Source organism: Neoarius graeffei, chromosome 22 (genome assembly GCF_027579695.1).
Source record: "Neoarius graeffei isolate fNeoGra1 chromosome 22, fNeoGra1.pri, whole genome shotgun sequence".
NCBI classification, from domain to species: Eukaryota; Metazoa; Chordata; class Actinopteri; order Siluriformes; family Ariidae; genus Neoarius; species Neoarius graeffei.
Window position 1 is genome coordinate 8,941,202 of NC_083590.1, and position 72,089 is coordinate 9,013,290.

At 42.7% G+C, this 72,089-nt stretch overlaps 1 protein-coding gene across 1 annotated transcript; it reads left to right on the forward strand.

Moving 5' to 3' along the window:
- The first annotated feature begins 11,823 nt into the window (after window positions 1–11,823).
- LOC132870274 (putative keratin-associated protein 4-16) lies at window positions 11,824–37,817 on the forward strand. Its single transcript, XM_060903913.1, has 4 exons — window positions 11,824–11,838; window positions 36,756–36,934; window positions 37,058–37,289; window positions 37,410–37,817. The coding sequence occupies exons 1-4, from the start codon at window positions 11,824–11,826 to the stop codon at window positions 37,815–37,817; spliced, it is 834 nt and encodes a 277-aa protein (XP_060759896.1).
- Window positions 37,818–72,089: the final 34,272 nt, after the last annotated feature.

A 72,089-nucleotide genomic window follows, 5' to 3' on the forward strand; every position in this document is an offset into this window, starting at 1 on the left:
GACAGCACATGATGGCATAAACTCATCACCTGTTGGCTGGATGAGTTAATAACTTTGGAGAGATCATAATCTTTTGCTAACTATGACTGATTTACACAAAAGACCTAACAAACACTTAACATTAGTGGCTGAGAGGAGGGCTCGATATCACCTTTAAGACAGAGACAACCCAATACTATCTGTACCCTGGGCAGGTGATACCCCAACCCCTGCATTTATGTTTTCATGTTTGTTTGTCTGTTCCCAATGCAACTCAAAAAGTAGTGCAAGAATTTTGATGAACTTGGGAGGAAATGTGTGCCATGGGCCAAAGAACAGGTGATTTGATTTTGATGCAAATCTGAATATGTTGCTTGGCCCATTCTAGTTAATTTATAAGTGAAGATTTAGGAAAATAAAGTGTACTAAAAATTAAGGAAAAGAGCATGACATTTCGGTGATGTTTCACAATGTTTCGGCTTGACGTCCCCGACAAACACTGGCCTCCTCCCATACTATGAAAGTCAAGTGGATGACTGCTATAAATAAGGCTTATTTAAAACAATGCTGGACAGAGCCTATGGACTATCATCCTCATGGTCCTGTTTTAATCATGAATGTGACCGTTTAAGGAAAGTGTTCCTACACCTGAAGTACCCACAAACTTTAATTGACAATACCATCAAAGGATTTATCGATTCTAAACTTCCTGGTACACCAGAAGTTAAAGAACCAGACAACAACATCAGAATCACCGTACCATTCAAGGACCAGTGTTTGGCTAACATTGTCAGAAGGAGGTTACAGAACCTGGGTAACAAGATAAATATTTGAATTCAACTGGTATTTGTGAGCCGCAAACTCAAAGATGCATTGAAGCTGCGAGAGGAAAAATAGCCTCAATGAGGCTGTAGCTCATACTGGCCAAGACGCCCATGAAATTGTAAATATGACAGGTGGCGCCAACATCTTGACAACTTTTATGCACACCCACCTGGGGAACATTGTATGTAAGTTTGATCGAAATCTGATCAATCCTATAGAAGGAGTAGCGATTTTTGTAAATTGTGGATGGACAACGGACAGATGACACGTGATCACATAAGCTCATCTGGCCTGGCCTGTGGCCAGATGAGCTAAAACCCACCAATTATAAATCAGCAACAGGTGGTATATAGTTTCAAATGTGACCCTTTTGATGAGAATTATATTGGTTACACCTGTAGGCACTTGTATGAGTGTGTCAAAGAACATAAAGGTGTGTCATCAAGCATCGGTAAACACGATAGGACAGCACACGGGACTGCACTTAAAGACATTTACAAGAACTTTGTTGTCTTAAGAAAGTGTCAGAGTAAATTTGGCTGCTTGTTGAAAAAGAAGAAGTACGAAATGCTCTACATTACAGAAAGAAGGCCAACTTTCATCATGGAATCAGACTCTTTACAGGCCAAACTTTTTGTTTAGCATTATGCTAATCTATTTTTATATGTTTTGACATTGACTTAGCTTATGAATACTCGCTTGATAATGGTGTCCGAGTGGCACCGAAACATCGCACTCTTTTCCTTCATTTTCAGTACACCTTCTGGTTAATACATGGGCTTACTTTACTTGCTAGCTAATCTGGCTGACAGGTGACAGGTGACAGTTTATGCCATCATGTGCTGTCCATCGTCCATCCAGCGTTGTCCACATTTCATGAAAATTGCTTCTTCTCTCTCAATTCTTCACTGATTTTTGTTCTTTTTGGCAGGAAGGTAGGTCTGCCTGGGGTGCTTATAGCATCTACCCTAATTGCAATTAATAATGAAGATACGGAGTAATTAATCAATCCCTAATGAGCAGTTTCCACAGAAATCGCTTCTTCTCCCTCAATTCTTCACCGATTTTGATTCTTTCTGGCATGAAGGTAGGGGTATCTAGGGTGCATATAACTTCTACCCAGATTTGCTTCATTACAATTATTAATGAAGTTATGGACTCATTAAGCCTTGATGAGCAGTTCAACAAAAATTGCTTCTCAATTCCTCACCGTTTTGGATTCATTCTAGCAAATAGGTTGATATTCCTAAGGTGGATATCACTTATATATATATATATATATATAGCTTGTATATAGTGTATATATCTTGCAACATTTATTACACAAGGTGGCCCACTTTAGATCGTTCCTTCTGGACTAGACGGAGCCTGAGTGAGCATTGATGGTCTCGTATGTTGTTCTTTTAGGTTGCGCAATATCTGTCAAGCCAAGGTACTCATACTTTTATCTGGCTTTACATCTTAACTATGTCTTCTCGACCTAAATAGCATCCACTTCACAACTGTAACCGCGTGGATCTGATTTGTGAAAGTTGATCCACCTGAATCTTCAAGCGTTCACAGCACAGGAACAGTTTCTCTCCAGAAGTTTGAACTTCAGGCAAAAGGAATGATGTAGAGAACACAGACCACTGATGTACACACTGTTCTCTCATACCTTTTAAACTACACGATCATTGTATCACACAGTATTACCATTTTCTTTCATTACAAAGGAAAGGTTGACTGGAGTGTGTGTGTGTGTGTGTGTGTGTGTGTCCGTCCCCAGGTGCTGAGAGAGAGCTCAGGACACATTCTTTCTTTACACCTCGTTAGCCTTGCTCTTCCTCCTGACCTTGACACACACACACACACACACACACACACACACCATTGTCAGTGGTTTGTAACAGTCTGAGGTAAAGCTATAACTTTTCCAACATCTTCAGCACCGAGGAAGATGTTTCTTTGGAACATGACAAGCTGCGTTTCATGTTTTTAAGCTTGTGAGAAAGAAAAAAAAAGGCTGGTGAGGGAACAACTGTTTATAGTTGCTATAACATCAGTGAGAACAGGAACTGACTCGTTCCGCAGATGTTCCACAACATTAAATATAACTATAAGCAGATAACCATGAAAAAATTATATCCCTGTGATAGGAAACTAATCAACACCATCCTGTCACTCAATAAATCACACCGTGTTTTATGCGTTGTATAAGAAGTCGGATAGTTTTCTTATTTCTTATGTGGAGTGAAAGTTTATAATGGTTTCTGCACCTCCTACAGATTTCCTGCAGGGGGCGCAGGTGGACATCTCAAACAGTTTCCTCTGAAGGAGAGAGAGACAGAGATGACTACTGTTTTTAATCTCTCTCTCTCTCTCTCTCTCTCTCTCTCTCTCTCTCTCTCTCTCACAGACACACACACACACACACACACACACAAAACCTCTATCTGTTGCGAAAGAGTCTTATTGTAAGACACCTGTGCTGTGTGATTTTTTTTAAGTTTACAGAATCTTAGAGGCTTGTTTGCACACACTGGTAAGTAAAAGAGAGAATCTTGCATGTGATTGGTTGTCAGCCATGTCAATCAAACTGCTTGTTTTTGTGAAAGTAGGCAGTTCTTGGTCACCTTATTTTAGAAATGTACCTGGTGGCAGGGCGGTGCAGTAGGTAGTGTTGTGGCTTCACAGTTCGATCCTGAGCTTGTGTTCTCCTCATGTCTGCATGGGTTTCCTCTGGGTTCTCTGGTTTCCTCCGGGTTCTCTTGTTTCCTCTGGGTTCTCTGGCTTCCTCCAGGTTCTCTGGTTTCCTCTGGGTTCTCTCGTTTCCTCCAGGTTCTCTCATTTCCTCCAGGTTCTCTCATTTCCTCTGAGTTCTCTGGTTTCCTTTGGGTTCTCTGGTTTCCTCTGAGTTCTCTGATTTCCTCCAGATTCTCAGGTTTCCTCTGCATTCTCTGGTTTCCTCCTGGTACTCTGGTTTCCTCCAGGTTCTCTGGTTTCTTCTGGGTTCTCTGGTTTCCTCTGGGTTCTCTGGTTTCCTCCCACCAGAGAATTTATTTCCCCTAAATAATCTCCATCATCACTGGATATTCTCACTTCCACTCGTAACTGAAATGTAACGAAGTACAAATGCATTATTCAATATGAACAGATTGTAGGTAGTAAACAGATACAGATAGAGATGCGAATAGGAGGCTCACTGAGAAAGCTTTCCCACACAGGGCATCTCCTGGAGATGGAGATAAGGGAAAAAAAGTCAGGGAGGGTTTTTAATTCATGTGGGTCAATTATGAAGCTCATGGGACAATAAAAAACAATCAGAGACCATGTGAGGTGATGTGTGATGCTTTTACAGCTTTTGTTCATTCATCCTTAGTTACTGCCTGGTCAGGCTAATGGTAGGATACCAGTTTGAGCCAGATAAATTAGGTACAAATATTGCGAGAAGGTAAACACAAACACAAGTACTGTAAGTAAGCAGGATTAATAAAAGAGTGATTGAGCTGTGATGGAGCTGTGGTTGAGGAACTGTCCAAGCCAGAACACACACCCTGCTGACACTGCTGCCAGTGCTCATTTATAAAACGCTTCTGACTTAGGCCATGCCCACTTTGGGTTTAATCTGAATACAGATACAGGTGAGGCAGAGTGTTACAACCTGTAACACACTTTTTATGAGTTAGGTATGAATGTGAGTGTGTTGATTTCAGTGAACCTGTGTTTATTTCTCTCTGGGTTTCGATCCAGTGGAAGAGAAGGAACGCGAGCGAGTCTCGACTCGACCCGATCGGCCTGCTGCGGTTTCCTGAATAGAATCTGAGAGCTTTGGCACTGACTCAGCCTTGCTCAGCTTATTAAAGAGTGTCTGCCTTTAAGCACGATGTCTCTTTATACACTGAGAAGACAGAGAAGTAGAACAGCAAGTAATTAGATCGAGAGGGAGACTGAGAGAGACGCGTCCACATGGAACTTTACTTTTACAGACAGAGAGGGAAATAAAAAAAAATAAAATATGAAGGAAAGAAATGCAGAGACAGATTTTTAACCTCTTAATTCAGACTGGAGATAGACAGACAGACAGACGGACGGACAGACAGACAGTGGGACTGACAGGGAGACAGGCAGTGGGACTGACAGGGAGACAGGCAGACAGACAGTGGGACTGTCAGGGAGACAGGCAGAGGGACTGGCAGGGAGACAGGCAGAGGGACTGGCAGGGATACAGGCAGGCAGGAAGACTGGCAGTGAGACAGGCAGAAAGACAGACAGAGGGACTGGCAGGGAGATATGCAGACTGGCAGGGAGACAGGCAGAGGGACTGGCAGGGAGAGAGACAGAGGGACTGGCAGGGATACAGGCAGGCAGGAAGACTGGCAGTGAGAGAGGCAGACAGACAGAGGGACTAGCAGGGAGATATGCAGACAGTCAGAGGGACTGGGAGGGAGACAGGCAGAGGGACTGGCAGGCAGTCAGAAAGAGGGACTGGCAGGGAGACAGGCAGACAGAAGGAGGGACTGGCAGGGAGACAGACAGAAGGACTGGCAGGGAGACAGGCAGAGAGGAAGACTGGCAGTGAGAGAGGCAGCCAGACAAAGGGACTGGCAGACAAACAGGCAGAGAGACAGAGGAACTGGCAGTGAGAGAGGCAGACAGACAGAGGGACTGGCAGACAAACAGGCAGACAGACAGAGGGACTGGCAGTGAGAGTGAGACAGGCAGACAGACAGAGGGACTGGCAGGGAGATATGCAGACAGTCAGAGGGACTGGGAGGGAGACAGGCAGAGGGACTGGCAGGCAGTCAGAAAGAGGGACTGGCAGGGAGACAGGCAGACAGAAGGAGGGACTGGCAGGGAGACAGACAGAAGGAGGGACTAGCAGGGAGACAGGCAGAGAGGAAGACTGGCAGTGAGAGAGGCAGCCAGACAAAGGGACTGGCAGACAAACAGGCAGACAGACAGAGGGACTGGCAGTGAGAGTGAGACAGGCAGACAGACAAAGGGACTGGCAGGGAGACAGGCAAACAGACAGAGGGACTGGCAATAAGACAGATGGACAGAAGGACTCAGAGTGAGAATTACTCAGAGTAAATGTACAATCTCAGTTCCAGTCAGGTGTTACTTGAGTAGTATGAAATAGCTAATGAGTGACTTGAGATCATTTTAGCTCAGCAGTGCCATCTTCTGTCCATTTCTTTTATAGGCGGACTGATATATTCTCTTCCAGCTCAAAACTCAAAGTCCTGGGAAAGGAAGCTCGATCAGAATAAACACGAGGCTGTTCTTTGTTATCACCGAGCCTCGGTCGAAGTAACTGAGTTGTGATACAAGCAATCAGACAAAGGAGCAGTGTTAATCCGAGCACTAACTCCACGTTGGGCTTGATCGTGGTGTCACCGATGCTGCAGTCACTTTTACTGTTGTCATGGTGACTGTGTCTCAAGCTGGTGGAAGATGAACCTGAATCCTGAGTTCAGCTACTTCTGTCGTATGTGGAGTGAAAAATGCAGAGCAATTGAGACACTGAAAGTGTGTGTGTGTGTGTGTGTGTGTGTGTGTGTGTGTGTGTGTGTGTGTGTGTGTGTGTGGACTGCGCCTGGTTCCTGCTCCAGGCCTGACTGGGCTCTCCTCCATAATTATATCCCACATGCTGCTGCATGACTTGAGCCTGGAGAACTCGACCTGGTAAAATCCTCAGAGTTTGATTAATTTCAAATCAAAGTCCATAAAACAAATTATTACAGTTCACATGTTGAATATTGTTTCAGTTGTTTGTGTCTAATTCCTTCAAATAATATAAATTTTATTATGACAAAAAAAGTACTGGAAATACTGCTTGAATCACTTCAGCTCAGTTAAATAGAATGATTCATTTCCAGTTTGATTCATTTACAGTGTAACTCTATTATGGTGTGGTTCTTTTAAGGTGTTCATTCATTCTGTGTGTGTGTGTTTATCATTCTCTTTGCTCAATTTATTTAAACATAATTACTTTACAGTGTGGTTTGTTTAAGCATGTATCATTTACCATGTGATCATTCACTCTGTGTGTGTGTGTGTGTGTGTGTGTGTGTGTATCTGTGCTCAATTCATTTACAGTGTGATACATTTAAAATGTGATTATTTACAGGCTGATTCATTTTCAGCATAATTAATTTGCAGGGTGCATCATTTAAAATGTAATTCATTTACAATGTGATTTGTTTAAGGTGTTCTTTCTTCATTCGTGTGTGTGTGTGTGTGTGTGTGTATTTATAGTGTGATTTAAAAATTTAAAATGTGACATTAAAATGTGATTCACCTACAGTTTAATTCATTCACAGTGTAACTCTATTACAGTGTGATTCATTTTAGTGTGATTCATTTATAATGTGATTTATTTAATGTATTATTCTCTCTCTCTCTCTCTCTCTCTCTCTCTCTCTCTGTGTATCTTTCTCTATACTCAGTTAATTTACAGGGTGATTATTTTAGAATATGATTCATTTCCAGAGTGATTCATTTACAGTGTCATTGTGATGCAGCATTATTCATTTAAACACAATTCCATTACAGCGTGATTCATGTTCAGTGCTATTCATTTACCATGTTACTCATTTACAGCATTATTAATTTTCCATTTGAATTTTCCATTGACAACATGATCAATTTACAGAATGATTCATTTGTAGTGTGATTGATTCACAATGTAAATTAGTTAAAATGTGATTCATTTACACTGATTCATTTACAATGCAGTTTATTTACACCATGATTCCTTTACAGAATAAATGTGCTTCATTTACAGAATGATTCATTTACTCTGTGTGTGTGTGTGTGTGTGTGTGTGTGTGTGTGTGTGTGTGTGTGTGTGTGTGGGAGAGAGAGAGAGAGATAACACATTAGCAACTTCTTAGTGACTCTTGTCTATCAGCATTATGTATTACTAATAATAACTGCAGCAATTTCACTAAATAAAATTATACAGTTATTGACCAAGTTCAGGAAAAGAGCCGTGTGTGTGTGTGTGTGTGTGTGTTTGAGACAGATTGTTGTGAGTGACTTATTCCCAGTTTGCAGGTTCACCTCTCCATCCCTACTCAATGTGAGTGTGTGCCTGGGGCAGAGCTGAAACACACACACACACACACACACACACACACACACACACACACACACACACATATATTCCCTTAATGAGACAGAGCCCCACTAATTGAATTACAGAGAGGTCTATCAGCCTGAGGGCATCTCAGCAGCCCAGTGTGTGTGTGTGTGTGTGTGTGTGTGTGTGTGTGTGTGTGACATAAAGTGTATCATTTCATTGTGTTCTTGCCACGGGCTAGAGTGCTTGGCTGGCAAAGGAGGTGAATTCCAAGGAGTGTGTGTGTGTGTGTGTGTGTGTGTGTGTGTGTGTGAAGACATTCATGCATTCATCACATGTAAATACGCAGGTTTCCTGTTAGTTACTGGTGAATACAGTATGAGCAGCACATTAATGAGATTATAGTGCATTAATAAGGCATTATACTCACTGTTATTATTATTATTATTATTATTATTATTATTATTATTATTATTATTATTATTATTATTCACTCCACAGCTTTACCAAGTTCTGGGTTCTGATTGGTTGGAAGGTGTTGATGAATGTTCTAGAACCACAGCTCTGACAGTAACGCAGCTGTGAATCCTGGGTTGCAAACAGACCCCCTGTGGAAGCTCCAGCCCATGAATCGCAGATTAGATCATTGTTCCAGGATCATAACACTCCCCTAATTGACAATCTCCAGTTTTAATTGAATTTGGTGAAGTGAAGAGGGCAGAGAGTGGCTTTCCTGAGACTGTGTGTGTGTGTGTGTGTGTGTGTTACTATACATGGCTATACTCTCAGAAAGGTAAAACCGCAGGTTTAGTTTTACAACAGCATTATTGCTGAAATGTGATCCTGTTTGGTGTCTTCTATCACACACACATACACACACACACACGCACACAATCTCAGATAGTGAAAAAAATCTCTCTGATACAAACCTGTCCTTGCTCCCCTTCACAACAGGCTCCTCCCACCTGCAGCTTTCCACCTGTTCTCTATTAAGCAGTAATTAGGACTAACTGGCACACCTGTGTGTGTGTGTGTGTGTGTGTGTGTGTGTGTGTGTGTAACAAGCTCATTCTCAGACGCTTTCTAATTCTCATCAGCCTGACCGGTTTATCTTTATACAACTTTCATCTTTTGACTTTGTGGCTCTGATTTCCTGCAAACTCAAAACAGATGAACTTGAGAGTCTAATCTGACTTTATATATATCTTTTTTTAAACGTGAAGTTAGTCGGTGTATTTTTCAAAGCTTAGTTGTGACAGCAAGTACAACATATTGAGCAGTGTGTACCTAGTTACCAAATAAACACAACTTACTAAAGCTCGCTTAGAATTGAGGTTGTGAAATTGTATGTCAGTGTCAGTGATTTTCTTCATTTGATGCAAAATCATACCTGTTAAACATGTAATGATATATTGTGTGATGAAAAATTGCGATACAAATTTATGATGATTTGAATCCATGAAATAAAAAATGAACCAGAACATCAAGGGTGTAGGAGCTCATCTGGTCTGGCATCAAACCAACCATGGCAACCAAAGCATCAAACAGAACTGAAATGTGATGATGTGAGAGAGGATCAACCTCCATGACAAACTGTTTACAACAGGAACATCAACAAAGGACTAAATTTTGTTCCCCAAGGGACGATCGACCCAAAACATTGGTCAGAACTGAATTCCCATGATAAATGAGAGAGGAGATACAATTCTAATCAGAAGAAAATGTGTTAATTTGACCTAATTACTAATTTGTTAGCAAAAATTTGACAATACAATGACCAAGTTTTGTGCAGAAGGTCGAGTTCTTTCAAATAAACCAATCAGAACTGAAATCCATTGAGAACTGAGGGAGGAGACATGATTTAACTGCAAATAAATAAAGCTGTAAACAAATTGTTTACAGCAGGAAAATCAACAAACAAATGACCGAGTTTTGTTCCTCGAGGGAAGATCGACCCAAAACATCAATTAGAACTGAAACCGGATGAGAAATGAGAGAGGAGATACAATTCTAGTGAGAGGTCTGGAAAATTTGTTAATTTGGCCTAATTACGAACTCGTTAGCAAAAAATTTGACAAAACAATGACCAAGTTTTGTATGGCATGATGAGTTCTTTCAAACAAAACAATTGGAATGGAAATCTGTGGAGAACTGATGGAGGAGATACGATTTAAATGACTTGTGAACGACAGACACCACGCCATGGCAACAGATCATCGGCCTTATCATCGGTCAGATGGGCTAATCATGATTATTTTCATGCTGTGTAATTTCTTAGATTTTCCAAGCTGTAATTACATTGTTTAGCCAGCAGAAGGCTTTTTAAATACTGCACAATAGTGGGAATGCACATGACTTCACTGTAGACAGAAGTAACACAGCTCTTTTGCTGTGAAAACACAAAAACAGATGTAAAATGGGAAACAGCTGTTGTGTGATTGTGTACAAATTGATTGAACAAGAAATCAGAGCTTGCTCTTTTTTTACAGACTGCTGAAAGACAAATAAAAGACAAGAAAATGGAGGAAGAAAAATTAAATGTTTCATTTAAAAAACGAATATTTTAGTTAATAAGCTATTATAATAAGCTAAAATAATTATTGTTGGTTATAAAGAAAATGAAACAAATGTTTTTTTCCCCTTAATTTAAAAAGGAATGTTTACATTGATAAAGAATAGGAAAATGAACGTAGCTTTTTTTTTGGTAATAAAATTTTCATTTCTTCATTTAATTCTTTTTCATAAATAACACAGGAAAATCGACTCATGAACCCAATATCCTGAATCGTTCCGTGCCTGATACCTGTGTTTTATGGATCTGAGACGTGGATGCTAACTGTGTGACAACAACAGCTGCTAGCTGGGACATACCCTAATCTACTTCAATGTGTCCAAAAGATTCATTGGTCAGAGCACGCCACACATTAGCCGATATATGGCAAACTTTCCCCGATCTCCCAGAAGCTGACAAAGTGCCATCTCCAATTCACCAGTCACTGCCAATGAGTGAAGGATGAGATCCCTCCCTTTATGGAAACCAAGTGGCCTTGTCCATTCAAGGAACAACATTCTCAGATGTGATTGCAAGATATTTGAGAATTGACAGGGCAGATCTCACTAATGCTATGATGGACCAGAGGGTGTGGAGTGAGGTTGTTCAGGGCATCGTGATTGGAATGGCCGAATGATGATGATGATGATGATGGTGATGATGAATACCTGTGTTTTGAAGGATAAGCTGACCGAACACTCTTGCACTACAGTCACAGCTCACGTTAAGTTCATTGTGTAACATGCATTGAGATGAACAGCAGCAGGACACAAGTGTGTAAGATCAATGTGTAGTTTATTGCAGTGCATCCAATAATATAAGAGACAGGCAGGGTTAACACAGGGATGTCCAGACCCCCAGTGCAGGCACAGAACAAAACCTGGAAGTCCAACCATAGCTCAGAAAAGCATGTGAACAAGACAAGAAGCCTTTATTTATCACACATATACTCAAGCACAGACTCCTATTTGGCATTTAACCCACCTGAAGCAGTGAACACACACATACCCAGAGCAGTGGGTAGCTATGCTACAGCGCCTGGGGAGTAGTTGGGAGTTAGGTGCCTTACTCAAGGGCATTTCAGCCCAAGGCTACTCCATGTTAGCCTAACCTAGTCTTTGGATTATGGGGGAAACCCACACAGACACAGGGAGAACATGCAAACTCTGCACAGATAGGCCCCACCAACCACTGGGCTTGAACCCAGAAACTTCTTGCTGTGAGGCAACAGTGCTAACCACGACACCACCGTGCTGGCCCCAAAACCCCAGATACCAGGAGTGGGGTTCAAACCCACAAGGTCCATTGGATCTTAAGTCCAACACCTTAATCACTCAACCATCCTGGTCTCAACATGAGACAAGGCTGAAACACAAGGACTTAAACAGAAAACTATTCAAGAATGAGTACAAAGCAGGTGAGCACAATCATAACACTCTGGAAAGCTGAAGTGGTAAAGTGGTATGATGGGACAGAGGCAAGACATGAATGAAAACAAAACACTGAAACAGGAAAGTTAGACTGGCCAGAATGGAAGCACACACTGGTCTATTTGTCTCCATAGAAATAAACAATGTCTCTGATCAATATATGTGTCCCCAAGCAGGAACTATTTTTTCTTTACTTTAAATGGAGGACAGTTAGCTCCTCAAGCCCTGGGATGGGCAAAGGGCCACAAGTTCTGTTCATCTTTCTCTGTCTGCTGCAAGAGACTTTACTGAACTCCACTGAATGTTACATCTGTTGAGATCTTCTTTATTTGTGGATATCTTTTTTGGACATCCTTTCTGGCGTTTTCCACCTCTTGGAGTCCAGATGAGTGCAGTTTTTGCTGGTCTGCTGTCTAGAAGTCTTAAAATATGGCCAGCAAAATGCAGTCTCCATTCTGTAACAATGTCATACAAGTCCCTCGTGTTTGCATGCTGAAGAACTACTTCACTGGTCAAGTCAAGTCAAGTTTATTTGTATAGCGCTTTTAACAATAAACATTATCGCAAAGGGCGGCACGGTGGTGTAGTGGTTAGCACTGTCGCCTCACAGCAAGAAGGTCCGGGTTTGAGCCCCGTGGCCGGCGAGGGCCTTTCTGTGCAGAGTTTGCATGTTCTCCCCGTGTCCGCGTGGGTTTCCTCCGGGTGCTCCGGTTTCCCCCACAGTCCAAAGACATGCAGGTTAGGTTAACTGGTGGCTCTAAATTGACCGTAGGTGTGAATGTGAGTGTGAATGGTTGTCTGTGTCTATGTGTCAGCCCTGTGATGACCTGGTGACTTGTCCAGGGTGTACCCCACCTTTCGCCCGTAGTCAGCTGGGATAGGCTCCAGCTTGCCTGCGACCCTGTAGAACAGGATAAAGCGGCTAGAGATAATGAGATGAGATTATCGCAAAGCAGCTTTACAGAATTTGAACAACTTAAAATATGAGCTAATTTTATCCCTAATCTATCCCCAATGAGCACGCCAATGGCGACGGTTGCAAGGAAAATACTCCCTCAGATGACATGAGGAAGAAACCCCGAGAGGAACCAGACCCAAAAGTGAACCCATCCCCATCCGGGCAACAACAGACAACATGACTAACATTAACAGTCCTAACATAAAGTCAGCTTTGTTGATGCTATAAAGCCCCCACTGACGGAAACCCGAGCGCAAAACTGTTCACGACAACTGTAGTCCCAAAGTCAGCAAGTAAACTGCAGTCATAAAGTCAGCAAGTCAACTGCAGTCCTAAAGTCAGCATGTCAACTACAGTCCCCAGCCACAAAAGCACCACTGCAAGAATCCAGAGCGTCCTCCAGGCATGACCCCAACTGTCCACATGGGGCCGCCCTCCACAGGAGCGATGCGATGAGACTCCAACCAGACACAGGGTACCAGGATGGATCAGGCAGGTCTGAGGAGCAGAAGAGGTCAGCATCTCGATCCCAGGACTGACATGTAACTCAGAGGGACAGATTTGGGGGGGGGGGAGAAAACACAGGTTGTTAGGTATTGCCCAATGTCACCTGAATAAGTAGGAACAGTATACATATTGCACTGAGTACAAGCAGGGACTCCGGCAACTAACTATGACAGCATAACTAAAAGGGGAGAGCCAGAAGGTAACACAGGCATGAGGGAGCCCCGGGACATAAAGCAGCAGCCACTACACCATCAACAAACTCGAGTGAGCAAGCGAGTGGGGACTGACAGCATCCATACATCCCAGTTTACCAAAACACTCTGTCTGAGGACCCTCCAGATCTATACCTTTACCTCATAAACACCATTAACACAAGGCTTGACTAAACAGATAAGTTTTCAGCTGAGACTTAAACACTGAGACTGGGTCTGATTCCTGAACACTACTTGGAAGGCTGTTCCATAACTGTGGGGCTTTGTAAGAAAAGGCTCCGCCCCCTGATGTAGCCTTCACTATACGAGGTACCAGCAGATAGCCTGCACCTTTTGATCTAAGTAGGTGTGGCGGGTCATAGAGGAGCAGAAGTTCACTCAGGTACTGTGGTGCGAAACCATTCAGTGCTTTAAAGGTCAATAGTAGTATTTTATAATCAATACGAAATTTGAGTGGGAGCCAATGCAGTGTGGATAAGACAGGGGTGATGGGGTCATATTTTCTAGTTCTAGTAAGGACTCTTGCTGCTGCATTTTGAACTAACTGGAGCTTGTTTATGCACTTATTGGAACATCCAGACAGTAAGGCATTACAATAATCCAACCTGGAGATAAAGAAAACATGAACTAGTTTTTTCCGTGTCATGTAGTGACATTAAATTTCTTATCTTAGCAATATTTCTGAGATGAAAGAAAGCTATCCGGGTGATGTTATCAATGTGAGTTTCGAATGAAAGACTGGGGTCAATAATCGCTCCGAGGTCTTTTACTGCTGCACGGTAATCAGAAAACTTACTTCTAGCTGCATGTGGTCCTAGTACAAGTACTTCAGTCTTGTCACAGATAAGTAGAAGGAAATTAATAAGCATCCAGTGTCTAATGTCCTTTACACATTCCATTCTATTAAGCTGGTGTCTCTCATCAGGTTTTGCAGAAACATACAACTGTGTGTCATCAGCATAACAGTGGAAACTAATACAATGTTTACAAATAATATCACCCAGAGGTAACATATATAAAGAAAAAAAGCAGTGGACCCAAGACAGAACCTTGTGGAACACCAAACTTTACCTCAGTACATCTAGAAATATCACCATTTATATCAACATACTGATAGGGATCAGTTAAATAAGACCTGAGCCAGGAGAGGGCCATTCCCTTAACTCCCACAACATTTTCTAGTCTATCCAGAAGAATGGAATGATCAATGGTATCAAATGCTGCACTAAGGTCAAGCAACACAAGCAGCGAGACACAGCCCTGATCAGACGCCAACAGGAGGTCATTTCCTACTTTAACCAGAGCTGTCTCTGTGCTACGATGAGGTCTAAATCCTGACTGATACATTTCATGGATGTTATTCCTATGTAAATATGACCATAACTGCTGTGCCACAGCTTTTTCAAGGATCTTGGAGGTAAAGGGGAGGTTTGATATTGGCCGATAATTGGACAGCTGACAGGGATCAAGGTCAGGTTTTTTAATCAGGGGTTTGTTAACTGCTAGTTTAAAGGATTTGGGTACATAGCCAATCGTAAGAGAAGAATTTATTATTTTTAGAAGCGGTTCAATAACTTCAGGTATTATCTGTTTGAATAGACGTGTAGGTAAGGGATCTAGTACACAAGTTGAGCCTTTTGATGCCAAGATTAATGAAAGTAATTCAGTTTATTTTAGGGGAGTAAAACATTCTACAACCCTGATTCCAAAAAAAGTTGGGACAAAGTACAAATTGTAAATAAAAACAGAATGCAATGATGTGAACATTTCAAAATTCCATATTTTATTCAGAATAGAACATATATGACATATCAAATGTTTAAACTGAGAAAATGTATCATTTAAAGAGAAAAATTAGGTGATTTTTAAATTTCATGACAACAACACATCTCAAAAAAGTTGGGACATGGCCATGTTTACCACTGTGAGACATCCCCTTTTCTCTTTACAACAGTCTGTAAACGTCTGGGGACTGAGGAGACAAGTTGCTCAAGTTTAGGGACAGGAATGTTAACCCATTCTTGTCTAATGTAGGATTCTACTTGCTCAACTGTCTTAGATCTTTTTTGTTGTATCTTCCATCTTATGATGCGCCAAATGTTTTCTATGGGTGAAAGATCTGGACTGCAGGCTGGCCAGTTCAGTACCCGGACCCTTCTTCTACGTAGCCATGATGCTGTAATTGATGCAGTATGTGGTTTGGCATTGTCATGTTGGAAAATGCAAGGTCTTCCCTGAAAGAGACGTCATCTGGATGGGAGCATATATTGCTCTAGAACCTGGATATACCTTTCAGCATTGATGGTGTCTTTCCAGATGTGTAAGCTGCCCATGCCACATGCACTAATGCAACCCCATACCATCAGAGATGCAGGCTTCTGAACTGAGTGCTGATAACAACTTGGGTCATCCTTCTCCTCTTTAGTCCGAATGACACGGCGTCCCTGATTTCCATAAAGAACTTCAAATTTTGATTCGTCTTACCACAGGACAGTTTTCCACTTTGCCACAGTCCATTTTAAATGAGCCTTGGCCCAGAGAAGACATCTGCATTTCTGGATCATGTTTAGATACGGCTTCTTCTTTGAACTATAGAGTTTTAGCTGGCAACGGCGGATGGCACGGTGAATTGTGTTCACAGATAATGTTCTCTGGAAATATTCCTGAGCCCATTTTGTGATTTCCAATACAGAAGCATGCCTGTACAGTATGTGATGCAGTGCCATCTAAGGGCCCAAAGATAACGGGCACCCAGTATGGTTTTCTGGCCTTGACCCTTACGCACAATCAATCTTTTGATGATATTATGCACTGGAGATGATGATATGTTCAAACTCTTTGCAATTTTACACTGTCGAACTCCTTTCTGTTATTGCTCCACTATTTGTTGGCGCAGAATTAGGGGGATTGGTGATCCTCTTCCCATCTTTACTTCTGAGAGCCGCTGCCACTCCAAGATGCTCTTTTTATACCCAGTCATGTTAATGACCTATTGTCAATTGACCTAATGATTTGCAATTTGGTCCTCCAGCTGTTCCTTTTTTGTATCTTTAACTTTTCCAGCCTCTTATTGCCCCTGTCCCAACTTTTTTGAGATGTGTTGCTGTCATGAAATTTCAAATGAGCCATTATTTGGCATGAAATTTCAAAATGTCTCACTTTTGACATTTGAAATGTTGTCTATGTCCTTTTGTGAATACAATATCAGTTTTTGAGATTTGTAAATTATTGCATTCTGTTTTTATTTACAATTTGTACTTTGTCCCAACTGGAGGTGGCATGGTGGTGTAGTAGTTAGCGCTGTCACCTCACAGCAAGAAGATCTGGGTTCGAGCCCCGTGGTCAGCGAGGGCCTTTCTGTGTGGAGTTTGCATGTTCTCCCTATGTCCATGTGCGTTTCCTCTGGGTGCTCCGTTTTCCCCCACAGTCCAAAGACATGCAGGTTAGGTTAACTGGTGACTCTAAATTGACCGTAGGTGTGAATGTGAGTGTGAATGGTTGTCTGTGTCTATGTGTCAGCCCTGTGATGACCTGGCGACTTGTCCAGGGTGTACCCCGCCTTTCACCCGTAGTCAGCTGGGATAGGCTCCAGCTTGCCTGCGACCCTGTAGAAGGACAAAGCAGCTAGAGATAATGAGATGAGATGAGATGTTGGAAAACGCAAGGTCTTCTCTGAAAGAGACGTCATCTGGATGGGAGCATATATTGCTCTAGAACCTGGATATACCTTTCAGCATTGATGGTGTCTTTCCAGATGTGTAAGCTGCCCATGCCACACGCACTAATGCAACCCCATACCATCAGAGATGCAGGCTTCTGAACTGAGTGCTGATAACATCTTGGGTCATCCTTCTCCTCTTTAGTCCGAATGACACGGCGTCCCTGATTTCCATAAAGAACTTCAAATTTTGATTCGTCTTACCACAGGACAGTTTTCCACTTTGCCACAGTCCATTTTAAATGAGCCTTGGCCCAGAGAAGACATCTGCATTTCTGGATCATGTTTAGATACGGCTTCTTCTTTGAACTATAGAGTTTTAGCTGGCAACGGCGGATGGCACGGTGAATTGTGTTCACAGATAATGTTCTCTGGAAATATTCCTGAGCCCATTTTGTGATTTCCAATACAGAAGCATGCCTGTACAGTATGTGATGCAGTGCCATCTAAGGGCCCGAAGATAACGGGCACCCAGTATGGTTTTCTGGCCTTGACCCTTACGTACAATCAATCTTTTGATGATATTATGCACTGGAGATGATGATATGTTCAAACTCTTTGCAATTTTACACTGTCGAACTCCTTTCTGATATTGCTCCACTATTTGTTGGCGCAGAATTAGGGGGATTGGTGATCCTCTTCCCAGCTTTACTTCTGAGAGCCGCTGCCACTCCAAGATGCTCTTTTTATACCCAGTCATGTTAATGACCTATTGTCAATTGACCTAATGATTTGCAATTTGGTCCTCCAGCTGTTCCTTTTTGTATCTTTAACTTTTCCAGCCTCTTATTGCCCCTGTCCCAACTTTTTTGAGATGTGTTGCTGTCATGAAATTTCAAATGAGCCAATATTTGGCATGAAATTTCAAAATGTCTCACTTTCGACATTTGAAATGTTGTCTATGTCCTTTTGTGAATACAATATCAGTTTTTGAGATTTGTAAATTATTGCATTCTGTTTTTATTTACAATTTGTACTTTGTCCCAACTGGAGGTGGCACGGTGGTGTAGTAGTTAGCGCTGTCACCTCACAGCAAGAAGATCTGGGTTCAAGCCCCGTGGTCGGCGAGGGCCTTTCTGTGTGGAGTTTGCATGTTCTCCCTATGTCCATGTGGGTTTCCTCCGGGTGCTCCGTTTCCCCCACAGTCCAAAGACATGCAGGTTAGGTTAACTTGTGACTCTAAATTGACCGTAGGTGTGAATGTGAGTGTGAATGGTTGTCTGTGTCTATGTGTCAGCCCTGTGATGACCTGGCGACTTGTCCAGGGTGTACCCCGCCTTTCGCCCGTAGTCAGCTGGGATAGGCTCCAGCTTGCCTGCGACCCTGTAGAACAGGACAAAGCGGCTAGAGATCATGAGATGAGGCTTTGTCCCAACTATTTTGGAATTGGGGTTGTAATTGACGATATGATACAGTTATATTGTTAACTACAGGGTCACTTACATTGTCTGACCTTAAATTAGTAGTTTGAATTTTTTGTCGGATATTCTCAATTTTGTCATTAAAAAAATTCCTGAAGTCATTGCTACTACATACTACAGGTGTGCATGTGTCTATAGTAGACTTATTCCTGGTTAATTTTACTACAGTGTTAAATAAGAATCTAGGATTATTTTTGTTATCTTATATTAGGGAGGAGAGATATGTTGATCTAGCTGTACTAAGAGCTTTTTCTATACTTCAGGAAGCTCTCCTTCCACGCTAATTTGAACACTACCAATTTTGTTTGATGCCATTTACGTTCCAATTTTTGAGTGGTCTGTTTTAATGTGCAAGTGTCATCATTATACCAGGGTGCTAATTTTTTGTCTCTGACCATTTTCCTTTTAAGAGGAGCCATGTTATCTAAAGTATGGTGGAACGTTGACTCTCAGCATTCAGTTGCCTGATCAAGTTCTGCAGGGGCTGACAGTGACCCAATCAAAGTTGATGACTCTGGGAGATCATTTATAAAGCTCTGTGCAGTAGCTGATGTGACTGTATGTTTAATACAGTAGCATGGTGAGGTGCATATATTATTACTCAGACATATTTTGAATGAGCTGAGATCATGATCTGAGATAACTTCAGACTGTGGAAGTATGACTATATTTTCTATGTTTAGCCCTAATGTTAGTATTAGATCAAGGGTGTGACCACAATTATGGGTCGGTCCTATGACATTCTGATTAATCCCTACTGAATCTAAAATGGACACAAATGCTGTTTTCAAAGGGTCTTCTGGGTTATCGAAGTGAACATTAAAATCTCCGACAACTAAAGCTTTGTCTAAGGAAATAACCAGATCTGAGATAAAATCTGCAAATTCAGAAAGAAACTCAGAATATGGCCCCGGGGGCCTGTAAATAATAAGTAACAGAATTAACGGGGTAGACCTATTTTTCAAGGATACATACATTATATTAGTATGAAGAACTTCAAACGTATTAAATTTATAACCAGGTTTTTGTGTTACACCTAGATAATCATTATAAATAACCGTGACGCCTCCTCCTCTGCCAGTTAGATGAGGCTGGTGTATATAACTGTATCCAGGATGACTCGCTTCATTTAATGCTATATATTTATTTGGCTTAATCCATGTTTCTGTTAAACAAAGTACATTAAACTCCTGATCAGTAATGAGTTCATTAACTATTAGCACTTTAGGTGTAAGAGATCTAATATTTAATAGCCCCACCTTTAGATCAAAGGTGCTGGCAGCAGCTGTACAGTCAGTATGAGCTAATTTTATATTGATTAGGTTACTGGAACAAACTCTCTGAATATTTCTACCCTTTTGTTTATCTCGGGGAACAGACACAGTCTTGATGTAGTGGACCCTGAGTGATGACTCTGTGCAGCTAGCAGACAGTCGGTTTAGCCTGTTTGTCTGCCCCCTGGCCTTGGCTCTGGATTGTCAGAAATTAACTAGGCCTGTTCTGAGACTATGACCTATACCGCAGGAAATGATAGCAGCACCTTCCCGAGTGGGATGGATACCGTTCCACCCTAACAGGCAAGCAGTGCCCTCAAAATTAGCCCAATTATCTATAAAGCCCACACTGTTTTCAGAGCACCACCTGGACAATCAGCAGTTCAGTGACCATAACCTGCTGTAAGCTACATTGCCACACCGCATTGGGATGGGGCCAGAGCATACTACAGCATCAGACATCGCCTTCGCTAATTTAAACACCTCTACAAAGTTACTCTTAGTAACATCAGACTGATGAAGGCATATATCATTAGCTCCTGCATGGATAACTATCTTTGAGAACCTGTGCTTGCCTAGGACCCTAAGATTACCTGCTGTGTCCGGCGCCCTGGCTCCCGGTATACACCTGACTAAAGCTGCTGGTGCCCCTAAAGTCTGAGCTAATTTCACATGCCGTATGATAGAGTCCCCTATAACCAGAGCTCTTTCAGGTTTCTCAGCGGGTGCATCACGAAGGAGAGCAAACCTGTTCGACACGTCACGCGGAGAGCAGTGGTGCTCCCGTGGGCGAGCCTCAGCGGTAGCTTTGGCTCTACGCTTATGCCGCCGAGTCATCACCCATTCGCCCTGCTGTAAGGGCTCTAATGCCGGAGTTGGGGGATTACTAACTCCACCTAGGGCATCCAGACTTTCCCCTACAGAAACTACACTGTTCTCATTCTCACTGGCCTTCTCTAAAGCCTGGACACATGCTTCTCTCACTGTAATCTTTTCCATCAGTGAGCTAACTAACCTGCATTTATCACAAATAAAGCTATCACTAGCGACGGAGGAAGAATGACTAAACATCCTGCACTCAGCACACTGAACAGGCTGAAGGTGTGCCACGATGAAAAGATTTATGTACCTTAATCGAAGATCTGTTGATATTAAAGCAGATCCAATGTAGATGGCCTCCTCTTGTGGTCTTTACGCTGGAGGAGAAAAAAAAGAAATAGAAAGCTTCTGGTCTCGGTGGTCTTCTGAAAAAAGAGAGAGGAAAAACGGAAAAAGAAAGCGACAGTACAATAAAAGTGAAGATGATACTGGAAAATTATTTGTAGAAAAATTTTTAAAAGATTAGAAATTCAAGCCAACACTCGTGGAAAAAAAGACTCGTCATAAACAACTCAGGAACCAGGAAGTGCATTGCACAGAATGCGCATGCAAAACTGGTGATGTGGTCTGTCCAGTGTATACCTAGAATTTTCTGAAGGCACCTTCTATGAAACATATTTAACTTCTGAACCATTTCCACTGTAATTTTCCAAGTTTCACCAGCAGAGATTGTTCTCAGTACAATGATTGCAAGATACAGTCTAACTTTGGTGGAGATACCAGATGATTTGGATGACCACACTGATTGTAGTCGGTGAAAAGCTGTGGGTGCTTTAACAAATAGGCACTTTAGGTCTGTCTCTGCATCTCCATCTTAAATGGAGAAAAAGTCATAAGTCCTTCCCATACTAGGACCTGGTCTTCCCAGGCAGTCTCCCATCCCAGTACTAACCAGGCCCTTAAGGCACATTAGGTGGCACCGATCTCCGTAGCCCTTGGCCTCTCACCTATACAGCAAGGGTCACAGTGGGGAGTCAAGGTTTAAACTCCCCACTCACATCTGTATTGCGGCACCTCACCAGATGGCAGTAGGTACCATTTTTATGATGGGCTTTGGTATGACCCAACTGCGAGTAGAACTTACGAACTCCTGATCAAGAAGAGGACACGCTAACCACTCGGCCAAATAAATGGAGTAGTAAATGGAGGATGCTATTATTTAATTATTAGTGTCAAATTTATGCATGGGCGGCAAGGTGGTGCAGTGGTTAGTGCTGTCGCTTCACAGCAAAAAGGTCCAGGTTCGAGCCCCGTGGCCGACGAGGGCCTTTCTGTGCGGAGTTTGCATGTTCTCCCCATGTCCGCGTGGGTTTCCTTCGGGTGCTCCGGTTTCCCCCACAGTCCAAAGACATGCAGGTTAGGTTAACTGGTGACTCTAAATTGACCGTAGGTGTGAATGTGAGTGTGAATGGTTGTCTGTGTCTATGTGTCAGCTCTGTGATGACCTGGCGACTTGTCCAGGGTGTACCCTGTCTTTCGCCCATAGTCAGCTGGGATAGGCTCCAGCTTGCCTGCGACCCTGTAGAACAGGATAAAGTGGCTAGAGATAATGAGATGAGATGAGATATTTATGCATTTAATTTTGGCCCCAAATAGCTTTCCTTGGTGTATTTATGGTCCAGGGGTGGAAGTGTGATAGAACTTGGCTGGACTCTGGTTTATTAGAAAAATCTACACACCAATATTTCAACTACAGCCTTTTATACTCCACTGTCTAACTACTCATTCTGCTCACATTTTATTCTAATCTCTCTCTCTTTAGTTTCTCTGACACCGGGTCACAGCATCTGCCAATTGTCATTTGACACCAAATTATCTTTGCATTATTAAATTTATAAACGTCAGTAGGAATCAGACAGAATTGTGGTCAGGAGGAAAAGAGAGAAAGAGAGAGAGAGAGACTTTCTAATCTGCTCAGGCTGTCAGCTCGCTCGCTCATCATCTCTGCTGTGGGAAATGAGAGCGCCCAAACGTCTGACAGCACAATATCACAAAACACTGACACATCATCCTTTCATTTTTCCCGAGATGAGTTTTATCCCCCCTTCACTGTTTCCCTCCCTCGTTTCCTCACTGCTTTGTTTATTTCATTTTTATTTTTATTTTTGGAACGGGAGCAAAAAAGGAGCATTAAATTAAACATATGAGCAGAACAAGGACCTCTTTGTTGTTTTGATGATAAAAGGAAATCACTTCACTGATACTGCTTTTCAAACAACATGGGACGGGTTCTTGAACTGTTCAGGATTCTTTGAACCTTGGTGCAAAGCGAACCGGCCCACGTTTTCACCAGTTTTGAGCAGAACCGCTGTAATCAAGGATGCATGATGAACAGAGGGCATGGCACAATTCATAACAGGAGTAAACAGTCGGAGCAAGATGGCAGATCGCATTGATTACTGCCGAGCTTTTGTTCTGTTATTGCAGATATTTCTTTTTGGTCCATTTTTTTCTGAAGATGTTTCCTTTTCCATTGTGTTCTCCATTGCTGTGATCCACTTCCTCTCCAAACTAATGACACGTCCATTGATGTCACCACAGATCATGCTGGAAAAACCAGGTATATTTCAGTTCCACCTGGGAGCTAACTTTACAGGTTCCAAACCAGTTTATTTTTGGTTGAAATGCTCCAAACAGTTCATAATTTGGTGTGAAAACAAGAACTGAACCTGCTCCCTGGTAGCTGAAAAGGTGTATTAGTGAAAGAGTAATAAAAACAGCAGTCCAGTGAAAAATAAATTATTCCTCATTCTTTTAAGTATTATGCCACATCAGCACAGGAGTCTGTTCAGGAGTCTGTCTTCCCCAAAATGGGACTTCAGTTCCATTGCTACCCCCCTCATGACCCTCCTCAAGATGGGCCCAAACACCTGGATTGGAACCCTGCAGCTGGAAAGGCCTTTGACAGCCTTCACCACACCACAGCCCCCACTCTGAGACCCCCGACCCATCGAAGCCCTTCGTAGTGGAGGTGGACGCCTCTGAATCAGGTGTGGGAGCCAGAGTGTGGGAGTCACAGCATTTTCTGGAAAAAGCCCGAACTCCATTCTGTGGCATTCTTCTCATGAAAGCTTTCACCTGCAGAGCAGAATGATGATGTTGGGAATCATGAGCTGCTGGTGGTCAAGCTTACATTAGATGAATGGCATCACTGGTTAGAAGGAGCTGCACACCCCTGCACAACATTCACAGACTATAAAAATCTTAAATAGCTGAAGACAGCCAAGTGCCTGGACTCACTCCAAGCATGGTGGACTTCATTTTCCACCAGGGTTCATTTCACCTTTTCAGACCAACCAGGCTCAAAGAATGTCAAGGCAGATGGTAAAAACAGTTCTTTAATAACAGCAGAGCAAACAAATCCAAAACATGATCAGGAATCATGGTCTGAATTCATGCAAAGGTCATGTGATTCACAAACAATACACATTGGGTGGGACTAGGGCAAAAAAGTTAGAACAGGAACACGATCAATAACCATGTAAACAATAATAACAACACTGCTTGGTAAATACTGTATGTTGTGAATGTTCTGAATAGATCAGTACAATGCTGAGGGCGAATGATGAAAAGTGTGTGTGTGTGTGTGTGTGTGTGTGTGTGTGTAGACTGTAAGCAGCAGGGTGTTCTGGGAATCAGAGTCCTGAACAAACTCCAGCGCAGACAATCCAAGATGGCAGAAAGTGACAGACATACAGCATGTCTTTATACATGTGAAGTTGACAAAAGAACAAAATTAGTTTGTTTTTAAATTTAAAACTATTTTTACTTTTTAGACGTCATTTTTTCACTTAAATTTTCTTTTCAATTTCCTTTTTTGTTTGGTTTTAGGTACTGTATACTAAAACAATTAATACAACTACCACTAGTAAGTAGTAAATACTTATTAAAGAGATTTTAGCTTTTTACACATAAGTAAAATAATAATAAAAAAATTAAATGCTGGAAAATAATCAACAATGTGTTCAAGTGATGAAGAGAAGCTCCTGTTACCACCCCAAAGTTGATTTTCTTAGACAAGCACATCCGAAAGTGTTTTATTCCTCTTTTGCTGCAGCAGTTTATCAATGATTGCAATGTTTTACTCATTAATGAATGCCACATCATAACTTTGTCTCGTCTCATCTTCTTCCACTTATCCGGGGCTGGGTCGCGGAGGCAGCAGTCTGAGCATGGATGCCCAAACTTCCCCAGACACTTCGGCCAGCTCCTCAAGAAGAACACCGAGGCGTTCCCAGGCCAGCCAAGAGACATAGTCCCTCCAGCATGTCCTGGGTCTTCCCCGGAGCCTCCTCCCAGGGGGACATGCCTGGAACACCTCCCCAGGGAGGCATCCAGGAGGCATCCGAAAGAGATGCCTGAGCCACCTCAGCTGATTCCTCTTGATGTGGAGGAGCAGCGGCTCTACTCCGAGCTCCTCCCGAGTGACTGTGCTTCTCACCCTATATCTAAGGGAGCGCCCAGCCACCCTGCGAAGTAAACTCATTTCGGCCGCTTGTATCCGCGATCTTGTTCTTTCGGTCATTACCCAAAGCTCATGACCATAGGTGAGAGTCGGAACGTAAATCGACCAGTAAATCGAGAGCTTTGCCTTTTGGCTCAGCTCCTTCTTCACCATGACGGACCGGTAAAGCGACCGCATCACTGTGGAGGCCGCACCAATCCGCCTGTTGATCTCATGCTCTATCCTTCCCTCACTCATGAACAAGATCCCGAGGTACTTAAACTCCTCCACTTGAGGCAGGACTTCTCCACCAACCTGGAGAGGGCAAGCCACCCTTTTCTGGTCGAGAACCATGGCCTCTGACTTGGAGGTGCTGATTCTCATCCCAGCCGCTTCACACTCAACTGCAAACCGCCCCAGTGCATGCTGAAGGTCCTGGTTTGAAGAAGCCAACAGGACAACATCATCTGCAAAAAGCAGAGATGAAATCCTGTGGTTCCAAAACAGGATTCTTTCCAGCCCCTGGCTGCGCCTAGAAATTCTGTCCATAAAGATTATGAACAGAACCGGTGACAAAGGGCAGCCCTGCTGGAGTCCAACATGCACTGGGAACAGGTCTGACTTACTGCCGGCAATGCGAACGAGGCTCCTGCTCCACTCGTATAGGGACCGGACAGCCCTTAGCAAAGAGCCCCGAACCCCATACTCCTGAAGCACCCCCCACAGAATACCACGAGGGACATGGTCGAATGCCTTCTCCAAATCCACAAAGCACATGTGGACTGGTTGGGCAAACTCCCATGAACCCTCGAGCACCCTATGAAGGGTATAGAGTAGGGCTGGGTATCACCAGATACCTCACGATACGATACTATGGCGATATTTTGCCCATGATAATGATAATATCACAGTACAGCGATTCTGCGATAATCGATATATTGCAATAAATTTCAACCACATCACGATATCTGTGTCACTGAAGAAAATCAGAATTTATTGACCACTGTAAAATTACATTTCACATACATAACTACACACTCTTGCCAGACATATATTTGTCTCTATTCCACTGCTGGCAAAACCAAGAGTTGCTTCACTACAACATACAGAAAATTCCCATTTCTGTGCTAGTATTATCAGCTTTTCTGTAAGCATGGACACATCAGTGCTGCTTAACAAGCAGAATCAAATTGTTTTATGAAAACTTAAAACTTGCACTGCAGACTGCACATACATTTCAGTGCTAACACTAATATCAATTTGTTCTTTGTAAACTTGAGAACATATACCTGAGAACATTTAACTTGTGCTTATTTTGCAGGAACAACACACTGTCTGAAACACATTGAAAAGTACAGTGGGCATCTTAGTCTCCCTGAGCACAATTATGAAACAAAGCGCAGTGTTGGTCAGTGTCCACGCACTGAAACTGAACTGAAACCTCAGTGAATCATGTTTCTTCTGAACTTAGAGTAAATACTCAAAATAAAATGCAGTGTCTCACACACACTAAAATTGAAAATGCAAGATAAAGTGCAGCTTCTTGCCTTTGGCCTTAAATGACAAAATTAAGTTCACAGTTACAGTAAGTCACACATCACTGAAGTAGATGGGAGGACTTTGGTGCTGTCCAGTGTAGTTTGCTTCGGGTCAGGTTTCAGTGGCTCCGGCTGAGCTAATATGTCGGGGTGGTGTAGTGCTAAGTAAGTTCGCAAGTTTGTTGTGTTACCTGAATATCTAATTGGAGTGAAACAGGTTTTGCAGAGTGCATACTCTTTGTCCGGCTCACTGTTTTTTTTCTCCTTTCCTTTGGAATCCAAAGTGCCTCCAAACATCTGCCTTAAAGTTCAGCGGCATCTCTAGGTTTACGTTAACAGCCATGCTTGCTTGTTTTTTTTCCTCACTGCAACTGCCGGGGAAAAAAGAGAAGATGAAGAGTGCCTTGCAGTGAGGGAGCGGCACAGCGACACCTCGCGGAGCAGAGGTGCGGAAGTCGTACTGGATTTACAACCTGTCTGAAACACGATTTATTATTTGAAAAAATATCGATATTCAAATTTTGAGTATCGATATTGAATCGGAAGACAAAGTATCGTGATATATCGCTGTATCGATATTTTTGCACACCCCTAGTATAGAGCTGGTTCAGTGTTCTGCAACCAGGATGAAAACTGCATTGTTCCTCCTGGATCCGAAGTTCGACTATTGCCCGAATTCTCCTCTCCAGTACCCTGGAGTAAACCTTCCCTGGGAGGCTGAGAAGTCTGATTCCCCTATAATTGGAGCACACTCTCCGGTCCCCTTTCTTAAAAAGAGGGACCACCACCCCAGTATGCCACTCCAGAGGCACTGTCCCCGACCGCCACACGATGTTGCAGAGGCATGTCAGCCAAGACAGTCCCACAACATCCAGAGACTTGAGATACTCAGGGCAGATCTCATCCACCCCCGGTGCCTTGCCACCGAGGAGCTTCCTAACCACCTCAGTGGCTTCGGCTTGGATAATGGACGAGTCCACCTCTGAGTCATCAGCCTCCGCTTCCTCAATGGAAGACGTGACAGTGGGATTGAGGAGATCCTCGAAGTATTCCTTCCACCGCCCGACAATGTCCCCAGTCGAGGTTAACAGCTCCCCACCCGCACTGTAAACAGTGTTGGCAGAGTACTGCTTCCCCTTTCTGAGGTGCCGGATGGTTTGCCAGAATTTCTTTGAGGCTGACCGATACTCCTCCTCCATGGCCTCACCGAACTCCTCCCAGTTCCAAGTTTTTGCCTCCTCAACTGCCCGAGCTGCGGTACGCCTGGCCTGCCGATACCCATCAGCTGCCTCAGGAGTCCCAGAGGCCAACATGGCCTGATAGGCCTCCTTCTTCAGCTTGACGGCATCCCTTACTTCCGGTGTCCACCACTGGGTTCGGGGATTGTCGCCATGACAGGCACCGGAGACCTTGCGGCCACAGCTACGAACAGCCATGTCGACAATGGAGGCAGAGAACATGGTCCACTCAGACTCAATGTCCCCCTCCTCCTTCGGAAGCTGGGAGAAGCTCTCCTGGAGGTGGGAGTTAAAGACCTCCCCGACAGAGTGCTCAGCCAGACATTCCCAGCAGACCCTCACCATACATTTGGGCCTGCCAGGTCTGTCTGGCTTCCTCCTCCACCAGCGGATCCAACTCACCACCAGGTGGTGATCAGTTGAAAGCTCAGCCCCTCTCTTCACCCGAGTGTCCAAGACATAGGGCTGGATATCCGATGAAACGACAACAAAGTCGATCATCGACCTCCGACCTAAGGTGTCCTGGTGCCATGTGCACTTATGGACACCCCATGCTCGAACATGGTGTTCGTTATGGACAAACCATGACTAGCACAGAAGTCCAATCACAAAACACCACTTGGGTTCAGATCGGGGAGGCCATTCCTCCCAATCACGCCCCTCCAGGTATCACTGTCATCGCCCACGTGAGCATTGAAGTCCCCCAGTAGAACAATGGAGTCCTCAGTCTGAGCACCTCTCAGTACCTCTCCTAGGGACTCCAAGAAGGCCAGATACTCTATCCTGCTATTTGGCCCGTAGGCACAAACAACAGCAAGAGCCCTCTCCCTGATCCTAAGGCTCAGAGAGGTGACCCTCTTGTTCACTGGGGTAAACTCCAACACATGGCAGCTGAGCTGGTTGGCTATAAGCAAGCCCACACCAGCCCGCCGCCGTTCACCATGGGCGACTCCAGAGAAGTGGAGGATCCAGCCCCTCTCGAGGAGCTGGGTTCCAGAGCCCAAGCTATGCGTAGAGGTGAGCCCGACTATCTCTAGCTGGTACCTCTCAACCTCCCGCACAAGCTCAGGCTCTTTCCCCCCCAGCTAAGTGACATTCCATGACCCAACAGCTAGCCACTGTGTCTGGGGATCAGGTTGTCGAGGCCCCTGCCTTCGACTGCCACCCAATCCACACTGCGCCAGCCCCCTATGGCTACCTCTGTGGGTGGTGAACCCACAGGAGGTCGGGCCCATGTCACTGCTTCGGGCTGAGCCCGGCCGGGCCCCATGGGCAAAGGCCCGGCCACCAAGTTCTCGCATACGAGCCCCAACCCCAGGCCTGGCTCCAGGATGGGGCCTCAGTTGCGCCATACTGGGCAACGTCACGGTCCTTGATAGATTGTTATCCATAAGGGGTTTTGGTGAACTGCTCTTAGTCTGGCCTGTCACCTAGGACCTGTCTGCCTTGGGAGACCCTAACAGGGGCGTAATGCCCCTGACAACATAGCTCCTAGGATCATTCAAGCACTCAAACCCCTCCACCACAATAAGATGGCAGTTCTAGGAGGGGCACATCATAACTTTTATCCATTTATAGTTACATATTGTGCATTGTCCATGAAAAAAAAGCAAAAAAAACTAAGTCAGTCATTAGTTGTTTTTAACACACAACAAAATATACAAGAAACATTGGACCAAAAAAAAAGATATCTATTTTCATGAAATGAAACTATAAATACTAAGCAGACTGAATAAATAACTGAAAGCAAAACATTTTAATACAATTTTATTGCAAGTGTGGTTTTATTACACTTTTAGCATATACACAGTGAGAGAGAGAGAGGCACGGTGGTGTAGTGGTTAGCGCTGTTGCCTCACAGCAAGAAGGTCTGGGTTTGAGCCCCATGGCCGGCGAGGGCCTTTCTGTGCGTAGTTTGTATGTTCTCCCCATGTCCATGTAGGTTTGCTCCGGTTTCCTCCACAGTCCAAAGACATGCAGGTTAGATTAACTGGTGACTCTAAATTGACCGTAGGTGTGAATGTGAGTGTGAATGGTTGTCTGTTTCTATGTGTCAGCCCTGTGATGACCTGGCGACTTGTCCAGGGTGTACCCCGCCTCTCGCCCGTAGTCAGCTGAGATAGGCTCCAGCTTGCCTGAGACCCTGTAGAACAGGATAAAGCGGCTAGAGATGATGAGATGAGATGATATATATATATATATATATATATATATATATATATATATATATGAGGGTAAGTCAAAAAGTTCTAAGATAAATTGAAAAAAATATTCATGAAAATAACAAAGCTATTTCTCTACATATCCTCCATTTATGTCTAAACACTTCTGCAAGCGGTGTTTCCATTAGAGAAATCCTTCTTTGTAGAATTCTGGGGGATGTCTTTCTCACCTTTTGAAATTATAACATCTGTATTAGAATTTTTTGACTTACCCTTGTGTGTGTGTATATATATATATATATATGGTGACAACTGCCTTGATGTTATAAGTTATAAAGAAAATATATATTTTTTTAAATGTAAATAAAATCATTGAGAGGTCTCAGCATAGCAAGGTTAAAACATAAATATTTTATTTTTAAAAACTAATATTCTTCAATCAGAAACATTCATTTATCAGAAATTAAGTCAAAGACAAAGAATTATCAGCTAAATAGCTTTAGATGTGGGTGCTGACAGCCATCTGCTGGGACACACACACACACACTTCTCTCTGTTGGAGGATTTCTATGCAAGCATCTGTTCACTTTCCTTTCAGTGTTGCCAAATTGGGTGTTTTCCCACCTTCTGAGCTATTTTTACTCACACTGGGAGGTGGGACACACTGGGCCATGAGTGAGTGGGACACACACACACACACACACACACACAGAATGAGAGAGTGAGCGAGAGAGAGAGATCCTTTATTTATTCTGTATAATCCAGCAGTTGCGGTACATGGCACGGGTCAGATCACAGAGTTTCCGAGGCTGATCTATAATCATCATCCAATCAGATCAGAGCTGGAAGAAAACAAACTTTCCATCACAGCCTGTTTGTTCCCGCGATTCTGCAATCGTGAGCTCGTTACGACAGACAAGAGAAAAGCTGCAAAACTTTGGCATGTGAATTCAGTGACCTGTGCACTTTCATGAACATCCCACTCAAAGTTCTGTCGTCTCCAATCCGGTCCAGACTCAGCGGAGTTCATTAGGCACCGACTCTGTTACTAAATACACTGAAAAATAACTGTATATGGGAGAAAAATCAATAAACACAGAAATAAATGTTTTTTTTTGTTTGTTTTTTGTTTTAGATTCTCTGCGGCACTGCAGCACAACGCTCACTCTCTCTGTACTGGTTAAAACAACTGTATGAACATTTGTAGAAAAAAACAATAAATACAGTGGTGCTTGAAAGTTTGTGAACCCTTTAGAATTTTCTATATTTCTGCATAAATATGACCTAAAACATCATCAGATTTTCACACAAGTCCTAAAAGTAGATAAGGAGAACCCAGTTAAACAAATGAGGCAAAAATATTATACTTCATCATTTATTTATTGAGGAAAATGACCCAACATTACATAACTGTGAGTGGCAAAAGTATATGAACCTTTGCTTTCAGTATCTGGTGAGACCCCATTGTGCAGCAATAACTGCAACTAAATGTTTCCGGTAACTGTTGATCAGTCCTGCACACTGGCTTGGAGGAATTTTAGCCCATTCCTCTGTACAGAACAGCTTCAACTCTGGGATGTTGGTGGGTTTCCTCACATGAACTGCTTGCTTCAGGTCCTTCCACAACATTTCCATTTCATTAAGGTCAGGACTTTGACTTGGCCATTCCAAAACATTAACTTTATTCATCTTTAACCATTCTTTGGTAGAACAACTTGTGTGCTTAGGGTCGTTGTCTTGCTGCATGACCCACCTTCTCTTAAGATTCGGTTCATGGACAGATGCCCTGATATTTTCCTTTAGAATTTGCTGGTATAATTCAGAATACATTGTTCCATCAATGATGGCAAGCCGTCCTGGCCCAGATGCAGCAAAACAGGCCCAAACCATGATACTACCACCACCATGTTTCACAGATGGGATAAGGGTCTTATGCTGGAATGCAGTGTTTTCCTTTCTCCAAATATAGCGCTTATCATTTAAGCCAAAAAGTTCTATTTTGGTCTCATTCAACCACAAAACATTTCTCCAGTAGGCTTCTGGCTTGTCCACATGATCTTTAGCAAACTGCAGATGAGCAGCAATGTTCTTTTTGGAGAGCAGTGGCTTTCTCCTTGCAACCCTGCCATGCACACCATTGTTGTTCAGTGTTCTACCGATGGTGGACTCATGAACATTAACATTAGACAATGTGAGAGAGGCCTTCAGTTGCTTAGAAGTTACCCTGGGGTCCTTTGTGACCTCGCTGACTATTACACGCCTTGCTCTTGGAGTGATCTTTGTTGGTCGACCACTCTTGGGGAGGGAAACAATGGTCTTGAATTTCCTCCATTTGTACACAATCTGTCTGACTGTGGATTGGTGGAGTCCAAACTCTTTATAGATGGTTTTGTAACCTTTTCCAGCCTGATGAGCATCAACAACGCTTTTTCTGAGGTCCTCAGAAATCTCCTTTGTTCGTGCCATGATACACTTCCACAAACATGTGTTGTGAAGATCAGACTTTGATAGATCCCTGTTCTTTAAATAAAACAGGGTGCCCACTCACACCTGATTGTCATCCCATTGATTGAAAACACCTGACTCTAATTTCACCTTCAAATTAACTGCTAATCCTAGAGGTTCACATACTTTTGCCACTCACAGATATGTAATATTGACTCATTTTCCTCAATAAATAAATGACCAAGTATAATATTTTTGTCTCCTTTATTTAACTGGGTTCTCTTTATCTACTTTTAGGACTTGTGTGAAAATCTGATGATGTTTTAGGTCATATTTATGCGGAAATATAGAAAATTCTAAAGGGTTCACAAACTTTCAAACCCCACTGTAAGTCCCAAAGTGTTTTATTCCTCTTATACCACAGCAATTTGCCAAACCATTTTATTTATTAATTAACCAAATACCACTTATATACCAAACATATCCATTTTTATTCTATCCACATTCACTGGATATGAGCAATCGTGTGCTCTGATTGGCTACTCTACTATTAGGATATCAGCTCATATACCATTAGTAGAGAAAAACAAAATGGTGGAGCGGGTTACTGAACCAACCGAGGACAAAATAAAAACTCTACTTGAAAACAAAACCCCAAAAATTAAAAAAAGCAACAAAATATGGAATGAAAGTGTTTGATGGTAAGAATGTATCTTTTTTATTTTTCAAGAATTATTATTATCGCATTTTTCACAAATTGCTCCTGTCATTTCGCCAGGTTGTTTACGCTGTAAGTGGAAATGATTGTCGGATGTTTTGTAAAAAGTTTTTATTTATTGAATTTGCAAAAAAATTAAAATAAAAATGCTCTGTTTCTCAAAATCCACTGAATGTAGATAGAATAAAATAGTTATTCCACTCAATCTCATCGTACATGGATTATAGACAACCTGGTGCTATGCACTTCGTTGGCTATCAGCTCATGTACAACTTGATTTTGTGGAATCACTGTTAAATAGTTAAATTCAATTTGGGAAATATCCCTGAAATAACATAGTTCCTGTTCTGACTTGTATCACAGAGCTCGCTATTTTTTCTCTGTCTTTAAGTGGCTGGCTCAGCTCACACTACCCACAATCCTCTGCACCAACTAGCAAGTCACCGTATTCCCAAAATGTTCCGCAACATCCTGGACCATCAATCTTAAATTCATTCATTCATTCATTCATTATCTCTAGCCGCTTTATCCTTCTACAGGGTCGCAGGCAAGCTGGAGCCTATCCCAGCTGACTACGGGCGAAAGGCGGGGTACACCCTGGACAAGTCGCCAGGTCATCACAGGGCTGACACATAGACACAGACAACCATTCACACTCACATTCACACCTACGGTCAATTTAGAGTCACCAGTTAACCTAACCTGCATGTCTTTGGACTGTGGGGGAAACCGGAGCACCCGGAGGAAACCCACGCGGACACGGGGAGAACATGCAAACTCCGCACAGAAAGGCCCTCGCCGGCCCCGGGGCTCGAACCCAGGACCTTCTTGCTGTGAGGCGACAGCGCTAACCACTACACCACCGTGCCGCCCCAATCTTAAATTGTAATGTGAAATTGAAGATATTTTCTCAAAGTAGTTCTATTTTAAATTCTTTCGCCCAATCCAGTCCATTTTCATGGACTGCTCCATTTAGTGGACCTGCTCTGGTCTTGGTCATCTCACGGGTGGCACTAAGGAAAGGAAAGACAAAATATATCTTGTTTGAAGTGTCCACATATGACACATAGATGAATCAAAAGTTTGAGATGGATTACGAAGGGATCACTAAAAGTGAATTTGCGGAGGTTTTGCTGCACAGAGAGCTAACGCAGTAGCGATCACGTGATTTCAAAACAAAAACAATGAAATAGACTAGGAATCATGAGTCGGCCGCTTTATGTTAATGACACTGGAGAGTCCTTCTATAAATGCGAAATAAATATTTCCTGACAGAAAATGTCACCATTTCATATCAGTGGTTGATGGAGGCTTCATAGAGCTGATATCCAGGATCTGTGTCAAGTCCAGGAAAAAAAAAAAAGACAAATTTGATCCAGTATCACAGCCTGCTTTCCTCTTCATCTGCTGTTCTAGTATTTTTCTGCTCATCTTCACTCTGCCAATAAGCCACACCCACCTCATCAGCCAACTCTGTTCACCTGCAATTCATCTGCATCAAGCCAGTATATACGCTTCTCTTCCCTGCTCATGCTTTGCTAGAATGTTCTTTGTACTGCCATACAAGACTCCCCTGCACTCGTCATTGGCCTGATCTTCCATTGCCAACCCTGCCTCATCTCTGTCCTGGTAAACACCCCATCCTTCCTGCCTCATCTCTGTCCTTCCTGCCTCATCTCTGTTCCAGTAAACCCCTCAGCCTTCCTTCCTTCCTGCCTCATCTCCATCCTTCCTGCCTTTTCTTTGTCTGGGTAAACACCTTAGCCTTCCATCCTTCCTGCCTCGTCTCCATACTTCCTGCCTTGTCTCTGTCCTCCCTGCCTTGTCTCTGTCCTGGTAAACACCTCAGCCTTCCATCCTTCCTGCCTTGTCTCCATCCTCCCTGCCTTGTCTCTGTCCTGGTAAACACCTCAGCCTTCCATCCTTCCTGCCTTGTCTCCATCCTTGCTGCCTTGTCTCTGTCCTGGTAAACCCCTCAGCCTTCCATCCTTCCTGCCTCATCTCCATCCTTCCTGCCTTGTCTCTGTCCTGGTAAACACCTCAGCCTTCCATCCTTCCTGCCTTGTCTCCATCCTTCCTGCCTTGTCTCTGTCCTGGTAAACACCTCAGCCTTCCATCCTTCCTGCCTTGTCTCCATCCTTCCTGCCTTGTCTCTGTCCTGGTAAACACCTCAGCCTTCCATCCTTACTGCCTCATCTCCATCCATCCTGCCTTGTCTCTGTCCTGGTAAACACCTCAGCCTTCCATCCTTCCTGCCTCATCTCCATCCTTCCTGCCTTGTCTCCGTTCCGGTAAACCCCTCAGCCTTCCGTCCTTCCTGCCTTGTCTCCATCCTTCCTGCCTTGTCTCTGTCCTGGTAAATACCCCAGCCTTCAATCCTTCCTGCCTCATCTGTCTTTCCTACCTTGTCTCTGTTCCGGTAAACCCCTCAGCCTTTCTTCCTTCCTGCCGCGTCTCCATCCTTCCTGCCTTGTCTTTGTCCTGGTAAACACCTCAGCCTTCCATCCTTCCTGCCTCGTCTCTGTCCTGGTAAACACCTCAGCCTTCTATCCTTCCTGCTTTGTCTCCATCCTTCCTGCCTTGTCTGTCCTGGTAAAAGCCTCAGCCTTCCATCCATCCTGCCTCATCTCCCTTCCTGCCTTGTCTCTGTTCCGGTAAACCCCTCAGCCTTCCGTCCTTCCTGCCTTGTCTCCATCCTTCCTGCCTTGTCTCTGTCCTGGTAAACACCTCAGCCTTCCATCCTTCCTGCCTCATCTCCATCCATCCTGCCTTGTCTCTGTCCTGGTAAACACCTCAGCCTTCCATCCTTCCTGCCTCATCTCCATCCTTCCTGCCTTGTCTCCATTCCAGTAAACCCCTCAGCCTTCCGTCCTTCCTGCCTCATCTCCATCCTTCCTGCCTTGTCTCTGTCCTGGTAAAAGCCTCAGCCTTCCATCCTTCCTGCCTCATCTCTGTCCTTCCTGCCTTGTCTCTGTTCCAGTAAACCCCTCAGCCTTCCTTCCTTGTCTCCATCCTTCCTGCCTTTTCTTTGTCTGGGTAAACACCTTAGCCTTCCGTCCTTCCTGCCTTGTCTCCATACTTCCTGCCTTGTCTCTGTCCTGGTAAACACCTCAGCCTTCCATCCTTCCTGCCTTGTCTCCATCCTTCCTGCCTTGTCTCCATCCGTCCTGCCTTGTCTCTGTCCTGGTAAACACCTCAGCCTTCCGTCCTTCCTGCCTCATCTCCATCCTTCCTGCCTTGTCTCTGTTCCGGTAAACCCCTCAGCTTTCCATCCTTCCTGCCTTGTCTCCATCCTTCCTGCCATGTCTGTCCTGGTAAACACCCCAGCCTTCAATCCTTCCTGCCTCATCTGTCTTTCCTACCTTGTCTCTGTTCCGGTAAACCCCTCAGCCTTTCTTCCTTCCTGCCTCATCTCCATCCTTCCTGCCTTGTCTCTGTCCTGGTAAACACCTCAGCCTTCCATCCTTCCTGCCTCATCTCCCTTCCTGCCTTGTCTCTGTTCCAGTAAACCCCTCAGCCTTCCGTCCTTCCTGCCTTGTCTCCATCCTTCCTGCCTCGTCTCTGTCCTGGTAAACCCCTCAGCCTTCCATCCTTCCTGCCTTTTCTCTGTCCTGGTAAACCCCTCAGCCTTTCTTCCTTCCTGCCTCATCTCCATCCTTCCTGCCTTGTCTCTGTCCTGGTAAACCCCTCAGCCTTCCACCCTTCCTGCCTTGTCTCCATCCTTCCTGCCTCGTCTCTGTCCTGGTAAACCCCTCAGCCTTCCATCCTTCCTGCCTTTTCTCTGTCCTGGTAAACCCCTCAGCCTTCCATCCTTCCTGCCTCATCTCTGTCCTGGTAAACCCCTCAGCCTTCCATCCTTCCTGCCTTTTCTCTGTCCTGGTAAACCCCTCAGCCTTCCATCCTTCCTGCCTTTTCTCTGTCCTGGTAAAAGCCTCAGCCTTCCATCCATCCTGCCTTTTCTCTGTCCTGGTAAAAGCCTCAGCCTTCCATCCTTCCTGCCTCATCTCCCTTCCTGCCTTGTCTCTGTCCTGGTAAACCCCTCAGCCTTCCACCCTTCCTGCCTTGTCTCCATCCTTCCTACCTCGTCTCTGTCCTGGTAAACCCCTCAGCCTTCCATCCTTCCTGCCTTTTCTCTGTCCTGGTAAACCCCTCAGCCTTCCATCCTTCCTGCCTCGTCTCTGTCCTGGTAAACCCCTCAGCCTTCCATCCTTCCTGCCTTTTCTCTGTCCTGGTAAACCCCTCAGCCTTCCATCCTTCCTGCCTTTTCTCTGTCCTGGTAAACCCCTCAGCCTTCCATCCTTCCTGCCTTTTCTCTGTCCTGGTAAAAGCCTCAGCCTTCCATCCATCCTGCCTCATCTCCCTTCCTGCCTTGTCCCTGTTCTGGTAAACCCCTCAGCCTTCTATCCTTCCTGCTTTGTCTCCATCCTTCCTGCCTCGTCTCTGTCCTGGTAAAAGCCTCAGCCTTCCATCATCCTGCCTCATCTCCCTTCCTGCCTTGTCTCTGTTCCGGTAAACCCCTCAGCCTTCCATCCTTCCTGCTTTGTCTCCATCCTTCCTGCCTCGTCTCTGTCCTGGTAAACCCCTCAGCCTTCCATCCTTCCTGCCTTTTCTCTGTCCTGGTAAACCTCTCAGCCTTCCATCCTTCCTGCCTTTTCTCTGTCCTGGTAAACACCTCAGCCTTCTATCCTTCCTGCTTTGTCTCCATCCTTCCTGCCTCGTCTCTGTCCTGGTAAAAGCCTCAGCCTTCCATCCTTCCTGCCTCATCTCTGTCCTGGTAAACATCTCAGCCTTCTGTCCTTCCTGCCTCATTTCTCTCTTGGTAAATGCCTCAGCCTTTTGTCCCTGACCAAGAGTTCTGCCTCAGTACCTCCAGGTTTTTCCTCCAGGTGTGCCTGTCTCTGTGATTGTTTAGCATGCTGCTGCTATGACTTCACAAAGTGACTTTCCCCTGCCTAACAAACCAAACTTTGCTGCAGTCCTCCTGTTGCCCTTTATACCAGTCATTTTCTGCAATAAAGGTCATTTCCATCTCTACCTGTGTTTTGTGCTGCAACTGGATTCAACCTCCACCCCTGACATCCAATCCTCTAAAAAAAAAAATTACAAATCAGAATTGGATTTGTAAAATATAGACTTTTTAGAACTGCAAATGTTGACATGTAAAGAAATTTGTTTTATATTTATACTTTATTTTACATATTTGAAATTTAATGAGGTTTTTTTGCATGAAATTGTTGAACTGATTTTTTTTATTATTATTTTTTTTAAGCGTGATTTAATGCAAGTTGTCTTTTGTAGCTTTTTTGTATTATCACTTTTTTTTTGTATTTCTCAAGTTTTCAGTTGTGGTACCTGGCCATCACTATTTATTATTCATCTCATCTCATTATCTCTAGCCGCTTTATCCTTCTACAGGGTTGCAGGCAAGCTGGAGCCTATCCCAGCTGACTACGGGCGAAAGGCGGGGTACACCCTGGACAAGTCGCCAGGTCATCACAGGGCTGACACATAGACAACCATTCACACTCACATTCACACCTACGGTCAATTTAGAGTCACCAGTTAACCTAACCTGCATGTCTTTGGACTGTGGGGGAAACCGGAGCACCCGGAGGAAACCCACGTGGACACGGGGAGAACATGCAAACTCCGCACAGAAAGGTCCTCGCCGGCCCCGGGGCTCGAACCCAGGCCCTTCTTGCTGTGAGGCAACAGTGCTAACCACTACACCACCGTGCCGCCCCTATTTATTATTATTATTATTATTATTATTATTATTAAAGCGTGATTTAATGCAAGTTGTCTTTAGCTTTTTTTTTTTTTGTATTGCTCAAGGTTTCACTTTTGGTACCTGGCCATCATCTCTTCTTTTCTTATGTGGAGTCTCCACTGTACAAATCTGTGAATGAGTCATTATCGAAACAATGTATTCGAGCGAGGACATTAATACAAACTGTTCTACAAAATTAATCAACACCTTCTGTCCAATCAGAATCCAGTACTGAACAGTGGTGTGACATGATAACAGCATTGACAAGTATGAAGACACACATTCAGAGGTTAATATTAGGTCAAGTCTGCTTTCAACACAAGTGAATCACAATTTCTTTTCTTCACACGCCAACATTTCCACCTCTGCCAAGCAGAAAACCCTGTGTAGGAGCCATGCAGGAGTTCTTTTCAAAGTCTACATGAAAACTGGTGCATGGAAACCCCATGACGAAGACGTAGGTGTTTTCCGAAGAGCCTGTTCTTGGTATTCTTGGTCTTGTACCAAGTAACACCTCCACATTCTGCTATACTTTGATGAAATGATTCCCTCTGTTGTTCTAAATCTCTCCCAGGCTTCCATCACTCAATTCTTGGACAACAGTTTATCCCACTCATGAAGTCTGATCCTGTCTGAAAGGCTGCAGTATAAAGGAAAAGATGAGAATAAATCTGCCATCTCTATCTGTTTAGAGAATCTGCAGAAAGTTTGACATTGTGTAATATGAGGTGAAAAGAGCTTGGCCTTGGCTGCGATGGTCTACATCTTCAGGTGCATAATGAAAATCTTTCCTTCAAGGCCCTGCATGAGGATTGAACTTTGCTGGTTCAATGTGTCTCCTGGCAGGATTTACACCACACAATTACCACCAGCAATTATATGTTTATCAGGACCACTTGAAGTGACGGTTGCCTCCTTTCTCTTCTACATGATCATCTCTTTCCTTTCACTGTTTCAGGTGATCATTTTTGTGAATCAAGTCAAGAGTTGGTACAAAGCTCCAAAGCTTCTTACCAGACTAATACTATGTTCTTGTTACAAACTTCATTACACAATTCAGATTGTTTTGCTCAGATCAGATTGGATCTAAACCACAAGTTGAACCACACATTCATTTCTTGAGCAACTGTTTTACTACACTACTCAATTCACTATGAGTTGGCCTAGTGGTTACTGTATCCACATCTTGACCAGGAGATTGAGTTCTACCAAAGACAATCACAAAAATGGTACCTACTGCCATATGTGAGTAGGGAATCAAACTCTTGTGGGTACCACAGGACTGGTCCCCCACTGTAACCCTGGCTATGTAACAGGTGAGGGGCCGAGGGCTATGAGATTGGCGATGCCCAATGCGCCTTAAGGGCCTGGTTAGTACTAGGATGGGAGACTGCCTGGGAAAAACAGGTCCTGGCACAGGAGGGACTTTGACTGTTTAACTACTCAGTCCATTGAATATAGTCACGACTCTTGTTGTTTGCCAACACTGCAATCTCAGAAAATAAAGTACATTTTTGTACCTTTAGGGATACAACAGCTTGTCACTGGGGCAGTTCCCGCTAAGGTACTTATTTGTACCCTTTATATACTGCTTGGGAAAGGGCGGCACGGTGGTGTAGCGGTTCAAAGACATGCAGAGTTGGTAAAATTCCCAGCAACCTGGGCTGCACAAGCCAATGCATACTTACTGCTGGTCCCAAGCCCAGATAAATTTGGAAGGGTTATGTCAGGAAGGGCATCCGGTGTAAAACCTATGCCAAACCAAATATGTGGAATGGATCTGCTGTGACCACGAATATACGGGGGCAGCAAAAAGAGGAAGAAGAAGATATACTGCTTGGGAACATGTATGTACCTTTTTGGCCCTAAAAAGGTCCACATAATTACCTTGAGGTCCAAAAATGAGCCCTAGGGGGTACATTAGTGTAGACTGCACCCTGAGGGATAGAAATGGACTCCTCCTGTACCCCTATTTTTGACAGTGTGTATGATGATGTTGACAGTCTCATTCGTGTCACATGGCCACATATTACAAAAAAAAAAAACGGCATTATTTTATTCGGTCACCAAATCTAGACTGCATATTAAATGCTTGATAAATTTCTCTACATCCCACACACACACATTACAATTTTTTTACCTTTATTTAGTATCTTATGGCTTCGTACAAGTACACAGGTTTTGCACACAATGACAGCGTTCTATCAGGACATGACGAACATATAAAAAACAAAATAATAGCCCGTGCTGGATCGAGTGCCATTTTATGAGCTGTTGAGTAAATGAGCTCAGATTTGCAGTGATTGTAAGGATATCAGCCAGGATGATTCACGTGTGACTTGCTGATTTGCATTCATTGTTAGCCTTGTTAGAATTGTGTGTGTGCAACCATGTGGCAAAATAGTGTGATGTATGTATTCGCCACCATGTTGAATGGTATACAAATCCAAAATGCTGTCTCATGCGAACAATAACTGTGATGCATCTCCGACTTTCAAGATCTCATCTCTAATTTACAAGTCTGAATGCAGTTAATGCACCAGTCCGAGTCCAAGTCTGAGTCTTCAGTGCTCAAGTCCAAGTCAAGTCACGAGTCCTTCAAATTAGGGCATGAATCAGACTCAAGTCTGAGTCCTGGACTCGAATACTACAAGCCTGAACTCAAGTACGCAAAACACAAAAAGGATAGTTTGGGCCAAAATACTACAATGTAACATAATGAATCTAACCAGAACCATGTTAATTTAGCCAGCTGAGCATTTTATTTATCTAACTCAATTCTAACCCCCCAAAAATGATGGCATGAATGAGATAAAGTGTCACAACTAGAAATTCAAATAAATTCATTCAAGCCAAGTAATCCAAAAAAAGTTAGGATTAAAATAAAACACTGCAAGGAACAGAGACATGAGTTATATTTTTTTCTTACTTCCTGATACCCAAAAACCACCACCACGATCTCGCTGGCTCATTAGAATTGTGAATCATTCAATCCTCCTGACTCCTTGGTGAAAACTCGGACAAAAAGAGCAGACGAGAAGCTGATCAGAAAAGCAGATGAGATGTTATTTGTGTGTGCATGTGTCGGAGAGCATATGTTTGGGATGCTGCGTTTGAACTCCTCCTTGCTCCCAGCACAGTGTGAAGCCCACCAGCACTATGGTGTCGCGAGAGAGCCTTAATAACCACTGACTTCGCTGCAACAGAATGCTTTATCAAACGGCAAGATCATCACACGATCCCACAACATCAGGAAACACTGCTCCTGACAACAGAGCGGAAACTTGGAGACAGGTGTAAATAATTAATTACAAAACATGGATTAAAGTTCGATTTATCATCAAGGATGTGAAATGTATGGTGAATGAGGAATGAGGGATGAGGATAGAAAAGTAGAGCAGAGTAGAAATAGCTGTATTTTCTTCTTCCTTTACATTAAGATTTGTAGATGAGGATCTCATTTACATAATATTTCATACATGAGCACGATGGGAATTTATTCAGTTCATCATCACACTCAGAACAGGTTTATGATTATCCGTGATTTTATTTTATCCAGCTCCAGTTTAAAATGGTTACAGGTTTGGTTATAGATTCATGTTCTGAATATATTTGAGATTCTGTGACTATGGGTGTATGTGTGTAAGTGCCCCCTGGTGGTCAGGGTCCCTGAGTGGTGGTGAGGGACAGAAAGTCAGACATGTGGTCACTGAGAGACTCCTTTTTTTATCCAGTCCTCTTGAAATGCCTGGCAACAGCAGTTGAGACCAAAAGAACTGCTACCAATGCCCTGACCCCCAGAGCTTTGAGTGCAGTACCGAGGAGACTATTCATCTGAGATGGAGAAGAGGGGCAGAGAGGGCCTCCTCCACTAACCAGGACTGGTCAGCTGGAGGGAGCCTGAGACTGGAAAATGCAGGCTGATGTAGGCCAGCAGCTTACAGTCCTACCAGAGATTACCACCTCCACCCTCAGACCAGATCTAATCTGGTCCAACACCCTGTGCATTGTCTACTTTGTAGAGCTGACAGTACCCTGGGAGGATGCAGTTGATGAGGCAAATAAGAGGAAGAGGCTGTGATATGCAGAGTTGGTAGCTGAGGTAGAACAGCAAGGCTGGAAAACAAGAGTTTGGCCAGTGGAGGTTGGCTGTAGGGGATTTATTGCAACGTCTACCATCAGGTTGCTCAAAGAGCTGGGAATTCAAGCACAAGCCCTGTGCCAGACAATAAAAGAAACATCAGGGACTGCAGAAGGCTGTAGCCAGTGGTTGTGGATCAGAAGGAAGGACCCCATCTGGGCCCCAGGATTTTCGGGACACGCACCCAGGTCTGATCAGCCTGTGGTGGGCCTGCCTTAGCAGAGGATGTATTGTGATTAAAAGGCCGATGACACTATGGTGCACAACTGACGAGTTGTCCCTAACATCTTTTGGTGGTTTCTAACATCTGTGAGTGGTTGGCATCGAAAGTCAATATATGTGGAGGGCTTCATACAAGGGACTATCAACATCTTGTCCTAAGTTTTAAAATGGTTGGTTGATTAGACATACTGTAAAATAAATAGAGCCATCATGTCATGTGACCTGACTGTCAGGGAGCTGGGATAGCATCTGCTATTGATCACACAGCAGCAAACCCTCTTCATTCCTCATTCCTCCTCACAGTGCAGAGGTCATCAGGAGCCCAGTGATCATACACTCACATCTCAATGTACTTACACAGCCTGACGTGTACAAGGTGGCTTGGAAAACGGTACAGCATCACTTTTATTTCCTTTAACCAAATGGAATAATCATACGATGAGTCAGGGTTTATTACTATCCTCTTTCATTTATTAGCTGTCTTAAATTACATTCTGTTGCAAAATACACATGCTCATACAGGGACAGATCCAGCCCAAAAATCTGACGGATGCACATTTGCAGAAATATTTTCACTAATTTTACTAGATCGCTATGGATTTTCACAGGTGCGGAGAGCACGCTGAGCCCTTTCTGAAGAGGGCAACCACAGCCCTCTATGACCGCAGATCAGCCTGTTATTTGCCCCCGAACTCCCAGGGCAAGCGCGGTTCACCAAAAACTTCAATACGAGCCCTAGCTCTAGCCGCGTGTGCATGCAGGGATTTAAAAATTCATAACTCGGCCACCGAAAGTCATAGCCCTGCCAAACATTACAGGCACCTCCCTCTCTCCATGACCTTTCAAAGCAGCCCAAGCACGGCCCATTGTTTGTGGTGACTTTCGAATTTTGACCTCTTTCTGAAGCATTTTATTGGTTTGACCTAGATTCTTTGTCTCAGGTCATGCTATACAAAGCATCATGAGAATACAGGTAATTAGGTCAGGTAAGCATCACCGCTTACCACAGGTGGTCAGATACTGAACCATTGGTCTCTTGGTTGAGCATATGGCCCATGTAGCCAGCTAGCAGTAAAGTAAACAAACACCTCATGACCAATGCCAAGTGGTGCATATATATTTCTGACCAATGCACGTGTATCAGTCGCATCAGTCTGGATCCATCCCTCATTATATCAGGAGTCATCAACGAGAGAGAATCGAATTTGTAATCAATCAATGTCTGTTTGTAAACTTGACAACGCCTGCAAAGAAAAACATCACGCTAATTTATGAGCTGGATGATTGTGTATTTCATGAGAACATAATAATAGCATGTCCTATCCTATCTGTGTTTCCCTCAAGCAGCAACTCCAGTCCTGAAAAGTGAAGCCAATGCAGAAGTGCTAAAATCTGCAGTTCCTCAATTAGCCACTTGAGGCTGTCTCCAAAAGCAAGTCAATTCCCATAGATCCCCATATTAAAATGTTCAAATTTACAGTGAAAACATGCATGTTTACAGCCTGGTACAAAAAATAGCTTTGGTCCCTATAGCTAGTTTCCTCGTTCATGACAACTGTATGGGGTGAATTTTTATATAATTCAACAGTTTGAATTATATTGAGCCATACATTTATGCATAATTGGGGTGGGGCCGATTTGAGTGACAGCTGGGTTTATGTCATCTTGTTAGCTAGTAGCTAGCAGTACCTCAGAACTTACCTCATAAAATAAATAATTTATATTATGGACCTTGCCTATTTCCATCTAAGAGCTTTTCCATCTAAGAGCAAACACAACTTTTACACACTACTACACCTGGAAGTTACTTTAATTTGTTTTATTGGATTGGACTTACCTTTCAATATTTTTGATCTAGTTGCCACAGATGAAGTTTATCAGGGTCTTCCCTTTGGTAAATTAGGCTCAGACCAATGGTGAAATGCCTGGTATTTTTATTTTTTTTTTGTAAACCAGCTATTGAGGTTATGGTCTGTATCTTATGGAGCAGCTTCTTTCAGTTTAGCTAGTAACTTGTTGGCTAGCTTGCATAGATAGCTTCTTAACTTCAATTGTTAGTAGGCATGTTCCAGCCATATTATTCCAGCGGCCAGGCTTCACTGTCCCCGACCCTTTCTCCATTTATGGACTAGCCAGGAGTTAGGCGGAGTCAGGTGCTGCCAAGATGGCGATGCCCGTAGCCTTCTTATTTGAGCTTCAAACCCACTCTTCAGAAATCCTATGTGTGATGTCACAGAGGCTTTGTCCATTATTTTTACAGTCTGTGGTTTTCCTGAATTAATTTTATTTATGACATTTCATAATTTATGTCAAAATTATAGCGAGAAAAATATTCTTTTACCATGTGCAGCCTGAAAGCCACTTCAGTATTTATTGTATGTGCAAAGCAATATCACTGAAAGGCAGGTGTTAAAATTGTGATTCTGCCATTCAATGAAAAATGAACGAGCGTCATGTCTGCACCCACTCACACTCAAGACTCCTTCTCAGAGTTCACAGTGGCCTCCAACATGGCCACCACGGACTACAATAACCAACCTGCATGGCACCGCCCTCTCTCTCCAGAACACTGATTATCGCTCCACCTGTTCCCAATCTCACCTCATCACTGGTGTGTACATCAGGACTCTCTCTCTCTTCACACCTGTCTGTGTGTGTGTGTGTGTGTGTGTGAGAGTAAATGCTCAGTGTTCCCTTGCATGACTTTACCAAACCTTTATACTAAACTTGACTTCCTGGTTGTTGATATTGTTCTGTATTTTGGTTTATGTCTCTGCCTGTGATATCCTGCATGTGTCTCGCCTGACCTCTGCCTGCTTCTTGACTGACTTTACTTCACAATTTGGATTTGGATAATTCAATCCAACTCTCTTCCATTTTTACTTCTGTCGCCTGCATTATTGACAATGAGCAAATGAGCATTTTTTTCTCAAAGTTATAACAATAGGGCAGCAAGGTGGTGTAGTGGTTAGCGCTGTCGCCTCACAAAAAGAAGGTCCGGGTTCGAGCCCCGTGGCCGGCGAGGGCCTTTCTGTGTGGAGTTTGCATGTTCTCCCCGTGTCCGCGTGGGTTTTCTCCGGGTGCTCCGGTTTCCCCCACAGTCCAAAGACATGCAGGTTAGGTTAACTGGTGACTGTGATAACCTGGCGACTTGTCCAGGGTGTACCCCGCCTTTCGCCCGTAGTCAGCTGGGATAGGCTCCAGCTTGCCTGCAACCCTGTAGAAGGATAAAGCAGCTAGAGATAATGAGATGAGATCAGATGAGTTATAACAATATAGATAGGAAAAAAGATGGCAGATGATAGTAATTCTGTACACAGATTTCCTACACATCATCATCATCATCATATGCTACACATTAAGAAGTGAACATTAGAGAGTAAACAGAGAAGGTTACCAGATGTATCACATGCAAGACCAGGGCTGTAATTGTTACAGCTGGATCACTCAGCATCAGTTAGTAATAGAGAAGCCATGTTCTAAAAGTTAAAAAAAGCAGCTTCACAAGCAAAAGGTTGCTGTTTGATTCCCTGGACCAGCTGAAGTGCCCTTCAGCAAGGCACCAAACCTGTAACTGCTCCCCGGTTGTACATCGTTCTGGATAAGAGCATCTGCTAAATGCCTGTAATGTAACGTAAATGTGTTTATGTAATGTTAATGGAAGGAGTCTCCAGTGTCAGTGCTTTGGAACAGTCAGAGTTAAAGCTGTAACAAGCTGCATTTTTTTCTTTTGTCATTAATTTTCAGGCCAGTGAAGGAATGAACATTTATAGCTGCTATAATGCAAGTAAGACATTTCAGATCATAACTGTAAACATTAATAAAGGACAAGCTCACTGTTGAATCAACCTTAAGTGTTGAGCTTTTAAAAGTCAGCCACTGGCTATCATTTAATAGATTATCTCTTCATATAGGAAAAAGTGAATCCATCTTGTTTGGGTCTAGAGTTAAGTTGAACAAAACCCCTAGGCTTTGAAGTATTAGTTGGTGATACTGCACTTAATGCTAAGGACTCAGTCAGTTATCTTGGGTGTGTACTGGATAGTCAGTTGTCTGGAGCTGGTCAAGCCCAGAAAGTAATTACTAAAGTAAATCAACAAGTGCGTTTTCTGGCCAGAATTTCCATGTATCTGGATAAGAAGGCTATGTTGACCTTAGCAGGTGCTATAATTCAGCCCTACTATGATTATGCCTGTTGCTCTTGGTATAATGGCCTTACTAGGTATTTCAAGAACAAGCTCCAGACCTCATCTCATCTCATCTCATTATCTCTAGCCGCTTTATCCTTCTACAGGGTCGCAGGCAAGCTGGAGCCTATCCCAGCTGACTACGGGCGAAAGGCGGGGTACACCCTGGACAAGTCGCCAGGTCATCACAGGGCTGACACATAGACACAGACAACCATTCACACTCACATTCACACCTACGGTCAATTTAGAGTCACCAGTTAACCTAACCTGCATGTCTTTGGACTGTGGGGGAAACCGGAGCACCCGGAGGAAACCCACGCAGACACGGGGAGAACATGCAAACTCCGCACAGAAAGGCCCTCGCCGGCCCCGGGGATCGAACCCGGACCTTCTTGCTGTGAGGCGACAGCGCTAACCACTACACCACCGTGCCGCCCCTAGCTCCAGACCTCACAAAATAAATTAGTAAGGACCATTTTGGATCTGCCCCCAAGAACTCACCTTGATCCTCATCATTTTAAGCGGCTGGGATGGTTGAGGGTAGAGGATAGAGTCTCTCAAATTGAATTGAGCACGGTATATAAGATTGTAAATGGAGATGTCCCTAAATATTTAAATAATTTTTTTTGTAGAGTGAGGGATGTTCATAGTTACTTCACTAGGGGGTGTTCCACAGATTTTGTTCCTCCAAGAGTGCAAACTAAAATAGGGAAGGACTCCTTTTTATATGTTGCAACTAGTCTGTGGAATAAGTTACCAGGTAATATTAAGGTAATCATTAGTTTGGATGGGTTTAAACGTGCTGTGAAAACATGGCTTAGAAATCAGATAGTGTAGGGCTTGCACTTATATAGTATGTATACAATGTTAATCTGGGCGGCACGGTGGTGTAGTGGTTAGCGCTGTCGCCTCACAGCAAGAAGGTCCTGGGTTCGAGCCCCGGGGCCGGCGAGGGCCTTTCTGTGTGGAGTTTGCATGTTCTCCCCGTGTCCGCGTGGGTTTCCTCCGGGTGCTCCGGTTTCCCCCACAGTCCAAAGACATGCAGGTTAGGTTAACTGGTGACTCTAAATTGACCGTAGGTGTGAATGTGAGTGTGAATGGTTGTCTGTGTCTATGTGTCAGCCCTGTGATGACCTGGCGACTTGTCCAGGGTGTACCCCGCCTTTCGCCCGTAGTCAGCTGGGATAGGCTCCAGCTTGCCTGCGACCCTGTAGAAGGATAAAGCGGCTAGAGATGAGATGAGACAATGTTAATCTGATGTGTGTACTGTCTATGTAATTTTGTTTTACAATTTTAGTAATGTCACAGCGCCACTCTTGTCATTTTTACATCTGCTGCCATCCAACATCAAAGGACCACAATGGAAATAAGCTTTCGAGCTTTATTGTGTTATCCTGACTCTCTGTTTTTAGTTTAAGTATGTGGTGTGGTTTATTTGAAACTAAATAATGTATTTATTTTTATACAAGAACTGAGAATGTCAAATAAAAATCAATCAATCAATCAATCAATCAATCAATCAATCAATCAAAGAATGTTAATTGTTGGTAAATGACAGTGGTGCAAAAAAAAAAAACAGTCGCTGAAGTGCTGTTCGAGGAAAATAATCAACGTGTAACGGTCAGAGTAACTCCATCCAGTATGGCTTAATGTCGAGTCTGTATTTCAGTGAAGGAGCTGACCCAAGAGTTTACAGCGAGCAATAACCTGCAGGAATAAGTGCGACTGAGGAGAACGGGTCACGCTGAAGGGAAAGAGGTTTAAACTCCTGCTGATTATCTCAGATGATTTCACACACACACACACACACACACACACACACACGAGTTGGTACCAGCGCCAGGACAGAGTGAGAAAGACAGGAAAGAGAGGCAGAGAGCTGTCACCATCTCCCTCTCCTGCTCACCAGCCTGTCTGTTAATACCCTCAATTATCCTGCAGTGCATGCTGGGAGAGCGAGCGCACACTCTGCAAGTGCAAGTCAGAAAGTTTTTAATTTGACAGCTTGGCTCTGTAATGATGGTGTGTAATTAGGGAAAAGGAGAGCTTTACGTGTGTGTGAATGGTTGGCCTGCACTGGGGACTTTTAGTATGCGTGTGTGTGCATGTGTATGTGTGTGTGTGTGTGTGTGTGTGTGTGAGAGAGAGAGAGAGTTTTCTAGTGTTGTACTGTGACCTGCTGAAGCTTCTTAGTTTACTGAAGCATTTCTGAGTTCCATTATGGTTTTTAACGACTATGTATGAAGTGTAAATCACCAAAATCACCCGAGCGTCCATGTTCAGAATGAGCGGAGGCATGTGACGTGAGGACAGAGTGTGTGCAAAATCTGTCTCTTAGTCATTTGCAATTATAAAAGGAGCAGTTTTCCCCAAGACAAGTTGAGTGTCTGGATAGTTAGAGACCCAGTACCATTCCTTTGCACATAAGAAAATGTCTGAAGTGCACTGTGTGTGTGTGTGTGTATATACAGTGCTGAGCGTAAATGAGTACACCCCCTTTGAAAAGTAACATTTTAAACAATATCTCAATGAACACAAACAATTTCCAAAATGTTGACAAGACAAAGTTTAATATAACATCTGTTTAACTTATAATGTGAAAGTAAGGTTAATAATATAACTTGGATTACACATTTTTCAGTTTTACTCAAATTAGGGTGGTGCAAAAATGAGTACACCCCACAACAAAAACTACTACATCTAGTACTTTGTATGGCCTCCATGATTTTTAATGACAGCACCAAGTCTTCTAGACATGGAATGAACAAGTTGGCGACATTTTGCAACATCAATCTTTTTCCATTCTTCAACAATGACCTCTTTTAGTGACTGGATGGAGAGTGATGCTCAACTTGTCTCTTCAGAATTCCCCAGAGGTGTTCGATTGGGTTCAGATCAGGAGACATACTTGGCCAATGAATCACTTTCACCCTGTTCTTCTTCAGAAATCCAACAGTGGCCTTAGATGTGTGTTTAGGATCTTTGTCATGTTGGAAAAGTGCACGACGACCAAGGGAATGGAGTGATGGTAGCATCTTCTCTTTCACTACAGAGCAATACATCTGTGAATTCATGATGCCATCAATGAAATGCAGCTCCCCGACACCAGCAGCACTCATGCAACCCCACATAAGGACACTGCCACCACCATGTTTCACTGTAGGCACCATGCATTTTTCTTTGTATTCCTCACCTTTGTGATGCCATACAGTTTTGAAGCCATCAGTTCCAAAAACATTTATCTTGGTCTCTTCACTCCAGAGTATAGAGTCCCAGTAGTCTTCATCTTTGTCAGCATGGGCCCTGGAAAACTCTAGGCTGGCTTTTTTGTGCCTGGGCTTTAGGAGAAGCTTCTTTCGTGGACGGCATCCATGCATGCCATTCCTCTGCAGTGTACGCCATATTGTGTCACGAGAAATAGTCACCTCAGTTTGGCTTTCTACTTCTTTAGATAACTGCAGTGAACTTGCATGCCGATTTTCTTCAACCCTTCTCATCAAAAGACGCTCCTGTCGAGGTGTTAATTTCCATGGACGACCTGGACATCTCTGTGAGATGGTTGCAGTTCCATCTTTCTTAAATTTTTGTACCACTTTTGCTACAGTATTCTGACTGATAAGTAAAGCTCTGCTGATCTTCTTGTAGCCTTCACCTTTGTGGTGTAAAGAAATTATTTCTTTGGGGAATTCTGAAGAGACAAGTTGAGCATCACTCTCCATCCAGCATCCAGTCACTAAAAGAGGTCATTGTTGAAGAATGGAAAAAGATTGATGTTGCAAAATGTCGCCAACTTGTTCATTCCATGCCTAGAAGACTTGGTGCTGTCATTAAAAATCATGGAGGCCATACAAAGTACTAGATGTAGTAGTTTTTGTTGTGGGGTGTACTCATTTTTGCACCACCCTAATTTGAGTAAAACTGAAAAATGTGTAATCGAAGTTATATTATTAACCTTACTTTCACGTTATAAGTTAAACAGATGTTATATTAAACTTTGTCTTGTCAACATTTTGGAAATTGTTTGTGTTCATTGAGATATTGTTTAAAATGTTACTTTTCAAAGGGGGTGTACTCATTTACGCTGAGCACTGTGTGTGTGTGTATATATATATATATATATATATATATATATATATAAACAGTTTTTCCATGCAATCGAGTTGTACATGAGCTGATAGCCAATGAGGCATTTAGCACCGAGATCGAGTGGAATAACTGTTTTTTTTTTCTATCCACATTCACTGGATTTTGAGAAACAGAACATTTTTATTTTTATTCTTCATACAAAATATCTGACAAAATCATTTCCGCCTCGGCGGACTTCTTAAAAACCTATCAATGGCTGTACAAACTGACTTCACTGTTGTTTTTTGGTAGAAAGTGCCGTTTTGCTGTCATGCCGAAGTGTAGAAAAGCTTTAGACGTTTATTTAATTCTTCCTCGGACATTTCAGTTCAGTGATTTTCAAACTTTGAGATTTTGAACCAGTCTAAAAAAAACAACAAATAAACAAATTTTATTGCTTAAAGATGAAGAATGTAAAAAAACAGTGAAATGACAGGAGCAATTTGTGATAAATGTGATAATAATTCTTGGAAAAAAAATTAAAAAGATGTTCTTATGAGCAAATACTTTTATTCCATATTTTGTTGCTTTTTGTATGTTTCAGGGGTTTGTTTTCGAGTAGAGTTTTTATTTCATCCTCAGTTGGTTCAGCAACATGTGCCACCATTTTGTTTATCTCTACTCATGGTATATGAGCTGATAGCCTAGTAGTAGAGTAGCCAATCAGAGCACGCGATTGCTCATATACACTGTGTAGTGATCTCATCTCATTATCTCTAGCCGCTTTATCCTTCTACAGGGTCGCAGGCAAGCTGGAGCCTATCCCAGCTGACTACGGGCGAAAGGCGGGGTACACCCTGGACAAGTCGCCAGGTCATCACAGGGCTGACACATAGACACAGACAACCATTCACACTCACATTCACACCTACGGTCAATTTAGAGTCACCAGTTAACCTAACCTGCATGTCTTTGGACTGTGGGGGAAACCGGAGCACCCGGAGGAAACCCACGCAGACACGGGGAGAACATGCAAACTCCGCACAGAAAGGCCCTTGCCGGCCCCGGGGCTCGAACCCAGGACCTTCTTGCTGTGAGGCGACAGCGCTAACCACTACACCACTGTGCCGCCCCCCTGTGTAGTGATGTTACAGTAAAATAATCAGTGGTTAAAAAAAAAGTGTGATGAAACACAGTCACTGTTACCATCCTGAAGTTGATTATTTTCCTTTAAACGCACAGCCCAGTGTTCTATTGCTCTAATACCACAGCAAATACTCAATGATTATATTTTAAAAAATACTAAATAATGTTACGTCATAATTTTTTATCCATTCATACAGCTGTTCTCAAGATGTCAAACTTAAAGTGCTGATGACATGTTTTTGACATCTTTGGCGATGTTTTATAACATAAAAAGTAATTCCCGATGATCCATTTTTACAAGTTATGATAAAAAACGCGGCTATTTGGGCAAATTTGACGGGGCTGCAGCACCCAGGAGACGAAAGAGGAGGAGGAGCTATATGACATCAGCGAAAGAACCTTCCTCCTAACTTACCAGTTTGTTGTTGATGCGGCAGGTTTTCAGTTTATCATTATTCATATTTTTATTATACATTTTATATATATATATATATATATATATATATATATATATATATATATATATACACACACACACACAGTGCAATGCAATAATGAGTACACCCCCCCTGAAAAACGACATTTTTCACAGTATTAAAATGAACACAAACAATATGTCCCAAACAGTTCCTTGATGATGTTTATTGCACTATGTTCTTACATTATAACTCAAGCAGAAAGGTGAAAAGATGCCTTAAATTACATATTTTTCTGTTTCCGTGAAAGTGGGGTGGAGCAAAAGTGAGTACACCCCACAACAAACTCAATTACATCCAGTACATTTAGTACTTTGTATGGCCTCCATTATTTGCAATGACAGCCCCAAGTCTCCTTGGCATGGAGTGCACAAGTTGACAACATTTGGCTACATCAATCTTTTTCCATTCTTCAAGGATGACATCTTTCAGAGCCTGGATGTTGGATGGAGAGTGATGCTCAACCTGCCTCTTCAGTATTCCCCAAAGATGCTCTATAGGGTTCAGATCAGGTGACATACTTGGCCATGGAATCACTCTCACCCTGTTCCTCTTCAGAAAGTCAGCAGTGGCCTTAGATGTGTGTTTTGGGTCATTGTCATGTTGAAAAATGGCATGACGACCAACGGCCCGATGTGATGGAAGCATCTTAGCTTTCAGTATAGAGCAGCACATTTGAGAATTCATGATGCCATCAATGAAATGCAGTTCTCCAACACCCGCAGCACTCATGCAACCCCACATAAGAACACTACCCCCTCCATGTTTCACTGTTGGCGCCATGCATTTTTCCTTGTACTCCTCACCCTTGCGACGCCAGACTGTTTTGAAGCCATCAGTTCCAAAAAGATTGATTTTGGTCTCATCACTCCAGAGTATAGAGTCCCAGTAGCCTTCATCCTTTTCAGCATGTGCCCTGGCGAACTCTAGATGGGCTTTTTTGTGACTGGGCTTTAGGAGAGGCTTCCTTCGGGGACGACACCCATGCAAGCCATTCCGCTGCACTATACGGCATATTGTGTCACATGACACATTCACTCCAATTTCAGTCTCTACTTCCTTAGATACCTGTTGTGCACTTGCATGCCGATTTTCCTCAACTTTTCTCATTACAAGCCGCTCCTGCCTGGGTGTTAATTTTCTTGGCCGGCCTGTACGTCTCTGTACTTTGGCTGCAGTTCCATCTGTCTTGAATTTTTGGATCACTTTTGCAACCGTGTTCTTACTGATAAGTAAGGCTTTACTGATCTTCTTGTAGCCCTCTCCTCTCTTGTGTAAAGCAATAATCCGCTTTCTCAGATCCAGAGACATTTCCTGGCCATGAGGTGCCATTGCTGACAGCAGGAAATGGGAAAGGGTGGTTTGCTTTAGGTAACAGCCTTTTGTAGCCAACTGCCTAATTAACACCTGTGTAATGACTAATTAGACTCACCTGTGGTTAATTGTTTGTTCAGGTCCACATTGGTAGCCTAAAAAGTTGCTTTACTCAGAGCCCTTCAGTGGGGTATACTCATTTCTGCACCACACAAATTTCACTAAAACTGAAATAAAAATCATTTAAGTTATATTATTAGCCTTTGTTTTGAGTTCAAAAGCTCAACAGAACCTGTGTTTAACTTAGTCTGGGAACATTTTGGAAATATATCTTTGTGTTCCTTGTCATATTGTGTGAAATGTTACTTTTCAAAGAGGGTGTACTCATTATTGCATTGCACTGTATATATATATATATATATATATATATATATATATATATATATAGTTATTATGCCTTCGCATTGTGTTGCCGGCTTTTGCTCCAAAACCCACAAGGATGGGGTAAGTTTATTCAAGTTTCCCAGAGATCCCGAGCTGCATGTGAAGTGGGTGAGGCAAGTCAGGCGCACTCGTGACAAGTGGGAGCCCTCACCAACATCTGTCCTGTGCTCTGAACACTTCGATTTGGATTGTTTTGACACCCTTCCCAGCTTAAAAAAATCTCTTGGGTGTGCAGTTCAGCACAAACGTGTGCTGCTACCATCAGCAGTGCCTACAGTATTCCGGAGGGGGTCTACTAGTAGCTATGCCGGATCCAGCAGTCGCCTGGGACAAGGCGACTCCTCCAAAGACTCCTCCTGTCAGAACATGTGTTGAGAAACGACATAAGATAAAGGTACGTAGAGCTATAGAGTGCTCCGACATGATGCTAAAAATAGTAACCTTGCGGTCTGCGCAGCCATCTTGGAAGCCACTCACTCCAGAGCGCTCATAGAGTACACATCATAGAGTACACATTCATGATAATCATAAATGTAATCATAAAGTCAGCGTGATATCAGTCATGTATTTGCTTGTGAAAGCTTGTGGCTTTCATGTAACTGCCGCCTAGCAACGAGAGGCAAAGGGTAAAGAGGGTAGGCTATCATAGATTCTATTCGGAAGAGATCAACACATGGTTGCTTAAAAATTAGGTATTTTAACAATTTGCATCTGTTTTGTGATTATCGTGACACTTGTGTGTTATATAGAACTGTATGTCTTATCAGCACATCGAGGATCTTCCACCGGAGGCTTTAGCAAGTACTCGTAGCAACACTACACTTTACCCTTTGCCATGCGTTGTTAGGGAACGGTAGCAAGTACCCCGATGACCGACTTCAAGAATATGTAGAAAAAATTTAGAAATTATACTTTCCAAAAGTCATTTGAGCTTAGTGTATTGCATTTCCATTTATATTGTAGGTTCTTGCTGATGTTTTTGCGGAGTATGACGCAGCTGCTGAATCAGAAGCTGCAGAGTTTGTATGTACTAGTTGTGAACATTCACATTATTATCAATCTCATTTATTTAAAATCAGATAAAATCATGCCATCATGATCACTGCTTAAAGTACCAGTATTTGGTTGTTCTTTTGTTCAGAGGAAGAGCTAGCACTAGAGAGTTCACCGGTGTTTTCATGCGCCATTTCCATTGAGTAGAACAGCCAGTGAACCGCAGCGTGTTCTTCCGCTGACGTCACAGCATGGCCGCGAGCCACGGACCCAGTTTTCTTGCGCTGTGCAATTAAAAGTTGGATATTCGTGTAACAACAGCTTCTTTTCACGTAATTATAACAGAAATCTAACATGTTTGCCATGTTGTATAGTTTATTTAAGAAATTGCATAGAGTCATGTTCGTGTCATCAGCACTTTAATACTGACCAAAAAGTGTGTAGCGTGTATTCAGGACCCTGATCCATCTGGATGTTACACCTCCCAGCCAACAGAGGGCGCTCTCTCTCTCTCTCTCTGTTGTATTTGACTCAGATATAAACACCTCAGTGCTGAATTCCCTGTTTAGTTCTGGCTGAGTGTGATCCTGTGGTGGTCTTCGGCGCCAGAAAAACCCACGGTGTCGATTGTATACACGATTAGTGCAGTAGTTTCTTCAAAAAATGTATTTCATTTTCATGTAGAATAATATATATATATATATATATATATATATATATATATATAGTTACTGGAAACAGGTGTATATAATATTCAGGGTGTGTGGCCAGGGTGGAGTTGGAGGGGGAGGGAAGCAAACAGGAAGGAAAAACAGGAAGAACCAAAAGATGGTTTCTATTTTATAGGAAGTGACTTGAGCTTTTTGTCTTCCTTTAATATAAAGGAATTTAAACCTGTGTTTCTTGCCAAAGCCAGTCTTTTAATATGAAATACTGAAGAAAGAAAGAGGACAAACAAATAAAAAAAGCTAAATGTGTATCATTTGTATGTTGGGATCATGGATGGATGGATGGATAGATGGATGGATAAATAAATAAATAAATAAATAAGTGACTTTCCAACATCAAATTTTGTGAGTTGCTAATGTCTAATGTTCATCTTCTTATTAAAAAAAACCCTTCAGTGCTAATATTTGATTTTTAATTAAAAAAAACAAATAAATACTTTTAAACACAAACAAAAAAAACCCACCTGTGATTAAAATAATAATAATAACAAAAAGAAAATTATATTTGTGAATGTAAAATCAGTGTATGTGTATGGAGAAGGTTTTGTGTGTGTGTGTGTGTGTGTGTGTGTGTTGTAATGGAGAGTGGTTCTGTTGGCATTAAGAGACAGACTGAGGCTACGTTTACATTACGTCGAATCAGCGGATCATCAGATTAACGTTCTTAAAACGATTCGCGTTGACACTAAAACCGTTAGCCGTGCACACAGCAACACCAATACGCGGATACGCTCGGCTCCACAGGCATCCTGCGCTCCAAATCACTCCGCCCTGAACAGCGAGTGCCCTCTGGAGGGTGCGCACTCCGGCCCTGCGCAGCTCACACAGCGCGCGAGTGAAGTGAACAAGCCACGATTCGGGACTGAGCCGCTGTGTGTGAGATCCCAGTGCATATCACTTACTACTTGCAAGTGGAAGGATGGCAAGCCTAAAGACAATCATAACTACACAATGGGCAGTATTTGCATCAGTATTTGCAGTATTTTCATACTTTTATACTCTTTAATGAAAGGTGATACAAGGCGGAAGTCTGCGCCGTTTTTCAGCAGTCGCGTCACATGACCAACGCCAGCGAATCAGGAAGGTGGATGTCACAGTGACGTTGTCCAATGAGACGCCAGCTAGAGCTCAGCACAGCGTATCCGCGTATTCTCAATGTTTACACAGCACCGGAGCTGACACGATCTGGATTGAATACGTGGACGCTGGCGGATTCCCGTTTCCCCGCTTTTTCAGGGGGGTTAATGTAAACGGACAGTGCGTCCGCGAAGAAAACGAGACAGATACGGTCTAGTGTAAACGTAGCCTGAGATGGATGGATGTTTAAAGTGATGGATGTTGAACTATTTAAACACACACACTTGTGGCCTGTTAAAAGGCACATTAACGTCTCATGACACAGAAATGAGACGATAACGTACTTTACTGATGCTCCTGAGAGATGCGTTGCTGTTTACAGGAAGCAGAACCGCAGTGTTACACACCGAGATGATTTTCCTCCTTCAGGGCTGCATTTTAATTTGCAGCTCTGGGTCATGTGTTTAGATCCCACAGAGCAACGCCATACTGGAGTGCAAGCTTTCCAGTAAACGAACCCTTGACAAGGACAAGCACAAAAGTGTCAGCAGTTTATAGCGATGAATCTCTTTCCTTTTGGAATCGTTAACGGAATTTTCTATGTTTAGTTTCAGCTCGTTTGTACAGGAACAAAAATGGTTTTATCACAAAGGCACTGACTTTTGATGGACGGCATTTGGATCTTCGCGACCAAACAACATGATGACTTCACAGAGTCTGTACACCAAAATAATAAAAAAAACAACTTGTAAAAGCACTTCTTGTAACTCTAACAGCTCAAACAGCACCATAATAAAAGTTTTCAAGGGATATGTGTGTGTGTGTGTGTGTGTGTGTGTGTGTGAGAGAGAGAGAGAGAGAGAGAGAGAGAGAAGTGTGTGAGAGAGAGAGAGAGAGAGAGAGAGAAGTGTTTGAGAGAGAGAAAAACAGAGAGACAGAGATGAGTGTTTGAGAGAGAGACAGAGAGAGCAAGAGAGAGGGAGACAGAGAGAAAGAGAGAGAGAGGAGTGTTTGAAAGAGAGAGAGACAGACAGAGAGAGAAATGAGTGTTTGAGAGACAGTTTGAGAGAGAGTTTATTGAACACTATGAATGTGAATAAACATACACAGTAACACACGAATCCCTGTATTAATCATTTTAACTCTGACTCACACACGACTTTATTTTATTTTTTTCTTTCTTTTTCTCTTTAAACACACACACACACACACACACACACACACACATTGATGGTTAATTCATCCACTCTAGTCTGTTCATAGCAGCAGGCTAAAAAGCAGAGCCGAAGGAAAATGAGCGGAAACACTGCTGCTGTTGAACAAAACAAACAAATGAAGAGAACGACTCGGTTCTCCCCAGACACTCTTTATTCGCTTTTTCCCCATTTCCTCTTTCTTTTTCTCTGAGAAAGAAGGTTCTTCACTTTCTCCATCGCTCTCTCAGTCTCCTTGCTCAGGCCTCGGGGCTAATCAGAGATTGATTATCTCTGTCTCTCACTGTGTGTGAGTGTGTGTGAGGGGAGAGAGAGAGAGAGAGAGAGAGATTTGGATCAGGGCTTCCCTCAGGACAGGGCTAAATTGGCAGGAGATGTGGGGAGGAGAGTGCCAGGCTTTTCATAGGGAAAGAGTTGATGTGTCAGACAGTCTGGATGGTGTAGTTTCCTCTCTCTCTCTCTCTCTCTCTCTCTGTCACACATTTTTGGTGGGAAGATGTGTGAAAAGAAATGAAGATGATGTAAGAAATCTGTGTGACTGTGTGAGAATTACTCAAAACGTAGCACTATTGAGTTCTGGATTTCGATTGGTCAGAAGGCCAGGTGTTGATTAATTTTCTAGAACACCTCGTTCACAGCGACGTGTCCAGTGGGCACACCACACAAATGGATAATCACTGGTATGGTGACATTTTCTTAAAGTAAGGAAATGTTTATGGAACATTTACAGAAGGACTCTGCAGTAACAGTCAGAGGTGACGCTGTAACTTTAAGTTTTTAAAAACCTTTAGGACAGAGGAGTTTACGCTTCTTTGAGGTTTCTTGGGAACATGACAAGTTGCGATTTTTTTGTTTTCAAGAAAGAATAAAGGGAGGTTGGTGGAGGAATGATCGTTTATACAGTATCGAGGTGTGATAATGAAACTGGGAACAGGAACTCATTTATTTCATGGACGTTCCAGAACATTAAATACAACCCCGATTCCAAAAAAGTTGGGACAAAGTACAAATTGTAAATAAAAACGGAATGCAATAATTTACAAATCTCAAAAACTGATATTGTATTCACAATAGAACATAGACAACATATCAAATGTCGAAAGTGAGACATTTTGAAATTTCATGCCAAATATTGGCTCATTTGAAATTTCATGACAGCAACACATCTCAAAAAAGTTGGGACAGGGGCAATAAGAGGCTGGAAAAGTTAAAGGTACAAAAAAGGAACAGCTGGAGGACCAAATTGCAACTCATTAGGTCAATTGGCAATAGGTCATTAACATGACTGGGTATAAAAAGAGCATCTTGGAGTGGCAGCAGCTCTCAGAAGTAAAGATGGGAAGAGGATCACCAATCCCCCTAATTCTGCGCTGACAAATAGTGGAGCAATATCAGAAAGGAGTTCGACAATGTAAAATTGCAAAGAGTTTGAACATATCATCATCTACAGTGCATAATATCATCAAAAGATTCAGAGAATCTGGAAGAATCTCTGTGCGTAAGGGTCAAGGCCGGAAAACCATACTGGGTGCCCGTGATCTCCGGGCCCTTAGACGGCACTGCATCACATACAGGCATGCTTCTGTATTGGAAATCACAAAATGGGCTAAGGAATATTTCCAGAGAACATTATCTGTGAACACAATTCACCGTGCCATCCGCCGTTGCCAGCTAAAACTATAGTTCAAAGAAGAAGCCGTATCTCAACATGATCCAGAAGCGCAGACGTCTTCTCTGGGCCAAGGCTCATTTAAAATGGACTGTGGCAAAGTGGAAAACTGTTCTGTGGTCAGACGAATCAAAATTTGAAGTTCTTTATGGAAATCAGGGACGCCGTGTCATTCGGACTAAAGAGGAGAAGGACGACCCAAGTTGTTATCAGCGCTCAGTTCAGAAGCCTGCATCTCTGATGGTATGGGGTTGCATTAGTGCATGTGGCATGAGCAGCTTACACATCTGGAAAGACACCATCAATGCTGAAAGGTATGGTATATCCAGGTTCTAGAGCAACATATGCTCCCATCCAGATGATGTCTCTTTCAGGGAAGACCTTGCATTTTCCAACATGACAATGCCAAACCACATACTGTGTCAATTACAGCATCATGGCTGCGTAGAAGAAGGGTCCGGGTACTGAACTGGCCAGCCTGCAGTCCAGATCTTTCACCCATAGAAAACATTTGGCGCATCATAAAATGGAAGATACGACAAAAAAGACCTAAGACAGTTGAGCAACTAGAATCCTACATTAGACAAGAATGGGTTAACATTCCTATCCCTAAACTTGAGCAACTTGTCTCCTCAGTCCCCAGACATTTACAGACTGTTGTAAAGAGAAAAGGGGATGTCTCACAGTGGTAAACATGGCCTTGTCCCAACTTTTTTGAGATGTGTTGTTGTCATGAAATTTAAAAATCACCTATTTTTTCTCTTTAAATGATACATTTTCTCAGTTTAAACATTTGATATGTCATCTATGTTCTATTCTGAATAAAATATGGAATTTTGAAACTTCCACATCATTGCATTCCGTTTTTATGTACAATTTGTACTTTGTCCCAACTTTTTTGGAATCGGGGTTGTATAACTAGAAATGGATAAATAATGTTTCAGTTAATGAAAAAAAATAGCCAAGTGGTTGTGATGGGATTAGAGGAATAAAACACTTTGGGACATGCTGTTCTATATGGAAAACGAGACTGTCAGTGATGTCGTAGCTCACTCCAGCCCCGTCTGGTCCAGAAGGAACGATCTAAAGTGGGCCACCTTGCACAATAAATGTTGCAAGCTATATACACTATATACAAGCTATATATAGAAGTGATATCCACCCTAGGAATACCGACCTATTTACCAGAAAGAATCCAAAATGGCAAGGAATTGATGAAGAAGCGATTTTTGTTGATCTGCTCATTAAGGCTTAATTAGTCCATAACTTCATGAATAATTGTAATGAAGCAAATCTGGATAGAAGTTATATGCACCCTATGTAGGTACCACTACTTTCATGCCAGAATTAAAATCAGTGAAGAATTGAAGGAGAAGAAGCGATTTGTGTGGAAACTGCTTGTTAGGGATTGATTAATTACTCCATATCTTCATTATTAATTGCAATTATGCAAATTAGGGTAGAAGCTATATGCACCCCAGGCAGATCTACCTTCCTGCCAAAAAGGATAAAAATCAGTGAAGAATTGAGAGAGAAGAAGCAATTTTCATGAAATGTGGACAACGCCAGATGGACAACGGAGAACACATGATGGCATAAGTCAAGTCAAGTTTATTTGTATAGCGCTTTTAACAATAAACATTGTCGCAAAGCAGTTTTACAGAATTTGAATGACTTAAAACATGAGCTAATTTTGTCCCTAATCTATCCCCAATGAGCAAGCCTGTGGCGACGGTGGCAAGGAAAAACTCCCTCAGACGACATGAGGAAGAAACCTCCAGAGGAACCAGACTCAAAAGGGAACCCATCCTCATTTGGGCAACAACAGACAGCATGACTATAACATTAACAGTTTTAACATGAAGACAGTTTCATTGATGTTGTAACTCTTCATTGATGGAAACTTGAGTGAAAAACTGTTCATGACAACTGCAGTCCTAAAGTTAGCAAGTCAACTGTGGTCCTCAGCCATGAAAGCATTACTGTAAGAGTCCAGAGCATCCTCCAGGTGTAACCCTCAACTGTCCTCATGGGGCCATCCTTCACAGGAGCAATGCGATAAAACTCTGACCAGACACAGGGCACAAGGATGGATCAAGCAGGTCCGAGGGGCAGAAGAGGCCAGCATCTCAATCCCAGGATCAACATGTAACTCAGAGGGACAGATTGGGGAGGGAGGGAGAGAGAGAAAACACAGGTTGTTACGTATGCCCTAAAAATGACACAAGTATTAAATCTGTGTAGTAGGCTTGGAGAGACGAGAGTCTTGACATCAGGCATAATACACAACAATGGCATGTTAATATGGTTAAAAAATATCATGACCCTGCTCTGGCTGGATGCTTGATTGGGTGATGGGAGCACACTCAGCAATGATGAGATGCAGATGGGACCCTTAGGGCTGGCCAAGACAATTCAGTTACATTTCACCGGGTCTGGGACATGCGACAGAATGTCTGACAGCCGATTCCCTGTAGGCTACGATAGTCAGTCGAGGTCTCCACCCTCTCCACCAAAAGATTTCCTGTTGACTCCATGTAACTCAGAGGGACAGATTTGGGGAGAGGGGGGAGAGGCAAAGAAAACACAGGTTGTTAGGTTGTTATGCCCTGTGTCTGGCATAAACTCATCACCTGTTGGCCAGATGAGCTAATAACCAATGTTGTGGTGGTAACAGCGGTGTTATTGTCAAGAGCAAGTCCTGAGCAAGACCAGAGTGTATCAAGACCACAGTTCAGACCAGAATGAGTCCCACACTTAGGATGACACACATTGGATAAAATCACAGTAATTATGTTAATCAATAAATCAGACAATGCACAGGTAATTTAGGGAGAGCTCCACAGCTGTGGTCTTGACCAATCTTGAAATAAAATCCCGAGTCCAGTATATCTGAGTGAAAATGTGGTCAATTCCAAGATGAGACTTGGACCTTCAAAAATTGGTCTCGAGACCAAAACCAATCTCAAATCCAACAACACGAGATAACAGAATCTCCACTTCATCACAACACAATGAAATATTGAAATTAAGATTAATACTAGGTGAAGCTCATGAGTCCACTGTGCCATGTAATGTTGTAGTATTCAAGTCTGGTCTCAAGACCACTTTTTGAAGGTCTTGATCTTGTCTTGGAATTGACCGCATTTTTACTCAGTCTCGGAGATAGTGGATGCAGGATTTTATTTCGAGACCAGTCAAGACCATGGCTATGGGGATTTCATGAAATTGTCTGATTTATTTGTTAACATCATTACTGTGTTTGGATGTTGAGTGGCACAGTGGTGTAATGGTTAGCATTGTGGCCTCACAATAAAATGGTTCCAGGTTCTAACCTCTTGGTGGATGGGGGTCTTTCTGTGTGGAGTTTGCATGTTATCCCTCTGTCTATGTGGGCTTCCTCTTGGTGCTCTGGTTTCCCCCACATGTAGATTCGGTGAAATACCCAGCCACTGGGCTTGCACAAGCCAGTGCATGCTTAGTGCCAGTCCCAAGCCTGGATAGAATAGGGAGGGTTGCGTCAGGAAGGGCATCTGGTATAAAACTTATGCCAAACCAAATATGTAGAACAGAGCTGCTGTGGCGAACCCAAACAAATCCAAAGACATGTAGTTAGGTTGACATGGGGTGGCCTTGGCTGAGGTGCCCTTGAGCAAGGTACCTAACCCCTGACTGCTCCCCAGGCGCTCTGGTGTGGCTGCCCACTGCTCTGGGTGTGTGTGCACGCGTGTTCGCTGCTTCAGATGGGTTAAATGCAGAGGATGAATTTCACTGTGCTTGAAGTGTGCATGTAGACAAATAAAGGTTTCTTCTTCTTCTAACAAATGGGAGCAGCTGAAAGAAAAATAAGACATTACTGTGATTGGATGTAAAATTTCCTGCTTCAAATGCAACCAATTTGAATTTTTTCTTCCTGTTAATGGCCGTCACCCCTCCCCCATTCACAAACACTGGTCTGGTCCTGGTCTTGACTCAGTCTCACCCTGCCTTGGTCTTGACTTGATCTCAACCCCTCAAAGTCTTGGTCTTGTCTTGGTCTTGATACACTCTGGTCTCGGTTTAGGTCATCTTGACAACAACTCTAAAAATATACATTTACGTATGAATTGTTTGTGTTTATATATATATATATATATATATATATATATATATATATATATACACAACACAACACTAACAGTTTTGTGTAGTTAGTAACATTTTTACACCTTGTTTTGGACAGAACTGTTTCTCTAATCCAGGATCATACAGTCATGTCTCTCAGTGCCAGGGTTTGTTTTGTTCTTTGAGTGCAGAGCTTTTGGTTTCCAAACACTCAATCTGGTCAATGTCCAAACACTGAAAAGCCCTCGGTTCAGCTCATTAGCTCCATTATCAAGCTTCTCCTAAGGGCCACCAGGTGTGATGAGTGAAAGTTCAATATACACAGGCAGCTCATACCCCACCTGAATGTCTCCATGCCTCCACACCTCAGTATACGGTTTTATTTCTGATGTCCAAATAATTTTTAAAAACACACAGATGAAGATAGAAAGAAGTGAGCCTGGGGCTGATTTCTTTCTCTCCCAGACTGTAGATTCATTCAGCCAATCAGTAAAGGGTGTGTCATGTGATTACACAGAGTGTCTGTGAAGGTTCTCAGTCATCCAGGTCATCATAAACCATAGGTGTAAAGAAGGCAACTGGACTTCCTTGAAATCCTTGAAGATGTTTCAGCTCTCATCTGAAAGCCTTCTTCAGTTCTGTCTGACTAGTGCGGAGTTCCAGGTGTTTATCCTCTAGTGGACCAAAAGCAACCCTAAGGAAAATTGTTGAGGTCAGATAGGTCATTGACCCTCTTAGCCATCCTGTAGGTTGTTACGGTCACTGAAGGCCAGGTGTACATGGTCCTGGAAGTCCTCTCATACTCCCACACCAGTTGAAGGGTTCTCATCCCAAAGTGCATGGAAATATGTCTGTGAAGGTTTTCAGTCATCCAGGTCATTGTAAACTGTAGTTTCTAATCGTTCACACCTGGCCTCCAATGACCCTAACAGCGTACAGGATGACTGAGAGGGTCAGTGATCCATGTAACCTCAACGACTCTCCTTAGGGTTGCTTTTGGTCCACTGGAGGATAAATACCTAAAACTCCCCACTGGTCAGACAGAACTGAAGCAGCCGTTTGGATGACAGGTGAAACGTCTTCAAGGATTTCAAGCAAGTCCAGTTGCCTTCTTTGGCATCTACAATTATGTAGAGTGACACTCCCCCTAGATCTGTGACACATCTGAGAAGGTGCATATGAAATACAGTCACAGGAGTAATGAACATGATGCAGGTGAATCATTTATTCTTTTTTGTTTTCCAGAATGCCTTTGGATTAGAAGAAAAACTAAAAGTAGATACACTTTCCAATCAGAGTATAAAGTACACAAAAGGACAGATGACAGGATCATAAATTGTGTTTTAGATTTTTACCTCCCATCTAATATCTCGTCCCTGATAATAAGTGTACTGGCTTCATCACCATATTTATTCATAGGTCTTTTATTCATGGAGGATTTTTTCAATCATGTTTTGCTCCTCTGCGTGCGCTCCTTTATCCCATTCCATGCGGGTGTTTAACATCGAGTAGGGACCCATTTTCTAGCTCAGCTGGCCCTCTTTTCCACCTCCATCCACTTTGCTTTGCATGATAAAGTTCTCATGTTGCAGAAGGCCAGTGCCGTAAGTGGGGATTTGTCTCTCTCGGCAGAGGTGAAGTTGTCCTTTTGTGCAGCCGGCGCTGTTGTTCTGGCCTGCATTGTTCAGGTGTGCTATTACCTGCCCTGTGGGAACTCGCATTCATTCCAAAATGCCACTCTCCTCCTTGCCAAGTGTAGATCCCCCCGTCCTCCTCCTCCCACCCCCAAGAATCTGTCTCCATGGAAACGCTGAACAATGATCGCTCCCTGTCTTTTTTATGACCTTTCATTCTGCCTCACAATCCTCTCTCTCTCTCTCTCTCTCTCTCTCTCTCTCTCTCTCTCTCTTTCTGTCTGTCTGTCTGCCTTCCAGATGCTGTAGTTGTGTCTCTTTTTATCACTCTTCCTCCTCCATCTCTAGTTTTCTCTCTCCATCTTAATTTCCACATTTCACTGTTCAGAGAAAATTGTACTCCATAAATGAGGACATTTTGGACATTCTGATATTCGTTAGATTTTTTTCTGAGCTGCTTTACAAAAAATATTAGACTGGATATGAGCAGTCACACACTCTGATTGGCTACTCTACCACTAGGATATCAGTTCATATACCATGAGTAGAGAAAAACAAAATGGTGCCTTTGTTATCAAGTATTTAAAAGAAACAGAAATAGCTAAATAAAATAATTTAGTTCCCCCTCCCTCCCATATCTCCTAGCCCACACTCCAGCCCAGTTGGTGGCAGTAATGCACCTTTAAGTTGGTTTACCAACCACCAAAAAACCCTAAAGAAGAAAAACAAAATGGTGAAGCTTGTTACTGAACCAATCAAGGATGAAATAAAAACTCTACTCGAAAACAAAACCCCAAAAATAAAAAAGCAACAAAATATGGAATAAAAGTATTTGATGGTAAGAAGGTATCTTTTTTATTCAAGAATTATCTCATTTTTCACAAATTGCTCCTGTCATTCCACTGGTTTGTTTACATTCTAAGCGGAAATGATTTTGTCGGATGTTTTGTATAAAGTTTTTATTTATCAAATCTGCAAAAAAAAAAAAAAATGCTTTGTTTCTCAAAATCCAGTGAATGTGGATAGAATAGAACAGTTATTCCACTCAATCTCATTGTACATAGATATGACTAACCCTAACCTCGTCATCTATCAGCTCATGTATGACTCAATTTCATGGAATTTTATATATATATATATATATATATATATATATATATATATATATATATATATATATACACACACACACACACACACACACACACACACCATCCGTAGCCGCTTATCCTGTTCTACAGGGTCGCAGGCAAGCTGGAGCCTATGCCAGCATGATATACACCCAAAATAATTTAAATAAGTTATAATTTAGTCTTATTTTGTTTTTGAATTGTGAAAACAACTTGATAGGTGTAATAAATGAATCGATATGTATTGACTCTGCCTACTTTTTGGCACTTTAAGGCAGAAAGACCCTAAATTTCAACATTAAAAATAACATTAAGCCAAATACAGTAAAAGCACAGGGGATATTTTGTTGAAAGACGCAAACCTGTAGACTCTGCTTGGGCAAAGTTAAATAAATTAAAGTAAAAAAGAATAAGAAATGTAATTTAGCGAACATTTAACAATTGATTAAGATGAGGTCAATGTGATTATTCACCAATATTCACTGAGCCTGAGGTGAATAAATATTTTAGTATCAATAAACAGAAAAAAATTGTATTTAAAAAATTATTTAAAACTTCAAAATCTTCATGTAAATGTAATAACTTTGCGGCACAGATTTTTGTCACTGTTCTATGCCGAGTCACATAAAATCCTTTGTTTTGAAATCGATAAAATAAGTCCCAGTTCCACCTTACCTTTGAATAGTTTTAGACCAAACTTCGGAGCATCTTTAGTGCTTTTAGGAACAGCATTTTCTTTCATCATTTGTAATTCTTCCTCACTTACAGTGACGAAGTGATAAGCCGCCATTTTGCCGAGTCGCTCAAAGTGATTATCAAGAAATAGTCCGAATTTCTCGAGCAATCAGTGTGTGTGATTTCCTATCATCACCTGCGTATTTATACTAAATTACAATAAAATAGTTGTATAATTGACATCTTTTCATGACAGTAGCTCTTTACAGTATAACAGTGTCACCATGTTCATCCAGTCTCAGTCACAACTAACATGCTTCGCCACTGAGTTCACATCTGTTCGTTGGCCGGTGTCCAGCAGAGGCAGTGTGATTTCCTCCAGTGTGTATTTACACCTTGTCATTCTTGTTCTGCTTCACAGGTAATTGCAGCCAGGAGCTCCAGCTGGAAGGTCAGACGAGGCTAACACCTTTCCCTGCTCATTCTTGTGCTTGGTGGTTAACCTGGCACTCTGACATCACCTGAGTGACATGAAGGAAGTGTGTTGGAGGTCCTGAGTCAATTCAATTCAGTTCAATTTAATTTTATTTCATTTTATTTCATTTATATAGCACTTTTAACAAAGTCGTCACAAGCAGAATCTCTTTGTCGATTTCAAGTCCAGCTGATATCATGTCGAAATCAAATATTGCAGATGTGAGTGCAGTCCTTTCTTTTATGAAATAAAATACCAATAAAACCAACAAAGTTGCAGCAGGATTCATAAACTGAGCAAATCAGGAACTAGGTACTAAAACAAGAACATGACACGAGTAACAAGTACAACAAAATCCCAATATCCAAATGATATTGAGGGATTAAACAAGTGAGAAAGTGAAAACAGGTGTGCACAAACAGACGGAATGAGTACGAAAAACATAGAAGGGAAAGAAACACAGGGGCGGACACCTCGCTGCAGCTTGGCGGTCAACAGTCTGTGATGGACCTGACACATTTTGTACCACTTTACAAACTGATTATGTTAAAATGTCATAACAAATGACTTTGTAGCTCATTAAACTGGTATGAACTGGGATGTTGTGACAATTCCAATATGGTTCTGTCTGGATGTTTGGAAAAATGGGACAAAGTTTTGACATTCAAGCTTGCAAAACTTTTAAGTTGTAAAAATTAATTTGCGCTAGCAATGGTGGGGCAAATTGTTACTCTCACTCAGGATCTTTCTACTTTTATTCTTATTATTATTATCCTAACATTTTTTAGGATGCTATTTCTCCCTCAGTTTTCAACCAATCATCATCAAATTTCATATGAAGAATAACTCTAAGCTGAATTACATTGCTATGACTTTTGGTACTGATCTGGGTCACCGAACTGAAATGATCCATGAAAACGGGACTTTTTCCTCCCTAAGTGTCAATCTGTATCTCTTACCATTCCAGATCGATAGGGTTTGGTGACCAGACGTCCCAGTTTGTAAGAGTTAGCGCAAATCACTGTGACTTTAGTTACAGTCTCTATCTAGTTGTTCTTCTTCTCCTTGTTGTTGTTATTATTATTATGGCGGCATGGTGGTGTAGTGGTTAGCGCTGTCGCCTCACAGCAAGAAGGTCTAGGTTCGAGCCCCATGGCCGGCGAGGGCCTTTCTGTGCAGAGTTTGCATGTTGTCCGCGTGGGTTTCCTCCGGGTGCTTCGGTTTCCCCCACAGTCCAAAGACATGCAAGTTAGGTTAACTGGTGACTCTAAATTGACCGTAGGTGTGAATGTGAGTGTGAATGGTTGTCTGTGTCAGCCCTGTGATGATCTGGCGACTTGTCCAGGGTGTACCCCGCCTTTCACCCGTAGTCAGCTGGGATAGGCTCCAGCTTGCCTGCGACCCTGTAGAACAGGATAAAGCGGCTAGAGATAATGAGATGAGATTATTATTATTATCCTAACATTTTCTCGGGTGCTATTTCTCCCTCAGTTTTCAACCAATCGTCACCAAATTTCACATAAAGAATACCTCTGGGCTGAATTACGTTGCTATGACTTTTGGTGCTGATCTGGATCACTGATCTGGAATGATCCATGAAAAAATGGGATTTTTTTTCAATCACTTATAACTCTTTCAATTTTCATGATTTTTTTTCAATCAGTTTTTTTTTTGTTTGTTGTTGTTGTCATTCAGGGCAGCAGGGCACAACTTTTCCTCACTAAGCATCATTTATCTCTTACCATTCCAGATCTATAGGGTACGGTGATCAGATGTCCTGGTGTGTAACAGCAAGCACAAATCACTGTGAATTTAGTCACAGTCTCTAGCTAGTTATTATTTACAACTTAATGTGTTAATATACATCTTAACATTGCTTCAAATTACTTCCTGAAATTTAGTTCAGAAATCCAGTTAGAAGTGACATTTTCTGAACATTAGCGATCAAACATGCAGATAGAACCTGAGCATACTGAAGACAGAAAATTAAATGTAATTAAATTTAGTTAAATAAGGTGTATATACAGCATTATCCCTGAAAGAGACTGTCCTTAAAATTCAGTTTCATGTCAGGAGAAGTTTAATCACTGTTTCGTCAGTTTTCCCAATTTAACCACTAATACACGAAATTTATTACTTTATCATCTGCAAATCCATTCAATACGGTTCACGCTTGTTTTACACCACTCGAAAGATGTTTTGGACGTGATGTGTGATCATTAACAGAAGGTGAAATTACATTCCTCTATTTATATTCCAGTGTTTCCTCATTTCCTCTCTCTTTCACTGTCTCTAACATTAAAAACCACACACACACCTGATTATTTTCCAGGCATGTTCCCGAACCTAAACCGAGGGAATAAAACCTCCCGTAATGAGAGGATGAATGCAGATGGCTTTATTAATGACTGCTAATGATAGTTAAGATCTTTACGAATCCTGGTGCATTAAAATCACAGAGATAAAAAAATAATAATAATAATCCCTGCCACCTGCAGAAGGACATTAGGAGAGACTCGGCTGATTCCTGACAAGCCAAGAAGAGTTTGACTAAACAGGCTTTAAATATCACCGCTGGCACAACGCTATGGTTTTGACTTTAAATCATATCTGCGTTCATTATTTCAGCACTGAACCCTTCAGCACATTCACCACTGGTCATCTACAAAGGAAGAGCACATGTTCATGAGTCACTCGATGTGCTGATCATTTTCCCCCAGTTATCCTGCAGAACCTTTTCTTCTCTTAATAGACAGAAGAACTGGATTATTATTACTGTGTACACTTTCCCAGAACAGCTCCAGAAAATATTTTACCCATAAAATCCTCAGAATCACACATGATGATTCTGGAAAACTCAGCAGTCCATTTCAGGATTTCTTTTAAACCACAATTAGTTAATTATGTGTTCTCTAATTTCTTTAGAAACTTGATAGCTTCATAGCTTTGTTGTTATATGACTTCATATGACATAAGCAATGGGTGGCACGGTGGTGTAGTAGTTAACACTGTCGCCTCACAGCAAGAAGGTTCTGGGTTCGAGCCCAGCGGCCAACAGGGGCCTTTCTGTGCGGAGTTTGCATGTTCTCCTCGTGTCCACGTGGGTTTCCTCCGGGTGCTCCGGTTTCCCCCACAGTCCAAAGACATGCAGGTTAGGTTAACTGGTGACTCTAAATTGACTGTAGGTGTGAATGTGAGTGTGAATGGTTGTGTTTTTCTGTGTGTCAGCCCTGTGATGATCTGGCGACTTGTCCAGG

What these genes read in the sequence shown, in the direction of transcription:
- LOC132870274 (XM_060903913.1), top strand. An exon ending in CCTGCCTCGTCTCTGTCCTG is followed by an intron (nt 36,935 to 37,057) that starts GTAAACCCCTCA and finishes TAAACCCCTCAG; the next exon opens with CCTTCCACCCTTCCTGCCTT. An exon ending in CCTGCCTTTTCTCTGTCCTG is followed by an intron (nt 37,290 to 37,409) that starts GTAAAAGCCTCA and finishes TAAACCCCTCAG; the next exon opens with CCTTCCACCCTTCCTGCCTT.